The sequence below is a fragment of the Excalfactoria chinensis genome, chromosome 3, assembly GCF_039878825.1.
Source record: "Excalfactoria chinensis isolate bCotChi1 chromosome 3, bCotChi1.hap2, whole genome shotgun sequence".
NCBI classification, from domain to species: domain Eukaryota; kingdom Metazoa; phylum Chordata; class Aves; order Galliformes; family Phasianidae; genus Excalfactoria; species Excalfactoria chinensis.
In genome coordinates, this window is record NC_092827.1 from 82,478,299 (window position 1) to 82,539,945 (window position 61,647).

The following is a 61,647-nucleotide window of genomic DNA, read 5'->3' on the forward strand; positions in this document are numbered from 1 at the left end:
TGTACACAAAATTTGTAGGTGGAGGTTTTCTTCCTCACCTACTTAAAACACTTTCACTGAAAACACAACAGACACAAACAACACACCAACCAACAAAATCCCAGAACACTGATTTACTTTCTGGAAACGTGAAAGACTAAGTTCTGCGACCATACTTATCCAGTTTCAGCATGTTAAACACATGTAACATTCTCAGCCCAGTACATTATTTTTAACAGCTATGAAGATGTCTCCTTATTCCAAACGTTGCGCAGTTTCCCTAGCAGGCTTTCAAAGGCCTTTTTCCTCGAGAAGAAATGCTGGTGACACAGGTCAGGAAATCGTTTCTTTAGGCAAACTTCTGACTGCGAGTTCCAAAGTACACCAGGACTGAGATGCTTTGAAAACCGTCTGCCAACTGACTCTGTTCCACTTTGAGAACAAAAGCAACTCTTTAGAAAGCACTTTCTTAAAGCTGTTAATCCTTTAAAAAGGAAACAATTCTTAAATTATCTGCCCTATAAAAGCAAACAACGGAGCCCAGGGAGTCTTTCTGAATGGTTTACATAGCAATCTGAATAGGCTCCTATTTAAATTTACACAATAGGTTAATTACAGAGCCGCAACTGAAAAATATCTTTTATACTGTTTTCTTAAACAAGTAAATAAGGAACACTTATCTTGTTTCAGGAAACACTGCCAACAGCGACTTACAAAGATATTTATCAAACAAAAATCAAACCCATTGCCTTCAAAATTGGAGGCCCACCTGCCATTAAAATACCAAAACATCGAAGAGGAAACTGATGGTATCTTGTGTTATACAGAGAACTACAGCTGACCTACCAGTACTCCGCATTATAGGTCATATGCCCAGAATTCCCTTTGTAGCATGGTAAGCATCATGTAAAGTCATCTGGATTAGACCTTAATTACAACTCTCATTTGCAGCAAGGATTTGGGAACTGCTGGATATCCACGCATGTCACTCACTTCCACTGTCAGTGCTGCAGAACATCTCAAAGATAAACCAGATTTAAGTAGTTTGTAAGATCTTTTGGAATACCAGAGCCACAAAATGCGGTATTGCATTAAAATAAGAACACACGGTCATTCTAGCAGACCAGAAGCATGTATGTCATTCAGTCCTGAAAGGACACATGTAAGTGCATATCACAGATGTGGAAGACCGTTTTTGTCTTTTAGACATCACGTCAAAATCAAAATACACTCTGAACTGTCGCCAAAGTGGCACAAGAAACTAACAACCCATTAAGCTAACTGTTACTGTGGTGCAACTCTTCTTAAGAAATGTTGTTCAAGACCCACAGTGACAAACTCTGGAAGAGACTCTTCCATAAGAAATCCCAGCAGCAGAAGGAACTACACAAAGGAACTGCCTTCACCAGAAGTGCTCATTCAGACAAAGCAAAGGAAGAGAGTTCCTATATTTAGGACAAGTGTCGAAGTGAGACCTGATTTCTGTTTGTTGTTAAGCGCGTGCGTGATTAAAAAACACACACATTCGTGCAGTAACATCAGTAGGAGCTACTCTGAGTGATGTGTGAATGCTGCTTTAGAACGAGTGTCTTCTCTCACAAGCCTAATTCCCAAACAGACGTAGGAGCCTGATAGCTCGATTTACTTCCAAGACAAAAGGAACACTTGACATTACTTGGAATTCCGCAAGATCTCTGTAAGGGCCGATTTAGCTAAGAGCTTTAAACGCTCTCCTTTGCGAACAGGGCCGTTACTATACAAAAGAAACAATATTGACTCCTTTTTACTAAACACACATTCCTCCTTTGCATGAGAATACGGCAATACTCAGCTCTCCGCAGTTAAAGGATGACTCTGCTCAAAGCATCCAGAATCTCTGTGCCAAACCTTTACAACTGAGATAGAAGATAATTACTAATACCCTTTCACAGTATGTGCGCACATAGCAGTGAATCCAAGTCTCCCAATGCGTCTTGAAAGTTAAAAAATGAAGGTCGCTAATCTTTTCAAAGCACTTCCTCTTGCAACATTAACAAAGCTTTTCTGCTTTGCATTTTAAAAAGGCGAATGCAAGCTCCATTTAACCATTGATGAAGATGCGAAATTAATTCTAATTCTCATTATTCCACTCAAGTTGCAAATGATCTCCAGATAGGCCAAGAAGCCCCTCAGCACAGACTCGTAGTACAAAGCACAATTTTTGTTCACTGCTGCCTTTATTTCCAAGCTCTGACCACCAGATCATGTTTTGAGGACTTGACCAGCATAAGAGCAGCCTATTTCTCAGGCAGCTGCTGTTCTCAAAATTCTCACACGCAAGAGAAATTTACGTATGCTTCATTTGTTCCACAATATGACGTTCTGACAGCATATTGCTGAAGAACCACTCATTCATCTCTACAAGCCTGGCACCCGCAGCACTGCTCTTTGATTAAAAACAAAAACAAACCAAGGTGAGCAACCTCCTAATTTCGATTGTAATTCACTTGTGTGACAAAAGGCAGAATTATACTAGAGGGTAACCCAAATCATTCAGCCTGAACTTCACTTTGCTTATACTATTCTTTTGACCCACAGGGAAGAAAAGCAGGAAGATTTCCTCGCTTCAGTCACTTTCATGCCAAACTCTAAAGTAGGTTCATAAAGCTTCCAGAAAAGACCACTGTAATTCCATTCATTTCATAGTATTTGCTTCCACCCAACAATTTCATGAGCATAATCTGCAAGTACGTTTTTAACTCAGTCTGAATAGTAGCATTTGTAGGACCCAATTTCCATTTCTTATTGCCTTCTGCTTTGAGTTGCCATTTACACCAGAACTAGCTGGTTGCAAACAGTCCATTCAAAGTGTAACTTGTGCCAAACCTAAAAATAGCTCTGTATTCTCCCCAAGAGAATACATGAAAAGTGAGTTATTTAAAGTGTATAGGATTAAGTATACAATAGTTCGTCATAGATAGACTTCAATCTACAACAAGTTTTTCTCTGAAGAGGACACTGAAGTTAACCTTCTAGCAAGCAGCAACAGCCTTTATTTCCTTCACCCACATACTGAAATACCCATGAATCAACAAAGGCTGGTGTTGGGGAACCTTTCCATTTGCCATTAGTGCTAGAAATTGACCAGGTATATTGTACACAAAGCACATGCTTGGTTGTACAAACAATATTTTTAGCTGATTTCTTAGACAAAAATCAAACTGCTTTATTGCACCTGAATCTTTAACCACTGCCCATCAGAAGCTTTTAAAGGTAACATCTGCTTAGTTATGGATTCTGATGATCCACATGCAAACTGTCTGTAAGTAATAGTAAAAAACAAACAAACAAAAACAAACAAAACCAACAGTGGAAAAGTCAGTGTTATTTTTTTACTAGAGAAGAAATCAGATTGTAGTCTTAAAAGACATAATATGCAGGAAGTCACGTACAGCTCTACACAAATGGTTCCAGTTTGAAGTCTGGCAACTTTAAGAGATTTGCTAATATTTTCACAAGTAAGAACAAATGAGGTTGTTTGATATAAATGATCTCAAAGCAATTACTTAAAGAGTTAACAAAAAAACAACAACAAACAAACAACAACTTAGGTGTGCTTGTATCACTTTTTAGTGTAGCATTTTCTTACACAGCACACTGGTATTTTCCATATGAAAGCCATGCGTCTGGAACAGTGCCTAATTATCATCATCTATTAAGACCTGTATTTCAAAACATTTTAGAAGTGGTTTCGGATTACTTCGTAGTTTGCCACCTCCTGCCAGGCTTAACAGTAAGGAGCTGCAGAATCACGGCTGGAAAAATGAAGTTAAAGAGTACAATGCTGCCATCTGCTGAATACTGCTTGTTTTAACTATTTCCAAGGGTTCAGTCACAGCCTTTTGAAGATTCACCTCTTTAATTTCATCAAGGTGAGGGCAAAATAAGTATTTTTAGGTCAAGCATTTATTCAACTGCAGTCAAGGACAGCAGTTCTACTTCCCACTAATATGAAGATCACCCAATACCCACTAAAACCCCAGAAATCTGCATGAGATGCATGCAACACAGCACTAATATTTCATGCACAATCTGACAACTTTGGAACAAGGCATCCAAATCTGTGGCTTCCTTCAGGTGTACACAAAGCAAGTTGCACACCAAATGGCTCTGAAGAAAAACAAAAACAAGACCAACGCAAAAGATGCAATCTTTTTGTATTGCAGCAAAGCTTCTGATAATGATGCATCTTCACGTTGAACACTGTGTGCAGGTTTGGGTACCACAACGCAAGAAAGACATAAAACAATCAGAAAGCACCCTAAGAAAGGCTACAAAAATCGTGAAGGTTCTTAGAGGGCAGGATGTATGAGGAGCACGCGTCCAAGGGTTTGTTCAGCGCAGAGCAGAGGAGCTGAGGGGAGCCCTCACGGCGGCTGTAGCGCTGAGATCTGCTCTCTGTGACAGCAAAAGGGAATAAGGGAACAGCACGCAGCTGTGTGAGGGGAGGGGCAGCTGGGGGCTGGGAACAGGGTCTGTTCCAGAGGGTGGTGGGCATAGAACAGGCTGCCCAGGTCAGGGTTCAAGAAGTGTTTGGACCATGTTCTCAGTGTTTGAATTTTGGGTGGTCCTGTGTGAAGCCAGAAGTCATACACAGTGGCTCTCTGTGGATCCCCTCTGTGATTTTATGAAAGTACTCAAATGTAATTTTGGTTGCAACCCATATAAGCTATGGCAAATGAATTTGGGTACGTGTACTGAGTTCTTTCATAGTCTGCACAAGTATTATCAATGAAGTAGCCTCTAGTTCATGTGCTATTCTCCAGTGTTTGACTGTTACCTCTTGGGTAAACTCCTTAGCTTTGTTGATCTTAGTACAACTCTTGAAAGTGCATACCAGATATTTTTGTTCCCACTAAACCAGTATAAATCTGAATCACTCTACTTAACAATATAGTGAACATGCACCTCCATGTCTATTGATATAGATAAATCAAAGATGAAAGCCTGTACACCAAATTTTAATTACGCACAGCCTTACTACACAGATGCCTAACAGCTCAAGTCTGATTTTTCCATGTCTTGCATGAAAGTAAACAAGAACATAATTATTATAACACTACTGCATTAGAATAGTACCTGATATTCTTTTTGAACTATAAGGAAGAATGCTAAACAGAAAACAACAGGTCTCTTTTACATACAGGATGACAAACAAATTCAGCAACAAGTCTGCCTCTTTGTTATCATTTTTCATTTCTTAAGAAATCCTTAGGAAAAATTCAGCCTCAATCATATCATCTAATTTGACGCAGCTCCACAGTAACTATGATGGATTCGTGCTGCATCACTTACACCGATAAAAGGAAACTACCAGAACATTCCAGAAGCACTTAAATGGACTTAATTCCAAACATAAACTCCTAAGTGCTCCATTGATGACTGTCAGTTTGGTTACAGGATGAACTGCTTACCAAGAAATACTATCACTGTATATTTTAAGACAGTTTTATTTATAGCAGTACTAGCAGGGTGGGGAGAAGGTTTTGCTCAGAGATCAAAACACTCATAGAATGGCCTGGGTTGGAAAGAATCACAGTGATCATCTGGTTTCAACCCCTCTGCTACATGCAGGGTTGACAGCCACCATACCAGGCTTCCCAGAGCCACATCCAGCCTGGACTTGAATGCACCCAGGGATGGGGCATTCACAGCCTCCTTGGGCAACATGTTCAAGTGCATCACCACCCTCTGTGTGAAAAACTTCCTCCTAATATCTAACCGAAACCTCCCCGTCTCAGTTTGAGACCATTGCCCCCAACACTATCCAACCTTGTAAACAGCCATTCCCCCTCCTGTTTAAACACCCCCTTCAAATACAGGCCACAATGAGGTCTCCCTAGAGCCTTCTCTTCTCCAAGCTAAACAATCCCAGGTCCCTCAACCTTTCCTCATAGGAGAGGTGCTCCAGCCCTCTGATCATCTTAGTGGCCCTCCTCTGGACCTGGTATAAGAGCTCCACATCCTTCCTTTTCTGGGGGCCCCAGGCCTGGATGCAATACTACAGATGAGGCTCACAAGAGCTGATTAGAGGGGACCATCACCTCCCTCTCCCCGCTGGCCACTCCTTCTTTAATGCAGCATAGAACACAGTTGACCTTCCAGGTAGGTTCACCGACAAATTTCAATGATTACATTCTCCTAACTGGTATTTAATTGCTACTACTTATTTTTTTCTCCCCCCTTTTAAAAGAACATCTCATAGACACTAAGCCAGATAGTTAAATTTAACTACTACTAATGCCGCTAATACTCTTTCAAAATCATTTATTGAGCAGGACAGCCAGGACCAGCACTTTCATCACTACCAGCTTTTCCTCTCTAATTTGTATATATTGGTTACATTTTTCTTCCAGGATATGGCTTGTTAGTATCCAATGCATATTGTTCACATCTACTCTAAGATTATTACTCAGTCAATGCAAGTACAACTGAATTTAGATGCACTGTTCTCATTTCAACTGTATCCAAACCACAACTGTTATTGGAAACTTCTGGTCTGAGTTCCTTTCCAAACTGATCCTTAAACCCTACTTATATTGTCCAGCAGCCATTTAGAAGAGTAAGCTACAGGAATTTTCACCTTATTATTCAATGGATTAGCTTCCAGAGAAAACAAGAAACACAATACACAGAAGTATTCAATGCAAAAATTAAAGTCACATTTGTATTTCAAACCAGATTTCATTAGAGACATCAAGGAACTGCAGTCTTCTAATTAGCATGTATCAAAAGGAAGTCTTCTTGAAGGAGCAGCTCATCATGGGCTATTTGTGATTAGTACTGCTAGCTGTTTTCTGCAGCTCATGGCTCTACAGATCTCAGGCACCGCTGATAACCCACCCCATTGTGAAAAGCCTGGCACACATTAAGCCAAGGCAACATGAGCTCAAAGAGCAACTCCAGTATACCCAAGCTAGAGAAGTTACTGTGCTAACAGCTCATTCTGCATTTGCACAGCAATTGAGGAAAGATCCTGTGGATTTCTGAACAACCCCTTCTTTCCCCTTGAAACAAATGGAATCCAGACATCTGAGGCAAACTGCTACCCAAACATTTCTATCAGCACAATGTTGACTTTTTTTTTTGCCTAAATAGAAAGCATTATCATTTCAAATCACGCACAGTAACATAGTTAAGGTAGCTCTCTATGTATTTACTACAAGATGAGTCTTAGGTCAGTAACCAGTACCATCTACCTAGTAAAATACTAAATAAAATGTAGAGTCAGACAAGAAAAACAATTTAGCATTAAGAAATTCTCTTCTGCCAGGGTGCAACGCATCTAGCCCAATGGTCAACTCTTTACAAAAACAGAATGCTTTTAAGAAGTCAATTCACAAACATTCATTAGATCTTCTATCAAAGCAGCCTTATGCCACTTACATCTGGCAACCCAGTGCCTGCAGTACAGAATGTCTCCTCCAAAATGATGCCTGCCAAGTGCAGCAGTCTTCACATTATTTACTGCTCAGCATGCACATATAGATACAGAAGAGTGTATTATGCCCTCTCATTTCAGATGTTATCCCCAAGGATCATTTCAATAGTTTTAGCTGCTAATGGTGAATTAATACATTCCAAACTGCTGCTCTTCTTCCCAGCAACTGTATTTTACTACTTCCATTACCTGTATTGTATATGCATAAGGAGGAGGCCCTTCTTTGGTCAGAGTTATTTACCCTATAATTCACATTTCTGTTTTCAACTACTATTTACTGCCGAATCATGCCAAAAACCACATACACTGAACGATGCTGTGGATCATACTTTAAAGTCCCATGAAATTTCTGGTTTCCTTTCAGACAGATGTAAGCTTCCCATTATTTTGGGTCAAACTTCATCCACTTCTAGAGCATGAGGCAAATACACAGACGTGGTAAAAACATACTCATTTGTATTAATGTACTCATATTAAACTTTAAAACTATATTTCAAAGACAGATCATCTCAATTGCTTGACAGTTTGATCTTTAATTTTGGAAGCGTTTGGATGACAGGCTGCAATTGGAATGCTTTCTGTCATCTATGGGAAATGTCCAAACATCAACATGATTTTAAGTTCAACTACCTCACAAAACTTGAGTTTCATGCACCCAAAAACGTGAAACTAGCTGCACCACTGTCCATAGACAACTTTAAACACACCCACGTGCAAGTTATCTGATCAGTTTCTACATCTGCCTCACAGAAACTGCAAGCCACAGCTAGCGAGTCTGGGTATTCAAGAGCACATGGGCATGGGATAGCCAGAGTTTTCAGACAGGACAGCATTCTTCAGCAGTGGTTAGTGAAATAACTGCATAGAGTTACAACACTGAGTCTAATGTACAGAGACAAGAAACAGCAAAAAGAAAGCACAAGTTGCAAATACTGATTTTCCAAACCTCAGTGTAAATGCTCTCACATAAGAGCACCTCTAATACATTACACTTGCAATAAAAAATAGTTTTTGCAATCTCCAGATGCTTAGAACCAAGTAGACAAGCACCAATATCACACAGATGTGCCCTAAGGAGCCTTGAAAGTTTGGCCAAGTGTTTTAAGAGTATGCAAATCCTGTCAGGCATTCTGATAATCAGGCATCTAAAGGTGCCGAGGCAAGTACCTCAAATTGTCAATTAACAAATTTGTCTACAAGAATGAAGACAGAACATAGTGCACTTGAAACTAATGAAACAGAAGTCTCTAGCTTCAGAGGACTAGAATAAGAGACATAATATGTTCAATGAAGGGCTTGCCCACTGAGCAGGCACCAGTACCCCAGCTGTGACCACTCTACAGCTGTGCATGTCCACATGAGCCCCCTGGGAAACCCAGTACATCCGAAGCAATTCACAGAAGGATTCAAAGGGCAACATCTGCAGTCATATCAACACAAGGCAGCTGGTATAGAGCTTGTAGTCTAATATAAAATCCTTAGAGCTGTTCTCCAAAAGTGCTTGCTGCCTGCTCAGACACAGGGAGATGTAGATGGGGAGAGGGAAGGTAAGATATGCAAGGATGCTTCGTGCTTTCCTCAGAATAACACCAGCTTCAAGGCATGCTTCTCCTACTGAAGCTGAGCCCATCTGCAAGTGCCTCTGAGTATACACAAAAGCAAATCCCCAAGCCTCAGGCCTGGGCACTTTGTAGATATAATCTCTGCCTCTGTTGACTGAGAGCACCCTCAAATCTATTATCATTTTCCTACAAAAGCACCCCAAACAGGGTGGACATATCTTCACTTGTAAAACACTTTCAGCCTGCCACAGTAGCATAGGAGTGTATGCAAAAGCAGCAGATACATTTTCCAGAATGTAGTTCACAAACAATGCCACATACAATTGCATTAATAACAGCTTTAATATTAACTGGGCTTCACACTTGCTCAAACAAGTCTGATGTGACACTCCTTAAAGACAAACAAATGCCCTCCTTTAAACAGTGAGCAAACAGTGCTTAGTTTTAAGGATTATAATTGATTAACTAAAGTGCTTATCCCAATGGCTAGTATATACAGACAGTAAATGCATGCAGTGAAGTCAACTGACTCAGATTTTTTTTTATTATCCTCTACCTTGCAAATAATTTTAGTTGTTGATGTTTGTGATCAATCTGACAGTCTCTCTCCAATACTCGAAAAACACCTGACTTCAAGCTACATCATAAACCTGCATGACCTTGTGGCAGTGTCCCACGTATTTTATACATTATTTTCCAAAAAAATAAGCCATCAAAAATTGTCATTTCCCTAATAATATTCATATTATACATTTCCTAACGATACCCTAAATCTGCTGTCTCAGAATGAAAGGTCTCCCAGCTGAAGCAGACAGTACAGGCTTGATTCTGTCCTTCTTGGGAACACGTCCCCACCAAAATTTGTAACCACAGACTCTCCCCCTGCCATTTCAGCTACTTTCCCAGCTTGTTCTTTCTCTGGGTTTGGTTTAGTTTGTCTTGCTGTGTCTTGAGCCTTTTCCAAGGTTTCAAATATTTAGGCTGAACCAAAACTATTTGGAAAAAACAGGAGTCTTTTTCCACCTTAAAAGCATAACCTAACACAGGAAACTCAGCGTAAGCAAGAAAATTAAATGGGCACAAACACCAGTACTGATTATCCACTTCCTTCCTTTTTCAAGCCAGAAAGCTGAGCTCTCCAGCCCTCCCACACCCGCTCTAACCCCTAGAGAGGCTGAGGGTTCCCTTACATTGGAACACTGAAGTAACTGCTCAAAATACACAAAGAAAAACTGCCTCAGGATCACTCTTTTCTCAAGCAAAACGTGCAGGCTAATTTGCTTTCTATAAGGACTCTGTTAAGCTAGAACAACTGGCTCAAGCTTATTGATTTGTTCTTCACTGCCCTTTACAGCGTATTCATACACCCTTAACCAGACAACGCTCTCGAAAAAGCTTCCTCATCTATTTTCTGTTACCTACCCTCCCATTCTCTTCTGCTTTTCTTTCTTTGTCTTCCTACCCTCTGTCATATCACTCTTGTTACCTTTACAATCTGGGGTTCAAGGACCAATACATGAATCCTCCTAATGAGCTTTTCTACTGGACTGCCCTTTATTATCCTTTTCCTCAGCTGCATATTAAGATTTGGGTTAAACAAGTCCTTCCTCTTGGTTTGCAAGCATCTATACCATATTCCTTCCCTTCCAGCTGTTGTTTCTTTACTATTTATATCTATACTATTTATATTTACTATCTCCACAGTATGGGAATCCTCAACACGAAGCAGCCAACTGGACTTTAGGCAGCTCTGCAAGAGAGCCTCTAACAGCAGCTTTTCTTGAGTAGGTTTGTTTAGAAAAGTCCAAGATGGGCCTGCTATACCAGCACTTTGAAACAGTACTGAATTCATACAGACTTCTAAAAACATGAGACATCCTATACACCTCAGTCTCAGCACAACTAATCAACAGATTTTAATTTCCGAAAGCTCCTCAAGATGTTATACACAAAAGAAAAATAAATCACCAGCAAAAAAGTACCTATACCTCCAGTTGAGTTGGTTTATCTTGGAATTACCCTTGGAATTTTTGCCTATTGTTCTCTGCTGCTCACAACCAAACATTTGCAAGCAATTTCTATTTTTAGGATGTCTGGGAACACTTGCTTGGGTTTTTCTTTTTCACTGTGGGATCACAGTGCCATCTATTGGAAAAGTTAAGAAACGCATGTTCTTATTTGCTATTTATGAAGACTAAAATATTACTTCGGTTTCAAAATAATTAAGCAGACCAAGTCTTCATCATAATGTTTTACAGACGTGTTTTGGAGTACACTAAAATCGGTGCGGTGGAAACTTCAAGATTGATACACTCAAATTGTATTAAGCCAGCACTCAAGAGCCCCACAAAGATCAGGACTACAAAAACATACAACAGGCAGAATAAATAGCAAGAAGCTGTATAAAGAATAATAAATAATTACGTGCAATACTCTGTCTTATCTTCTCCTACCATCCAGCATCTCCCATTCCAGTGGGACATCCCATGCAAGAAATACGCAAATGTAAAACCTGCCCCATAAACTGATTGTTACTTATCATTCACAACCACACAACAGATGAATCTTTGTAAAATTCTTCCTCTAGCAATAAGTTACAGGTATACTAGTTTCTCTATGAATCTATAAAATAATCTCTGTTTCCAGACAGTGAGAAGGAACTCAAGAAGATCAGAAAAATACCATAAAGTAACCATAAGTCCATACTAAACACTGAATGAAAAACAACAATAACTTAAAAGAAAGGGACCTCTTTAGAAGAGCTCTGGAAGGATTTCAGAGGAGCTAGGGAGCTACAGGCCTGCAAGCTTGATGTCCACGTGTGGAAAAATAAAAAAACCATGGTACAGGATACAATACATGCATCCCTAGATAAACAGGCCAGAACAGAAGAACCATAGTACCAGAACAGAGAAACCTTCCTTCCTGAGAATGCTTCCAGAAATGCCCAGGGCACTGTCTGAGACACACACCAGTTGCAGCCCTGGCCAAACTACGGTCATCTATGAGGACAGCAACACACAGCAGCAGGTCTGAGAAGCACTAACAGCATCTGGCTGTCTGCTATTAAAAGGAGAATGAGAAGCTGCTAAATAAACTGTTACCAGGGACAAGAAGCAGGAAGGAGAAGAGGAATCACCTCTCTCTACATCACCTTAGTACATCTAGCACCATATACCCAGAAAACATTTGCATGATGTATCATTCTACTTAAAGTGTCAGAAAATACCAATCACATACAGACACCGTAGTAGCAATGTAAGGGTAGATGTACATACACATACATGCCTGGAAGCCCAACAAAACAAATAAAACCTTTAGAATAAACAAGAATACATACTTTTCTAAGCCTTAAAGACACCCACTTTTCAGGAAAATACTTTCAAATGAAAGTAGGCAGACATGCACTTTGTCAGAGCTGGAGAGAGCAGAAAGCAAGACCAGGGCTTCCCAAGCCTGAAACTCTAGAAGCACACAACCTGAGCAACCTCACCAGGACACCCAACCTCGCTGTTTCACCAGAGCAAAGAGACAAGTAAATAACATAATACAGGCCAACCAGTCCACAACATCCTCCTAACCACCCAAAAGAAAACATAAATTCACTAACCTCTGCTCCAAAATAGTATCCTTCTTCCTCAGGCCTCAAGAGGCTGGCAGCAAGACTCAGGGTACCCACACCAGAACAAAGGGATATCCTCACACCACCAGGTGTCTGCAGACAGGCCATAAAGAGTCACACCTCTCCTCAGATGCTTTAATTTATCTTACCTCATGGCCCAGCAGCTTTTCTAGAAGTTCTGTGCAATTTGTTTCACGAACAAACATTATAAGCAGGTAAATAATATCCTTTTGTTGTGCAAGCTGAGTGAATTCCCCATTAGCTGTCCTGATTTCATACGATTTCCACTGTGAAATCCCCATCTGAGATCTCTCTCAGGTGTTAAACAATGGAACCAATCAGCAGTGTAGACTTCTGCTGCAGGAGTGCAAACAGGTGTTGCTCACATGACAATTTTGGTCTTTTCATTCATTTATTTATTTTCTTCAGAGGCAGGACAGGAATCTCCTGTGAGAGAGAACATAGGCCAAGGAAGGATCACAAGGATGAAGGTAGCCACAGCACTGTGTAATTCTTACTGCTTGTCCTGCTGCTCTCTCTGGTGCAGCAGAAGCACATTACAGAGAAGTTGGGCTGCTGCTGTGAATGCAGCAAATAGCGTCCATTTTGCGCTCCTTGGATAAGGCAAAAATTGTGTTCTCACCATCAGCAAACCAATCCAAAATCCTTATTACAAACATAAGGCTCCTTTTCGTAGAGGAAGTAGTATTTTTCCCAATGTCTTCAAAAAGGTGGGTCCAACCTGGGGAGCAGGTTTCATCTGCCATCACAAACAACAGGCTCTCTGCTATTCTTCTTTTCAGTTGCATAGAAACAGCACTTTCGTATATATATGTTTTTACTACATTAACATCTCTGTAAACATTACTCCATCCTGTCTTCACTCACCATCATTCTGACGTACTCATGCATAAAGCTGAAAACACGAAACAGCAAGCAGAATGTGAATTGTATCTGTTCTCTGGTTATTTAGGCCTCATCATACCGATATGTTGCACAGCTCAGCCACAAGTGTACCATCACCATAATAAATGGTGAAAAATTCAGAGGGGCCAAGATGGTCAATAGGATAGGGAAGATGTGGCAACTCAAGAATTAAAATTAGAAGAGGAGCTTCTGTGCCTGCAGTAACACACCCATGGGCAACAGTGATGCCTCTGACTGCACAATCCCAAGGTTCTTGGTGAACTTTTTATATTACAGTGCTATAAAAGTAGATTAAGTAGATGCTAACAGACATTTTTACAAGCTTTAATGCTTCAGAAATATCCTCCAACTTTCTCTTTCTGAAAGAAATCACTCTTTTTCTCCAGCCTTGCCACTTCTCCAATTATGAAAGCAAATCTAAAACAATTTGAGTTCTTTTCCTTCGTGCTCTGGAGTACGTTGCAAAACATTACCGTATTAATGAGCAGTTATGGTGAATATGCATGCTGAAGGAGGCAAAGGAAGGGATCGCTTGTAGTGACTGCAGCAGTCAGTAGTTAGTGCTGTGTTAAATAACCTACTATAAAAGCAACCTTCATTCCCTGCAAGGTGGCATATGCAGCTTTACCAAAACGTTGACTACTCCACACTAAAAAGCTGCTCCATAGAAGAATGAAATGCACATCTGTGTTAGCATGTCTAGTGCCAAATGTATAGATAAAGTGCCTCATGCAAGCACTTCCTGTGTGTGTGTCCGCTTCCCCCCTGCTTCTAGAACATGCAGAAAGGATCCGTGCACACATAAGGTCCGACACCTCCGTATCAGCAGGGACACGCTTAGGGGCTCACGTATAATTTTTCCGTAGGCTTATGAGCTCCTCCATTTCCTCCTCAGGAGCCGTCTCAAAAAAAGCCCTTCCTTTCTCCCAAAAAGCACTGTGCTCCAGGTGAGGCTCGAACTCACAACCTCGGCATTGCTCGGCTTTAGTACTGCTGTATAAGTACCGCGCGCTAACCGATTGCGCCACTGGAGCCCTGACACCAACTCCTCCCGAACGCTTTATCAAGCACTCTCCCAGCCCGGGCGGGGGAAGAACAGCGGCCTTCTTGCCTGCGCCCTACGTCCTGTCACGGCCCCGCCGCGCCTCGGCTTCTTGCCAGCGCCGCGCTCTCGCCGTTACCAGCGGCACAGCCCTCCGGGGAACCGGGCTGGCAGCCTCCTCGCTCCCGGGAGGGCGGCGCTACGAAGCGCGGGAGGGCGGAGAGCAGCCGCGGAGCGGGCACAAAACCCTCCCTCCCTGGGTGTCCGCCGGCCGTGGGGCCGCATGGCGGCCGCGGGAAAAGCTCGGCCTTTCTGCGGCGCGGAAGTGTGGCCGGACGCCGGGAGGACCGCCGAGATGAAAACACTGAATGTAACCATTATTTATGCACAGAAACAGCACAATATATACACCATTTATTACTTAGAAACCAGAAAGAGCTGTTTGTTTGTTTGTTTTTGCATCTGCTTTACTATGGGCAAATCAGAAAGTTCCAGACCTGTCATAACAGAGTGCATGCCTGTGCAGTGCTGCAAGAGCACTTGGGTATCGATACTGCAGTTTTCTTCATCACCCTCACCAGTGCATCACTACGCTGTCAAATAAAATACATTATGCAAGGACTGCCGTGAATATAATTCCATCCAAACAGGTGCATCTTAAGCAAGTACAAAATTGTCAGCATGAATTAAAGCTGAAGCTGTGAATGATCTTTATTGCAGGTTCAGCTGTAGACAAGAGGGAGAACTCAGTGAATATGCCTGTGATTTTATATAGATGATAATCAGCGCTGTTGTATTTTAATCAGCCTTCCCATTAAAATGACAGTGATAGCAAGGACTGAAGCAAATGCTGTGGGATCTTTAATTCTTCTGCTTTGCAATGTGATCCAGTTGGGCTTTTTTGTTGTTTTTCACATTTGTCACAACCAGCTCTGACTGAGGCCCTTGAGAGTGTGTTTATGAATAAAAAACAGTGTGAACTTGGCCACGTTAACCAGTTCATAAGTGGGAACAAAACTTCACTTGGGCTCCCATCATACATTTATTACCAATTTCAATTTTTATTTCACACCACACAGGATTTTTAAAAAAATAATATATAAATGATGTTTTCAGTTTAAAAAGTACTTCATTCGTGTTGTTTCTCAAGGAATGTTTTGGGACACGAAAAGCACAGAACTGACCAAAAAATAAAAGAGAAAGCACATTCAGGTGTTTGTTTGTTTGTTTGTTTTTCCCTATTAACAATTTTCCCCACACCCATAATGCAAAAAGTAGGCTGATTACTTCTTAGTTTTGTACTTTTACATATGGTACTTTTACAATAATACAGGTCCCTGTATCACTATCACTGACATAGCGTTCTCTGCATCTAATAATGCCTTGTATGCTGCCTAGCAGGAAAAATAGAGGAGACTAGAGATGAGAGTAGGGGGTTGAGACAGAATAACCCTACAGGTAAAACATGCACATTAATATTGGCTTTATCAAAAACAGTATGTGTTTTTCCTTGCTGTGAATCCTTGCTGATTTGGACAGTCTCTGCTTTCATGTCTGACAAATGGAGTCCTGCTCCACAATCCCTTACTAATGATGAGGTAGAGCTTTACAAAATCACTATCATTAAAAGTGTCTTCATTTCTCCTGGCTGGGTCACAATCCCCTCAGTGAAAGTGCCTTTTAAATGGAAGATTGCTTTCCTTCACAGCTAAATAGCGTGCCAGCAGCCTACAGAACAGAAAGCACCAAAATGTTCTTGTCTGTAAGTCCAAAACTGTGCCTAATGAATATGCTATGCAGTGATGTCTCACCACAGTGCTCTAATGGTGGAAATTTCATATACTAAATAAATAATATGTTACTTTTTTTTTTTTCTTTTAAAATAATTGAGTGAAATAATAAGTATTTTGGGCTTATTTCAGAGGAAAGTGTTGCCAATACCATACTGACTGTAATCATATAACAGAGCTATAATCCCCACGTGAATCCTTTTTTTTCCTAAAATAAGTGGAGTTTTCTTACATCGATTATGTAAGTAATTTAAACTAAACTGCAAAGAAGTAGCAGAGATAAAAGTAAAGCAGACTCGCTCTCATACTTACTATAGCATTGGTTTCAACTCAGACTCTGACACTTTTTTTTTTCTCCCCTGCCATAGGAAAGTTATATTGGTATAAGCTGAAGAACACCCCAGTATGTACAGTTCCAGCATCCTGACTCTTCAGTCCAGAAGCTGCACAGCTCTTAGGCACAGGTCATCGAGGATGTATAGCCAACTTCTAAATAAATCAGATGATACTCCTACTCCCATGCACACCAACATGTTGAACACAGTATATTGTCATAAGACTAAGCTGCAGTAAGAGCAAATAAAAAGCTGAGACATTCTGTCATGTTTGTTTTTACAGTCACCCATTTCATATATTCAAAGCCTGAAAAGAGTGGTGGTGTTAAATTGGAGTAATGAGGGGGAAAGAAAGCAGCAAGCAATCCAGTAGGAACTCCATAGATACAGAAAAGAAATTAGTGGGGGGATAAAGACTATTACAGTCAAGGAATGCCTGATAATTATCCATTTCTTGTTCGCCTGCTAGTTTTATGATAGCATGCTACATTTTCCTGAAGGGCATCACAGAACCACAGTCAGCTCTCCAACAAGCCCTGCCACAGTAGTGGCAAGGAGTAGGGCTAAATAAAATTAACATTTATGAACAGCTGCTTTTAGTCTTAAAAATGCAAGAGACATTTATTTTTGTTATCTTGTAAACGTAGTTCCCAGTGTTTTCAGTCACATAATCATTTGGCCTAAGAAGCTTGAGGGGAGGTGGGAAAAGGAAATAGGGCTATTATTAAGCCTGAAACACAGATAGTTATGTACAAAAATACATTTAGTATCTACTCTGTGCATGTAACCGAACTTTGAGCACTGTCTCTCGATTTGCATTTGACTTTGAAACTTGCTGTTTCTGTATTAGACATGCCCAAGTTTTCATAACTCGATGTAACAAGACAGTTTCTCTAGAGAGGTAACATTTGATTCAGCCAAGAGAATGAAGTGGAATGAGCCTCAGATGAAAATACATTTTTAAAAAGCACCGGTCAATTATTAGCTAAGCAGCTTGAGCATTAGCACTCTTTCCAAAGTAACCTTTGGCTGATGGACCTGTCCCCTTTGACACTCAAGCCCGCAGACACCTCCCCTACCAACCAATCCTGAGCTCTGGGGACCAAGTTGCTTCTGTGGTTTGCTTACAGAATGAGCACTGTGCAAACTCCCACATCTTCCTCAAAAGCCTCCTAGTAGCTGGTGGACCATGGAGCTTCTTGTGAATGTCAGACAATGGATAGAAGAAAACAAGGCAGCCTTTTTACCACCTGTGTGCAACAAGCTTATGTAAGTAAATGAAGGAATGTTTTACATTGTCCTTAGTCATATAAGTATTCCTAACCAAAAGAGGAGACTGTTGAAATGTAAGAAAGTGTAGTTGCTTTCATACAGCAGTCACTCATACTGCAGCTTTGAAGAACAGGAAGTAACTTGAATGTGATTTTGCAGAAGATCAGTTTGAGTATGTTTATCTCACTTCAGCTTGCAGGCAATTAGGCCGCTAAGGGACCTTGCATCAGGCCCTGTGACAATAAACTCACAGAAATCTGAGGAGATGGAATCCCATCCATAAATGTTAAGATCTAGCCAGTAGATTTGCATTACTGTCTTACAACCTGAAGCAGCTATCAGAGCTGCTGGGGGGTCATTCTGACACTGCAGGCAGGCTAGATAAGCAGGAGCAATCAGAACTGGCAGGATGTACCATGTGAAGGCAAGGAGAAAAGCAAAGGAGGAATGCAGGAATTACACTGGGCATTTCCAGTGCTGTCAAGGCAGGGAAGGACCCTCTGTTCTATGTGAGGATGGACAATTTCAGGGGACTAATTAGCAGCTTAGAGCTATGAACTATATACTCAATAATTATCTGGCTAACAGGAGAAGAAAAACACGGGCATTATACAGGCTTCCAGCATGCATATTGTTACTGTCAAAGCCCTTGAACAAATTCCAGTTTAAATGGTCAAATGTGTGACACCTTTTGGTTGTAAAGTTAGCAAGGAAGTCACTGAAGTCGAGGACACTATATTTAGTCTAAAACTACTCATCTGTAAAGTTTTCATAAGAGAGAAAATAATCTATAAGAATCATAGAAGATTCTATCATAAGAAATTATAGAAGACCCACACGCAAGAACACTTGCTTTTTCTCCTTATTTTTCAATTTTAAATATTATAAAAGCAAAGAATGTATGCCTTGCCCTATCTTGAAGGGCCACCTCTAATCAAAAGCAGCACTGTAACAATGACAGATTTCTGTTCACAGACACATTTGCTTTTCACATTTATGGTTGCAAAGCATAAGTAAGGTAAAATGCACATCCTTACTGAGATATTGCTATTGAAACTGAAGTTGTGTTCTGACTAAGAAATTATAGAACAAATCACCACAGCAGTTTTGCAGTGAGAGAGGAGAAAATGTTTTCTCTTTATGAGTGCTTTAATTTCTTTCACATTCAGAATGGATTTAGGAAGCATTTTGTAAAGCCTAGTCATTTCTAAAGCTTACCAATGATGTCAGTAAAATTTTATGTGAAACAATCATGTTTTTCTTTTTTCATTAGTAAAATGAACCTTTTGTTATTACTGAACTATTCTGCACAACCTACCAGCAGCTCTGTGTAGTAACTGAATCATGAGGTCTATCAGAGGTTAGAAAGGTGCACAGGTTCCTAAGCTGTCAGTGTTGATGAGTCTCCCCCATAAATACTGCAAAAAGCCACACTGAAGCAAGGGATACTTTTCATGATAAAATTTGCATTGATTAAATAATTTTTATTCCTCCCCCCAAATTGAAGCTTTAATCTGTGGAGGAGGAGAGACAAGCCTTATATTATATAGATTTTGAGCCTCTCACCACCTGCTCCTGGTGTTATCTACAGGCTTTAAGGATTTTCCGAAAAAGCTTTAGGCAGTTTTCCAAGATTTAACTAGTAGATTTTCAAGATTATTTCCAAAGACTTTATCATTGCTTTGCACAACTGTACTCAGCACATAAATCTTCTCATGGCCTTCATATCACAAGGTGGCCTAAGTCTTAAAAAATTCAGGTAGTTAATGATCTTAAATTTCAAAGATATTTAATAGTTAAAACTCTAAGTCTTACAGCCCATCAATTGGACATTTTGTTTCTAAATTTGCTATCAGACATTTCTTCTTTTACATTCCACCCAATTAAGAAAGTCAACATTTTAAAAACTTATTTGGGATTTCAAAACAAAACCTTAGCTCCTGAATCACCATCTACTTAAAGAGTTTTACCAGAGTCAAGAAAACAATACAGCTTAAGAGCTGCAATTTAATGATATATATTTTAATTACGCTGCTTTGCAAGCTTAACTACTTCTAACCTCAAAGAACAATTTGTGCCAAATCAGAACCCACGACATAGCTGATTTTTCCAGGGTCACTGAGGCACTTCTAAAGCTCTCTGAGTTCAGAATATGGTACTTACACTAAGGAGACCTCATTGTAGTCACAGAATATCTCATTCTTCACAGTCCTGAGATATTTTTAAAAGGTTGTCTGCTGGTTACATTTTCTTTATGTGATTAGGAAGAGAAATAAGAGTATGTAAAGCTTAATAGGCCATTGATTATCATCTCATTCTAAATGTAAAAATAATGTAATCAAGTAATTTCCACATGCCTGAAACCTTTGACATTGAAACTATGCTAAATACATCCCAGATGGTCTTAACTGAACCTCTTATTTCTTATGGCTTTTATTTCCTAACTCAATACAATTATATTAACTGGACAACTTTGTCTAGCAGTGTGAACAAACAAACCTCCTGAAGTTCCTACTTGTATTTGATGGTAAGAATTTTTTAATGGGGTCATTGTTTAATTGTTAAAAATAGGAAGAATTAACTCATAAGTGCCTGCTTATTATGTAAAAAACAGCTAAATCCATAGAATAACAGAACCAACATCAGGTTTGCAAAAAAGTAACTAGAAGTTAAAGAACAATGATTTTGAGAGCGATATTTTCCCTTGTAATTATTGACTCAATGAAATTAATGATTTGAACCACAGGGTTCAAAAAACTGTTTTTTTGGGGGGTTTCTGAAAATTAATTTACCTTAAAAATAGGCTACAAGATACTCAAATAGTTTCTCTCCTATTGTCCAGTGTTGGTTTGAATTTATTTAATAAATTGTTCAATATGTTTTTATTGATTTGGTCTTCCTACCCTTCTATAAAGATTCATTAATGCAGAAGTATTTTGATGTGTCCTTGAACACAAGTATTAAATGTGTCTGATGCAAACAACTTTGATTGTGGTTCCTTATTTTAAGTTATTGGCATTTAAGCCAGGTGCTATAATGCATATAGCTTCCCATGGTGTTAATAATCAAAGTATTGTAATCTAATTCTTTATACTTGAATTTGATCAAGGAGATGTTTGTATCTATTACTTGTACTTTTCTTTTACTAATGCTTACTGTGGTGTTCCTTACCATTTAAGTGGTAGCAGAGTAAACATGATAACGGTAGCAGATCAAATATATACATTGAACAGTTCATAGTTGCTTGGCTTCTCTCAATGAAGGCTTATGAAGTGCTGACAAAGAGACAAATGTTTCTTCCCCGTGTTGCAGTGGACCATTGACCTGCTGGTTCTGTATTATGATGATCGCCATTTATCTCTAGTACTACCCAAAATCTCTTTACTGAAAAGTAGATGTCAGCATCCCTCAGCTCACACATCAGTGCGATCTTAGGACTAATTCTGAATCATAGTAAACAATTCTGGATTATAGGAGGTCTTGCCATACAAAGGAATTAGGAAACTGCTATGTTATATCTTTTTTAATATAGAAGATACTCAAGATACTGAAGGGCTGCTATCAGGTCACATCAGAGCCTTCTATTCTCCAGGCTGAACAGCACCAGCTCGCTCACCCTGTCAGAATCTCCAGTAATTCCACCACTAGGAACCAAGTATATTTTAACAGTTAATAAACTGTTAACATGGTATTTTACCTGTATAGACTCTAGCACTAGTAAGATCACATTTAAAGGATGTTTTCCTGTTTCATGCATGTGGCATACTAATTTTTGTCTTTACAATTCAAATCTCTTTCCGCTGTTGGTAAGTTCCTTTGTCCCCTTTTCATAGCTGAAGGCACTGAAACACCAGGACAGAAATAGATGGCCAGTGGCAGAGCAGGAAGATGCTCTAGGTCTTTTTTTCATTTTGGATGTTGCTCCTCCTTACTGTCCTCAAAACATTAAAAACAAACAAAAAAATGCTCCACAAAACTTACATGAAATAAAGAATGCTATGTGTAGAAGTAGCTTTAAAAAGTCACATTTCTTTTCTAGGCATCGATATCAATTGAATGTGATGTTTGTTGGAGGGCCTAACGAAAGGAAGGATTATCATATTGAAGAAGGAGAGGAGGTAACCAATAACTCATTTATATTTTGTTGTTTTAATTGATCTGTAAGGTTAGAATATTTCTAACTTTGAAGCTACAAATAAGCAATGCCAATCTCAGTATTTATTAGATTTATTCAAAGAACTAAACAGATTTATGCAACAGAACAACACAGCCTGTACACTTCCTTTAAAACAAACATGATGAGATCAAATCTATTCTGCTATAATTAGTTTCCAAAGGGAAACTAGAAAAAGTGTTCTGACACTTTCAAAATGCATGGGTTCCCCAAAGCAGCGATCACAGCACCAAGCCTGCCAGAGTTTAAGAAGCATTTGGAACACACTCAGGCATAGGGTCTGGATTTTGGGTTGACTTGACCTCAATGGACCTCTTCAACTCAGAATGTGTATAGCAGAGACTCTTTAAGAATCAAATCCATCCTTTTTTCCTGCATATCTACTGTAAAAAAGGAACATCATCCTGCTTCTTTGAGTTGAGTAGCCATTGGGCCAAATGTGTAATGCAGGAAGAAATAGTAGAAACCAATGAAAAAATGCAACCATCTGCTTTATTTACTGCCCTTATCATGAAATTCTTCACTAGGCCTACAGATTTATCTGCTTGCACTAGTTTAGAGGTAACAGTTGTCTCTGCAGCAGTCTTAATGGAAAGATGACAGTAGAGGCTTGGCAATAAGGATTTTAGGATGGGAGACTATTTGCCTTGTTCCCCAGTAAAGTACCTTAATTTTATACAATTTCAATAAATTTGGCCACCTTATTTTAAGCACTTTCAGAAATTCAATCCAAGGCATCTGTAAACTTTTAAGAAGTATGGCATGTTAATAACTACTTGTAAAGAGAAACAAAAAATTATCTTTACTTACCCCCAAATCATTAATCACAACTCAATTATTTCACAGAAACATTAGTTCATTTTCTGTTAGATCTGTGCTGCACAGTTAGTTGTCTGTAGTCATTATAACTACTATTCTGAAAGATCAATTGCCATCTTATCAGTGTCTGGCACCTGCCTGTTCTGCACAGCTACAGTAGTCCCACCACCCACCCTCAGCCGTGGGCACAGCCCTGTCTGACCCTGCTCTCCAGCTCCATTCTCATCAGCTACATAGGGGCAGCCCTGACCACACCTGGTGCCACGCCAGCAAGTTGTTTGGGGTGAGAAGCAGGGCTGTGTGTTACCAAGTGATAGTTGCTAACCAGAGAAATTTCACATCTGTCATGCATTTAACAAGAAAATTCCAGAGATACTTAGTTATGAAAACAAAATGTGTTTTTGTCAACGTGGTTGTATACTTAGGAAGGATTAACTACATTCTGGAGCCTGATTGCTTAGAAAGCACTGAAAAGAATATCTCATGTATAACAATATGCCATAACAGGAGGGTAAGAGTTACAAGTTAGATTACAAAGAGTGAGTGGATTTTCTAAAGGTCAGTAACATGAAGGTTTTGCAAAGCATAAAGCCAAGTTTGGCATGGAAGTGAATGAGTCCAAATAATGTTTTGTCTTTAACTTAGCCTTTCAGGTTTTATACAACTATTTTATTATCTAGCTTTGAAGAAATGCAAGAGCTATAGACTGAAAACAAAAAGATGATATTTATCTGGAATAACAGGATGATCTACAGTACAAAATATCAGAGAATCACAGAATGATTTGAGTCAAAAGGGACCTCAAAGATCACCTAGTTCCAGCCCCCCTGCCAGGGACAAGGCTATATCCACGAGAAGAGGTATATAGACAATAATTATATATTTTCCTCTTTTTTATGGTCTCATATTTCCCCGTATCTTTAAGTTTATTCTGTCTTATCCTTTGTCCCTGATTAATTCCTAGCTGGTTTCGTTTTAAAAACATGTTTCATCTCCTCTTCCCTCATCTGAAAATCAGATGAATATCATGGAATATCTTGAGTTGGAAGGGACCCACACCTATTATCAAATATTATTTACGTCAGATTTTCTTCTTTGCTAGATGTGCTGGGAAGGGATTTGGTCCACCTTTAATAAGCATAAGTTTACTCCATGACTTTTTAACAGTATAAAATTTAGCCACACCCACAGAGAAATAATTTATATCAATATGCATTATGTATGTAAATTATTACAGTATTAAGGTCATTACTAATATTGCTAATTCAGTCATTGCAGGTATATTTACACCTAATATTTTCTTTTACATAGCAATTCTGCTACAGTTACTTAGCGATTAGAAATGGAAGTTTAAAAACCCCATAACAGATCCCATTTGTACTCCAAACCATAGAGGAATTCATAGTAACAGACTGAATTGGCTCATAGCTTTTACACAGATCAATACGGTCAAATGTTGCACTTTACAATAGCTTTTTAATCAGACATTTGCAACTTCCTATGATCTAATTAATTCTTTAAGCCCATGTTTTTCCTCTAAAAAGAACAGATCTTCCTAGAATGAAAGTATATTCCTGAATTAGACTCGAGATTTAAAAAAAAAAAAGAGAGAGAAAAAAAGATTCAAAACAGTGTTCAGCAATTATTTTGGCAGACAAAATGTTATTTATAGTACCAAGTGAAATCTGAAACCCAAAATAGAGACATACTGTTTACAGGCCAAATCATGAATGCAAAAAACCCATAATCTTTTTGGCAAATATACATGATGCTTTCCTCCCATTATCCTGGTGGCAAAAAGGTTTGGTTTGGAAAGAAGAGTTAAATTTAGAATTGTTTATATCTGTTTATACATGATTTTATGTCTGTTACCACACATAGCTTGTGCCTCATGGCAGGCATGCTAGTCAGCCTGCAGTTCACAGCAGGAAGCCATTGACATGCAGAGATGACTGCTTGGGTGCATCCTCCTCCCGAGCTGTTGTCTGCTGGCACCTTTGGCATGCAGGTATATCAGAATAATCTGTTCTGATGGCTAATTACGAAGGAGTCTGGACACTTCATTTGGAGTCTGTAATTGAGTGAACTAAAACAGTGCCTGGCCTAGCACATTTTTTTCCTGTTCTCAGCAAGCAGTGGTTCCCTATATATGTAGCTTTACAGTTTGTTCATTCCTAATTTTCTGTGCACTACTGATCTGCAATCTGTCTGCACAGAAATACTGTCTCATGCACAGGATGTTGTTTTCCATTGGACAGATTTTATAAATAGCAAAATTAAGCTGCATCTTACAAGAGATAAACCATCGACATTCTTAGGCTTGAAAGTTTGACTATCATATTCATTCTTTTTTTTGTATACGAATTTAAAGCTCCATTTTGCAGCCTTCTCTATCAGGACAGGGATAACAAAAAGAATTACCATACACCTATTCATACAGACTCAAAACACAACTGAATTGCTTTGGGAAATGCATCTTCTGTTAAAATATGACAAAATTCTGCAAAAAAGCACCTAGATGGCTACACAGGAAAAATTTCCTTAGTGTATACTAAAAAGAAAGCATTCATGTTATACAGCTAGTTTTGTAAGTTTTTGTGTGAATCCTATGTGAAGTACTGAAGGCTTGTATAGCAGCCCTGACATCATGTATTTGTGGCACAGAGTTAAGGTGTTTACTCAGCTCACAGAATTCATGGTGTATTTACTGCATTTTTGCTTACTTGAAAAGCCTGAGTGGGGGGAAGAGCTCAATTTTGTTTCATCTCATTCATCTTATAGCTTTCCAGAAATAAGGTAAGTGAAAGCTGAAGGGAACTGTTTGTTTCAGAGGAAGTTAATGGCACATAAAAACCCACGATCATAACAAAACTTAACTGTAGTAAAATCATTTTCAGATTTTATTTATTGTGTTGTGTGGGCTGCTTTGGGGGAAGGTGAAATATTCTAAAAGTAGGAACACAAAAGTAGTTAGGCTCCTTTTTGCCTATTCCAGTCCACCACTTAAACAAAATGAATCTCAAATAACTGCTTTTAATTTTCTTATAATTCACATTCTCTTCACACCTGATGTTGAGTCTAGAGATAGCTGTGCAGTTCCATGCAGAGAAATTCAAATCAGCCTTTTCATCTGCCACTTGCAACACATTTGCATTGGCACAATATTGCTCTAGATTTTAAAAGCCCTGCTTCTCATTGTGCTGTATTCAACCTAAAGTTTTTGTTCTCAGCAGCCAGATTATTTCCTATAGATACAACCAGATACATACTGATCCAGCCTCAAAGATCAGAGCCTTGTCATTATTCCCCTGAAGAGGATTCTCAGGATGGAAAGCTCCCCTCTCATCTGAATACCTGGGCCAGTCCCTTCAGCTTCTTCTTCCACATTTGCCCTTTCTGCTTGCAATGTATCTGTCTTGTTGTGAAAAATAACATAGATGTGTCTATCAGAGCTCAACTGCATTTCCCAACCTGAGCTTTGTTTACTCTTTTTCTCCCCTTCACATAATGTACCACAAGTAGGATGTCGCTCCAACTTCTGACAAATCTGCTCAATTGAAGCTAGAAGAAAGGGACAGCCCTGTGTTGTTCTCTAGGTAGTATGCTTTCGAGAAACTCTACCCTAGCAACTCTGATTTGCCTCTAGATTTTATGGGGATAATGGATGCCAATGGGAAGGGGGCTCTGACAGTCATTCCAGTCAGTCAGCCACATCCAACCTGCAGTCCCATACTATAAATGCATGAACTCTACCCAACAGAGTGGACCCAGGCACACACCCACCATTCAGTAACCAAACCATCAGTGTGCTATTAACACCATGTCAATTAAAACCAGGGCATGGCAGTGCTGACTCAAGAGATGTCAAATACAGTTGTATGCATTTTGATACACAGGCTTATACATAATGCTCTAAACAGCAAAGAATAAACAGCCATACTTTCCATTTCAACCTCTCTTACCAAAGAGAAATATCCTTCACAGCTACACCTTATTCACATCATCACTTTTTGACAGTACACACATTTGTGAATAACTGTCAAAGGTGAAGTATAAGGAAAGTAAAATTTCATCAGAAATCTGTTAATTACCTTGAGTGCTCACTAAGAATTGCAGTCATTGCCATCAGACCAGACTGATAGATTGGTTTCACAAAAACAGGGTCACCTATCCCACTAGTTTTGTTTTGGTACCACTCTTTTTAATGCTTTAAGAAAAATGTTAAAAATTCAAAATGTTTTATTATTTAAATATAGCTTTGCATTTTGTATATTATTGTATATTTTACAAGAGCTGCTCCAGAAGTAGTGCCTCCTCTTTTATTGTATTTGCCCATGTCTTCAGAGGCAGATGGTGGCAATACCTCAGGAGAGACTGAACCTTCCCACCAGTATCCTGTTACACGTTGTTGCTGTGTGACAGATGGCAGCAGAGGGACAGTCTGACATAGAAGCACGTATGAAGCAAAAGGTGCATCACTGAATTCCTCCAGCAGAAAAAAAATGGCACCTACTAACATTTATAAATGCTTGCTGAATATTTATGGAAACAGAAAAGTGGACCTTAGCACAGTGAGGTGGGGGGGTTGCATTTATGGAGTAGCAACAGTGGGTCACCTTCACTGCTGCAGGCTTTTTTTTCCCCCTCTATGATTACAACATGTAGGCTCTTGTTCAGCACTGCTGAAAAAGCTCAGCTAATGGCAGTGACTATATTGAAAATAGTGTTTTCTAGCTGAAAGTTTGCTCTATCAAATAGTGTTACGGTGTTCTTGGTATCTGGTGTAGTTTCTATGGAAATAAATAGGAGGTATTACTTTCAGAGCAACTCATGTGTATACAATCCAAGACAGTTCCTGTTTACTCAGCATGGCCCAGGCAAGACAAAAGGTTGGACACCCATGCCATAGGTGGTACTGTGGTGCTTTTCTCTCAAGTAAAATTGAGACATGAATCAAAGCAAGAGAATCCTTTTTTGCTACTTTTACTGTAAGAAGCACATTTTATCTAGTGAAAACCCTTTAATACTGTAATAAGAAACAAAGCTTCTGTTATTACAGTGCCAATGAGAATAATGATCCTTTTGCATCAGAAAGATTGCAAATTAGAAATTCTAAATTCACTGCGTGCAATTGCTGGGATGAGACTTGGCTGGTATCCACATTTCACAGGTGATGCGTAAATGAGAAGAAAAAAACAACATAGTTTTCTCTGCCTGTCTCATCTGTTTACCTCGCTGACTTCTGATGGCTGAAACACCTTTAATGAGTAAGGGAGAAAAATTGTTTTTCTCTGCTCACATGGACTGTCACCACTGAAGTCTGGAGAACACACGGACTCTACTCCCGCATCAGAATTTGATTTCTTCTTCAAGTTAATTCAGTACTTAATCTAACATGCAACGCAAGCCAGAATATGCCTAGTCAGAGCCTAACCCCAGAAGTGGCTGAGCAATCCCGAATTCCGCTTTCAGAAGCAGTACACAAAGTACACTGCAAATTCCAGATGCTTCAGATGTTTATTCATAAGCTCTCAGCCACAGAAGCACTCATGAAACTGAGCTACTATATCTAAACATAGATTGATGTCAACATTGGATATAAATTAGCAAGCTATACACCCACTGTCACTGTACAGCTTTATATAAAATAGACTTGTAGCTGGTCTACGCAAACCAGTAAGAAATAGTGTGTTCTTTCCCTGTGACTTCCTTTATTACTTTGCCAAGATGCATGAAGCTGTATAAAAGGGGAATAGTCCTGCCACAGTCATATGGCAGGGATGATAGTGCTCTTTTGAAGGTAGTATTCATATTTTCTGCTCCGCTAGTGAAATGAATTCCTACCAAGACAAGTAGCTTTGGTTACTCTCATTGAGGTAAACATCCTACATCTCCATAACTCCACCTAATTTTTTGTCAGAAATGCCTGCCAGAGATTGCATATTTGGGGTGGAATACCTCTTCACAGATTCAGCACTGATTCAGCACTAGCCCGGCTGCCTTCCACTAAAGTTTAACACAACACTATCCAGTTTGAAAGTTTGAAGCATGCTCATACGCACCCATCAGCACTTTGTTACTTAGGTGAGGTTTTGTTGTTGTTTGGGGGATAGGGTGGAGGGAAGGGTACATCAGGAGAGGTTGAAATGCAAAGCTTGGTAAGCACTAAGGAAAGATTAAAGTTCCAGCAAAATGGCAGGATAATACTGTATTGGCAAACTGTCCTGTGAAATGGGCATGGACTATAACTCACTGAGATGCTGAGCAAGCTGACAGTTTCCTCAATAAAGTTCAGGTATAATAAAAGTGCATCAGTAGGTTTGGTAATCACAACCTTGCAGAGTGACATCAGATAATTTATGGATGACTAAATCATTCTGACATTTTCCCCAAAAAAGTTTGAAGAATAGACCATAATTTACAATGAAAGGTAGAACTTAAATTCAGACAGAAAAAAAACCACTTCTATTAACAACGCATAGCCCATCTCACTCCTCCTTTCCCACTACAAAACAATTCTTTAAATTCAAATTTAGTGTTGTATTAAGAATCTTTCCTATTGACTGTGATGCTCTACTATTGAGCTGAATGGTCCCTTTCTCCTTCCCTTCCCATTACAAGAAATATGCTCATCCAGTACAAACAACACAGAATTTGCCTCCTCTTCTTTCCCTCATCAGCATGCATTTCCTTCAAAGCATCCAGGAATAGCTCCCTCAATAGCTATAGGGAAGATACCACTCCAAAAGTCGCCATTTCAAAAAGGATCTTTCAATTTCTGTATTGCCATACTAACAAGGGCCTGTGTGATAAGCCATCAGGATCTTCTGTTTTAGATAAGGTGTATCTTTGCAAAAAAAGGGGAGATCATATCTCTGCTCCAGTCTCTTTATGTTCTACAGTGAGCAATTCTAGCCTTGGCCGACATGCTCAGTAATGAGTGCTACTGTCACATTTATACAATCATTCAGTAGCACACAAGAAAACGACATGAAGAGAACATGGGAAAATAGAGTGCAAGGAGAATAAGTAGCCAGGTATTTTGGCCACCTAGAAAAGAATTATAATTTAGCCATGGTTATCTCTCTGGTACAAGGTGAGCTCTCATAAGAGCTCTCCACATGAGCTTTTTTCCAGTGTATATTCTATATATTCAGTTCTGTGCTCTTTCATTCCTTTGTCAGTGCATTTACTTTTACACTTATAAAACTGTGCCTTGGATCCTCAGACAAATACATCAATCAATATCTCAAAACTTTCAGAAAATAACCCTGAATTTAAAACTTGATTAACCTCTAATGTTGGAAAAGGCTTGGTTTTTGTTATACTTGGGTGGTTTCTTTTGTCTTCATGTTTCATCAACTCTTTATTTTCATTTTGCTAAAGTTGTAGTTAATGACTATAAATTAAAAATTCCATTGTAGTTCTAACTTTGAGTCAGATTTCAAGCAATTTCAACCTGAATTTCAACAACTGCATAAATTAGCCTGTTCAGTTTCTAGCTGTGGCACATAGAATATGAGATGAAGCTGGCCATAGCACAGCAAAACAAGAAAAGTTGATTTTTTGGATTATTGTTGTCTATCATTATGCAAAATATGAAAAATGCACTCACTTTTCCAGGTCAATGAGAGACCTATTCCTGGTCAACAAGAGACCTGCTTTCAGATTGCATCACAGCTCTGCCATGAAACTTGAGGCCAGATCTGAGCACCTCAGAGCCCCAAGAAAGCTACTCTGAAAACAGAACTATGGAAAGGTCACTGAAGACAGAATTACGAGTTCAGTGGTCCTGTCCTTATGTAAGCTTAGGACATAATCCTTTTACATACACAGTAAGGAAAGGAGCACACAGAGGAGCAGCTGTTGCAGAGCTGCAAAGTATCCACAGAAATAAAGCAGAACAGCTTCTAAGTGGGCAATTATTCCCACATGAGAAAGCTCTGGAAAACAACAACACCATCACACCTCAGGCAAATGGGCATGCATAGTTAAAGCATATTTGGAAAAAGTGGTATTTAATTTGGCTGAATTTAACAGTGAAGACCCTGATGCATCTGTACTGAAAAAACAACAGAAATGAAGCTTTATATCCAGCTGAATTAACAGGTATCTCAACCATAAAGTCCCAGTCCTACAAAGTGTAATTGCCAGGAATAGAGACAGTGGAATGGGATTTCACTGCATTCACGGTACAGCTCTTCAAGCAATTAAAGACCATCATATGTATATGCACAGATAATGAAATTATAGATCTGTCATAAAATTTTTAAAACAATTAAGGTTGGAAGTTACATAAAATCTATTTGCAAACAGGCTGAATGTATTTGTACATACATCCTTTCAATACAGAAAATGAATTACAGAATATTTTGAAGCGCTTGACCTAATGTGGTTTTCCTGTTCCTTCAGCTTTTTTACCAACTGAAAGGAGACATGTGTTTGAAGATAATTGAAAATAAGAAGCATAAAGACATAGTCATTCGAGAAGGGGAGGTAAAACATGATTGTTTTTCCCTTATTGTTTTACACAGGTATGTTAAGTTAATATTTTATGAAGTATTTCAGGATCAGTTTATCACTGCTGTGTAAGAGGTGCCATCGGGTTAAAAAAATATAAGCAATGAAAGCGTGGATGCAGTGTAGCAAATTCCATATAATTAACAACTATAATATTCTGTGCAACATTTCACAATTTCACTAACAGGTAATCTCTAATCACTAGCTTTCACAACCATCATAATATTAGAAGAGTTTTAAAATGTAGTTATAAATAAAACATACTCAACTGTATTTGGATGTTTTTCTATATAGTAGCTGACTTGCTACAGCGCATAGCTCAGTGCTATTGAAGAGGCTGTGACTAGGTTTTTTTCTTCATGTTACTGCTAAGGATGTTTTACTACTTCTACTTTTTATTGGCCAGAGATTGAACTGCATTCAGCTTTTGAAAGGATGAAATATTAGATCTTGTGGGACCACTCTTAAAAGAAAAGGAAATGTAACAGACCCAACAACTTAATATCACTAAAAAGAAGTATTACAACCTTTTCAATGATGAAACAGGGTGTAAGCTTTCAAACCTATAGATGAGGAGATTACGGTAGTAGACTCCACACTTGGCAAGTACACCCACCTTGGCATGTACCAGAAGAATTAATGAGAAGGAGCAAACAATATCCTTAGTGGGAAGACTGTCACTAGTCCTTGTGAAGCACTATTGTTAGCTCTGCCTTGCAGACAGAGAAACTGAAGTGACTTGTCCAAACTCAGCTAAGGAATCTGTAGCACTCAATAACAGCACAGCCTTACCATCTTCTTACATAGCTGATAGAAAGAGATTTGCTTTCAAACTTCAGTAATAGGCTTCTCCCAGCCAAATGTTACCTGTTCTTTTCCTGACACTTGCACAAACAAGTTGTCCCTCTTATTTGTTAATTATTTTTGGAGCATAACACTCCTCATTGTACAGTTATGTCTTGCTACATTTCAGGGGCACCTGTGGATGATTAGTTTAGAAATCTTGAGCAGTCTAACAATTTGCTTTTTATTTCTATCCATACTAATGAGAAATTGAAGTAAATTTATAGATTTCAGATAGCGTAACTGGTTGGATTTTTGTTTTGCACCTAGCAAAGAGGATCAAACTGGGAAGGACAGCACCACACTGCAGTAAAGGCAGTGGTGGTTGTTGAATCAATGGTCATCATTCACTGAGAAAGCAAGAAGCAGCATCTCCTTGGCTACTGAAATAAATACATCTGCAAGGAACAGCATAGATCAACACAGAGTAGCAGGAAAGTAGGGCGGTGAGCAAAGGACTTTGCAGGTTGGTTGCAGCTGAAGGACTACAGATGAAACAAAGACCTACTAACATTGGTGCTTTCCTATTTCTTCTGTCTGAACAGATGTTTCTCCTACCTGCCAGGATACCTCATTCTCCTCAAAGATATGCAGACACTATAGGTCTCGTAATTGAGAGGCAAAGACAAAAGACAGAAATGGATGGGCTCAGGTGAAGTATAATTATTGGCAAATCTATTAGGATTCATAATATGCAACTTATCATGTCAATATAATATTGTGTTTTAGTTACTTGATATTAAAACATTTATCCTGGCAGTTTTGTACTACTTTTGTCCAGAAGTTCATTTATCCGTACACACATATACAGAGATACCACGCAGTGTTTGGCTTAGTCAAGCAAAGAATAGGTTGAGATGTGCTTATGATATGTGCTATAATTATAGCTATCAAAATATGTGTTGCTTACTACTATCATCTGAAGTTCTAACAGTTTTGTAGCAGTACAGATCAGAAAATATTTTTCTACCAGTTCCGGCAAGTTGAACATTAATTCCTTCTTAAGCACTGAAAGCAAAAAGAAGAGCTTTTCTGGCAAGCGTGTGGGTAGCTGGAAACAAAAGTCAGTTTTCTTAACATTTATACCTCTGCATAATAAACACATCTGCCTAGATTTCTATTGCTTAATGAGAACAATGTCTTCAAGTAAATGAGAGTTTTATTTTGTATTCTAGTGGGAGCAGGACTGAGCCTTGTTCTGCTATCTTAAAGCCTTCATAAGGCTAGGTGGGCAAGTCATGGCAGATAGAAAGTTCAGTTTGATATTAAATAGATACTGACCAAAGCGAGATTATAGTTACTCATGTACTTTAAAAAGATGTAAAATCTCAGCATTGTCTGTTTCTGTCCTTTTACCTACAGTTTTGACAGTTGTGTGAGCTGTACCATAGCAGGCCAACTGTGAATATGCAAGCTAGAAATACTGTTTATTCAAACGAAGAAATATAAAGGAATAGGAAACTAAGAAAGGGACCGTTCAAAAAGTCGCTGGAATAGATTCCGAGCTGTAAACAAATACAGCTAACTTAAAATAGCATACATTGATGTATTTTTGTTGTTTTGTTTTTATTTTCATAGCGGGTCTATGAATTCTGAATATTGGCATTATTAAAAGAGATACTGTGAGATAAAAACAACTAGCTAGTGAACTGGAAAACAATGTTTACTTGAAATAGAAGACATAGATAGCTTATGTAACTCCAAATAAAATAACATGCCTTGTACAGATAGTTTGGGGATTGCATAAGTTGAAGAGATGTTCAATAGCTTTCCAAGAGAGATAAAAGTAGGGATCCACACTGTGACACAGTCATGTTCTTGGGGAAAACTTAAAATAATTAAAAGCTAGCATATGGTTAGCAGGTGGAAAAAAAATTAACAAAACATGCTCTTAATTGAAACTATCTAATCAGGCATCTGAAAATAAATCAATGAAGTGTTTTAACACTGAAATTACGAACAAAGATGCCTGAAGCTTGGGAAGATAAAGTCATGTTTATTTTTGAAGTGACATTTGCTTTGTGTGTGCTACTAGGAAATGGAATTTATAACCAGAGTTTCCATTCTTGTCAAACTTCTCACTTCCACCCATCAACAGCAAGGATTGCTTTGAAGCATGCTGACTTTAGGACTAATGCAATGCTGCCATTACATTATTTACTATGCCTACAAGCTTCAGTCATAAACCAGAGCCCCCAGCATGCTGATTATTATGCAAGTGAAAGAGCCTGCCCCACTGTTTCAGCCTCACTGATGTTTACATTCTGTTTTATAATAAAAAATGCACTAGCAAAACTTAATCCTATGGTAAAGAAGTTAAAGTTCAGTTTCAGATGTTAGATTGGATTCTTTAGTACTTCATAGGCTTTCTTTGACTAAGATATTTGTAACATTTATCTCAAAGATTCTCAAGTGTCCAAAATTTGTGCTTATAGCACAGCTTTTTTCACATTGGAGGCATTAATGATCCTTACTTTCCAAATACTTCCTTCTTGCATATCTTGAGAAACTAGGGAGCTTGTAGAAAATTCCTGGGCAACACTTCTATGTACAGTTGACAGGTAAGCAGAAGTTAAACCAGGTATTTCATACAAAAGATTATCATTATCATGAGAGAAAGATAAAGGGAAAATACTCACTAATGCTGAAGGTTCACGATAAACTCTGCAAAGGAGCAATCTCCAGAGAAAGAAATCCTGCCTTAGTGTTAGTCAGCCCCTAAATGAGATCTAGGAGAGGTGGAGCCAAGCTCCACCCGTTCTGGTAGCACAGCTGAATTACCTTCACCTGTGCTCCCGCAGCTGACTCATTGCTTGCCTCAGGTGGTTAATCAAAAGTTCAGGCTGTGATCAACAGTCTCCCATAAACTGCTATAAACATATGACAGATGTGATTAACACAAATACACCACAGTAGAATCCCATAAGCCTCATTTACCTCTTTAAACATCAATTCTAGTCACTAACCCAAAGGACACATAGGATCTACTTACAATCACTTGTAATATGTGACTGTACTGAAGCATCCCTGCCTTATAGACATATATTTTTAAATTTGTAGGTAAATTCTATATGTGCCATTCCATAGACTACAACCAATTGATCTTAGCACAATTAAACTGTTAAGACAAAATAATGCAAGTAAAACACTAAGATCCTTTTCAGGAGGGTGAACTAAATATCTCCCAAATTTACACAATTGGAAGCCATATACGTTTTGGCAAACAAGTCTGCAAACAATGTTGTATTCTTATCAGCCTGTGCACAGACAAAAAGCAAGCTGACTTTTAGAAGGAATATTTATCTAATATCTTAATGGAAGAATTTACTGGGGACTGTATTTGATAAGAGTTGTTTTTGTAGTAACTTTACCCAAAGCAAGAGCTATTGATTCTAAAGTATTATGGACCAATTAAGTTCCTAGGATTAAATCTGGAAAGTTTTGTGAAGAGAATTTGGTGAATTATCAATGGTTGATCAGTGGAACTCCTAGGCCCTCAACACAAGTTTAAGTACCCCAACCAGTCAGCTAATCAGGGAAGTGTAAAGCTTCCCTAAATAACCCTGAGTCAAAACAAAGTGCACCAAGCTTGAGAATAGTGTACACTAAATAGCTGTTTGCCTGAAAAGACTGAAACTACCTGATCTGCTAGTTAATAAAAGACTGACTAATGTTTTCACTTTGTCAGGTACTATGTGGGAACATCAACTAACGTCCTCTTTGAAAAATGGTTTCACTGTGAAGATCTTGGCACTCAACTTGCACCAATAATTCAAGAGTAAGCTTGCTAATTTCTTTTCTAAATTATGAATTTCAGAAGAACATTTGAAATTATCTAATAGACCTTTATTGGTTTATGATCTATACACTTCACTTTTTACTTACACTGCATTTTACATTGACTTGTTAAAAGTAAATCATTGCTCCACAAATTTTAAATCATACCTTGTATATTTCAAACTCATTAAATCAGATTGTATAACAACTCCCCACCTCTACCTGTAATATATATTGTGAATGAATAAGAGTACAATTCTGCTAAATATGAGAGGAACTGAATGAAAATTTGGTTCTTGTTTAACTAGGTAAAACTATAAACTGTTTTTGAGCTTCTTTCACTCATTGCTTGCCTTGGTTTGAGTATTTTCAGTCAATCCATATTGTACATGAATAATCGAGACTGTGGCAAATTTATTAAGTAATGTAAAAAGCAGCTGCCTCCCAGGAAATATGCAGAAGTTACCAATTAACTTACTAATTTGCTGAATGTTCACTAATGATGAACTATCCGAGTAATATTGGACAAGGAGCAAGCAATAAATACATATATAAATAAAATTAGTACAGCACCATAGTAGGGCTTTTTTAGTGACATGAATTTTTGAGAACTTTTAACCAAACAGTAAAATTGGCATAGCACTGCTGAATACAGGTGATAGTAGACAAGGACTTGGCATAGCCGTTTTCACTATTACTGCTTAATCTCTATTAATGTATAGACATGAGCATAACTTCTTACTGATGTATAATGTGTATTATTTTAGGTTTTTCAGTTCCAAGCAATATAAGACCGGAAAACCAAATCCAGGTAATATGTCTTCTGAAATTAATTTGCATCTGATTGAACAGTGATTCGGTCTACATATGGCTGTGACCATATGACAGATTACCAAGTTTGTGTTTTTCTGTGAGATCTGTAAATGAAAATTATTTTGATAAGTAATTTCTTTCATTAATCATAAATAAAACCTTTATATGTGATTGCCAAAAATATCTTGTCTGTTCATGTGAAGACATCAGGTAACTGTACAGTGCAAAATCTCATTGTCTATTACTTTCTTTCATGGCAAGAAAATTTTTTTCCCAACTGTAGAAAATAAGGTCTTAGTGAGCTGAACGTCCACACTGCATATTTGTACTCCTTCACTTATAAACTTGAGGAGTAATGACACCTAGGCGAAGGCACATGCTCTTAGTTCATGTAGGGCATGATCTATTTAGCATTTTATTCCTATGCTATCTTGACCTATTTTTATTTTGCCTCTGTTTGTAGACAGTCCAACAAGGAAATTTGTGGATGTGCACACATGCACTGCTATGATACTCAATTACACTACTCTTACAGCTACAGGACAGCTAACTTAAATTACACATCACATCACAAGTTAAAGGTATATTTTAGTTTCCTTCTCTAAAAAATTTTTAAATTCATTTGTCCGTAACCTCCATATCCATTTTCAAATGCCTTGAACGCAATGATTTATATGAGTTACTCTGATAGAGATTAGAGACAAAAGACTTATTTCCATATTTTCACATTTCTCAGATCAATAATCACCATAAAATGTCAGTGGCTGTATAGATATCCAGTCTCAACTGGTGTTGTAACAAAGTTTTTACTCAAATACTAAAATGGGGTTCGATTTTTTCTGTGACAGCACATTCCTTAAACATGGTTGCTTTTGTTGCTCCCCCTCAAATGAGAGGTTCACAGAAGAGTCCTGTATGGGACAGCAACCTTACAAGCCCCCTGTATTTAGCAAACATTAAGCCAGACAAAAACTGCCTGAAAGACTGCACCTGTACCTTTAACACTGTGTCTCCGAATGACTATGAATTGTGCTTCTCAGAAAACACTGTGCTTCTTAAGAAACAAGATCTTCTTGTCTCCTAGACCTTGCTTCTCTTTATATGCAACATCAAAATGTATTTAGTTTAATTTGGGCTCTCCCAGAAGGTCAGCATCAGAGCTGCCTGAGATAGTCCTGATTATAGGTAAAGCACTATATTAGCACTCACAGATCTGGATGAAATGTATGACGTGCTTTGCTATCCCAACATGCAAAAGAGTAGTACCCTTATATTTATCTTTTGCCTAGTTGCTTTTAGGGTGGTGGGTGGTTTTTTTTGGGGGGTATTGTTTGTTTGTTTTTTGTTTTCCAATGAGCAGATATTAGGACAGCTACTGCCTCTCACTGTGCTTTCACAATGACTGGCATAGGAAGTATAATTTCAGATGAAACCTCTAGATGCTGCTGTAATAAAAAGAATATCTTCTCATGCATACTTTCCATGTTCAGTACATAGATTTTGCACTAAGTGTCCCTCATTAGTGTGAACTAAGTACTTATATCACAGAATCATACTATAGAATCATAGAATGGCCTGGGTTGAAAAGAACCATAATGATCATCTGGTGATAATAATCATAACACCATATCAGAATCAAATGAATTATATCAAAGCAGAGAAAAAGAACATCAGATATTTACTTTGTCAATACTTTTGGAGAGAACGAGAATGAAATAGACCTGACAATCAGAAGTTATATCTTCAATACCTTAAAAAAAATATATTGAAAAGTTATTAATAAATCCAGTAAAAGAGCTTTTTCCTTGTAAGCTGTTCAAACAGCTTTATAAAGTCCAGAAGGCATGAGAAACTTCAATTAAAGCTGAAAAAAGCCTTTTTGAGACTCAGTAAATAAACAAAGCAAGCAAATAAATGTTCCTATTTTGCTCAGAACTCAGCACACCTTATTTCCCCTGAATAGATTCTGCCCCATCCCTGGAGGTGTTCAAGGCCAAGTTGGATGGTGCCCTGGGCAGCCTGGTCTAGTATTAAATGTGGGGGTTGGTGGACCTACCTGTGGCAGGCAGGGTTGAAGATTCACGATCCTTGAGGTCCTTTCCAACCTGAGCCATTCTGTGATTCTGTAATTCTTACATTAACTTTTAAGTCAAGACAACAAATATTTGAAATGTTCTTATCTTAACTCTTCCTACAAACAAAAGGCAACAAACTTATATGGCTGGATTTAGCTTCTTGGTTTTTTCAGTGTTTAGTTTTCATGGACAGTGAGAAGCTGAAAGTCTTAGTGGTGCTTTGTGCAGAGAAAGAAAAAAAAAAGACAAATTTTTTAGTTATACAGCAGTAACAGAGAAATAATGCTTTGGATCTATTCCCTCAGCAGATATATTTTTGCCTTCTTTTTCCTTCTTAAGAAGCAGAATGCAACAACCAGCATAACACTTGTAAGATTAAAATTGGTCTATGCAAAGGGCTGGATTTCAGCCTCTTCTTTCAGTTTATCTTCAGAAATCCAGAATCCCTTCAGTTTTAAAGTGCCATCTGAGGTACTCTTAAGTTAATTTATACGTAAGTCAGAAATATTGCCTCCTCTGTTCAGGGAGAAATGGCAGAAAAACATCTTCAAAGAAAACCTTGATTGCAGTTCACTCATACAGGAAAGCTATAAATGGAATCAATCGAGGCCCAATTGCCCTTTTTTTTCTTATTTTCTTTTTTTTTTCTTTTTTCTTTCTCTTTTTTTCTTTTTTTTTTTCTTTTTCTTTTTTTTTTTTTTTTTCTTTTTTTAATGTAAAACCAACATAAGAGCCACCACACCTAAGTCCAGACTTTTTATTTATGCTTTCTGACTTAGTGATTGCTAGGGAAAGCCCCCTTCCAAGTAGGGAGCAGGGTACTCAGAATACATAAAGAGGCACAAATAGCCATTAAAAAGACCTGTTTTTAGATGAGCACATTAAGGTGAAATATAATCAGTCAGAAACATACTTTACATGCAATCCTTATTTCAGGCACCTTTCCTGGAAAAATTGTGTACTGAATTATTAGCCTCTTCTGTTAACCATTTGTAATAGGGCTTGAGAAAACTTCCTTTTTCAAGGAGGATGAATACAGTTATTACCTAGGCTAAACTTGGATCATAACAGGGGATTTTTTATTCTCTTCTCTCATCTTTTAAGTACTTCCACATATGTGTAGCGCTACTTGTCTTCTTTCTGCTTCAAATATATGCATTAAAAGGAGAGGCAGCATGTGAGCATTTAGATGGTATACTCCCCTTGGCAGTGTACTTTGTGAACAGCCAGCAGCAAGTCTACAGGACAGAACAGTATTCAAGCTGACTAAAAATAGTCAAGCATTTTGAATTGCCTGGACCAACCATAACTGCACAGGAAGCTGTAAGAATCTTCCAGGTCACATTCATCTCACATTCATCTCCCTCCCAAAGGAGAGAGAAGAGGCTAAAATCATCTAATATATACCTACAATCCACATAACTATGCAGCCTCTTGTTTGCTTCCTCCATTCCCCTTCCTTTATATTTAACAACTCTCCATACAGATATCTATCTCCACAAGGAATATACAGCCAATGCTAGAGATGAAGAGTTCAGACAAGCCACAACTAACCTAAGTTAGCAACATTTAGTAGACCAATAAAGTAGGATTACAGCATCCAGAGTACACTGGCTGCCATATGAAAAGCTTCTACTAAACTCTTCAATCCCAAACCCAAATGCATCATCCGAAAGCAAGGAGTGCTGCAAGTTCCTTGGTGCCAGGAGTTGATTTAGGACCCAGAGCTACTAATGACAGCACCAAAGGAAAACCCAAGGTCTCCAGGAAGAAGAGTGATTCTCCTGCAATATCCTCAGCTGAGCCTCTTTCAGGGGAAGCAGAACATGAACTGCAGTCTCTGAGAGCTCTCCTTATGCTTCATTATAGGAAGCAAGACACTGCTGACCTTTAAGAGTATAATGTATACAATAAACCTGCCATGAAAATAGGAAGAAATGCCATATAAAATTGTTTCCTTTCTGTTCAGGCTTCAGGAAAATAATAAATAAATAAATCTAGTATTTTAAAAAGCTCTAAAGATCAGAGCAGTCTCACAGCAGGTACATCTTCTCTAATAAGGTAGATGCCTTTTCCCTCATGCTGTTAAACGTTCCCCAGACAGCAACATCCGAAACAGACAACTCACAGTGTCAGTCTGACATTTTCATCAGTTTCTAAGGCTATTTAGTAATAATAGCTCACTCATATTGTACGAAGTCTCACCCCACAAATGTAGAGAGGACTTATGGTACTTCCTCTTCCATAGAAGGAGACAATTAATGATGCCCACAGCCACATAAAAGCAGATTCAGATTCAGAAACAGTAGGTAAGTTTCCCTATTTTAGGATTGTATTCCAAACCCTGGTCAAAGGCTAAAGCCTGGCATTCTTAATTACAATGACCTAGTGATATCGTAACAAGCCTTTAAACAGAAAGATAAAATAAGTGTTGCAATTTTGTTGTTTTAATTTACCCTCTTCCTTCTGGCTGCTGCTGATGTTGATGTCTCCTTTTGGAGAGGCAATATTTCTTTATTACAATAATATTGTTCAAAGTTTTCCACATCAAACTTCTGTTTCAATTAGGAAAAAAAAAAAAAGGTGTTGTTTATTTTCTAGCCCAAATTTAATGACACAAAGAAAAATGTGCCTAGAAATAATTACATGGATGAATCATAAATTTGCAGTCACACCAGTTCTCAGGGCATGCTACAAAAATAAATGCAGTTACACAGGGAAAGGAATGATTACACCCAATGAATGCTGCATTTTCAGCTTAATGTTTCTACATTTATACTCAGCAACAGTGAAACGAACCAACTAACTCCAAAATAATCAGTCATTGTTGGTGCTCTGGATTTTTATATGGAATTTAGTTAACTACTTCCTTTTTTCTTCTTCTTTTTTCTAAATCCAGATGCCTAAATTTACATCTTTCAGTCCACAAGTTTTAGATAATTTGATTTGCAGAGGTATTAAACTCCTACTAGTCTCATTGACATTTCCATTAACATTGAGAATGGCTATTCCACGAATTAGGTAGGAACATGTTTTTCCCCACATCCCAGGGGATATATTATTGCCAGTATTGGCAATTTAACATGAAACTGCAAGAAAAGTCACATGAGAAATGGAAGGGATAATAATAAAGTGGATAGAAATAAATGAATACGGAATTCTAAGATAACTCCTTACCCAGACCATTTTATGCTCAGTTATGGGATAGGAGTATCTAAACATTCCCCTTTGGATAAGGAAGTTTATTGCTTCTACAGAAGGTGACACCATTGCAAAGGGGCTTTCCTCAAGCCTTTGCATAGAGATAAGACCATAGCCCACAGAGATGGGCACCATGGATACTCAAGATGGAGGAGCAAGAATTAGCAAGAACAATCCTTTCAGCAAACATGATGCATTTTTTAGCTTAACCCAAATGTATGCAATAGCAAATATAGCTGCTTTAAACCAGTTTCTATTACCTAAGAAAAATAGAAGCCATAATCTTAATATATAAGGAACCACTTATTCACTTTCCAATGATCAGGGCTTACTAAACAATCCAAATAGACAAACAATCTCCAAATAGAGTGTCTTTCCTTGTGGCAGCCAGCCCTTAAATGAGGTATGAGGGGGGGGGTGGGGGGTGGGGGTGAAACCTGGCTCCAGACCTTCTGGTCACACTGGTGAATTGCTTCCACCTGTGCTCCTAGGGTGGACCATCAGGTGCTCAATCACTGATTCAGGCCATGACCTAACAGTTCCCATACACATAATATCACCACATTGTAGTTTAAAGCTGTAAAGAATAGTAACCACTGTAGAGAACATTACTGTGGATTTGTATTTGATAATAATGAGGTACAAAACTGGGCTTACCTATGGAATTATTTAAATGGATCTCCTGAACAGTCCATTTGAAACACATTAGATTTGGTTTTCCACTTAGTGATTCATTGTTTTGAGATACATATGAAGAAGAGCTTTCAGATAACTGGCTTAAAATTACCATCTTCCTACATTTTGTTAGCATAACTTTGACCTTTACCATCAGTGAGGTCTCTTTGTCTCACAGTACAAATGGAGCAGAAGAACTCTGGAAACAAGCCAACTCACATTTATTGTTACTGAAAACTAAGGTACAAGCAAAGCTCTATATATGCAAAAAAAAAAAAAAAAAAAAAAAAAAAAAAATCGAACTATAGGGCATTAAGCTGAAAAGAAACATTCAGTTCCTTTGAAAGCACCAGACTTCAACTCTGGTATATGCAAGACTGCAAAATATTGTGTACTCCTCATTGTAGCTCTTTAGCTCAAGTTCACAAGCATTAGGACAGCTGCAACTTTCCACTTCATGCAAGGGATGTGTGTCAGTGTTGGTTGAGGACCTAGTCAAGCAGACCATTAGCAGCGTCAGATGTACCATGTCCTGTTCTTCATCATCAGAGAACTCCCCTATTTGTCCTGCAATAATCAGTAGCAGAACCATAATGGTCATGTTAAACATTCACTTCATTCAGACTCAGACTGAGTTATTTGCTTGATGAGGGAATTCTTGATCTGTGAAGAAGATGCATTCCATGATGCTGAGCACGATTCTTATGACATGTTGGTATTTATATAGATATGTAAACATATACATGCACATATACAGCACTCTGTAGTGTAAGAGATGAACAAATGTGTTTATATATACATATCTATATCTACCTATCTGTATAAATGTATAAGAAAAGAATATATACATGTTTGTGTATATATACATATATTACTAAATACTGTATGTGCATATACTTTACTAAAACCCTGCCAGTGGCTAACTTTCATGTATCGAAAAAGGCTTTTCTATACTCATAGGGTTTGTTTTATTCTAATTACAGAAAAGTCTCTGCTGTCTTCATATTGATTCAGAAAATTAAAACTGTTCTTAGCGAAACAAAATATTCTAAAATTGATTTGAAAACTCATTGCTCTGAATACCTTTTGATTAAACTCCTTTATTTTTGTCTTCTTGTGTGTGAATATACTTTCTGATGATGATTTAGACATTCTTATTTTCTTTTATTTTCATCTGTGTGTGAATCTGAATCATAAAGGTATTTCAGACATTTATATTATATCTGTCTCTAACCAGAAAACTACTTTGCAATACAGCTGCACTTGAGCGTATCCATAATTTAAGGACAAAGTTCAGTGTTTCTAATCACCTCCAAAGGAAATTTGATGAGCCTGTGAAAAGTGAGAAAACAACAACAGGCATACTGCAGTGTGAAAATAAATCTCCAAACAATGACCCTAGCACTACTTTGTAATCTTACGAAGCAAGAAAATATACAGTATTTAGACTATGGCTTCTTAGTGCTTCCAGGCCCAAACTAGAATAAATCTATTCTAAAGATTTTTCTCCCTTTCTTACTTTCTCTGGTGGAGTTTGCTATTCCACTGCTAAATATGAGTTAAGTGATGTAAAAGTAGATTTATGTATTTTAGACCTAGAAGGTTGTTGGTTTTTTTTAACTGCAGATTACTGATACTGATGAAGAGGTATTGCTTTGTGGAAACTTATTGGCTTATTCCATTTAGCTTAATATAATGAAATAAAAATAAATTATAATGGTGAAATCTGTTTCCAAAGGAAAAAAAAATAAAAAAAGGGCACTCCCATCCGGATCTTCTAGACATTAATAAGATTAATACAGACACTTGGTGTTTACTATGATCCATTACATGAGAGTAGCTTATGCAGCAAACTGCTGAGCCTTGGATGCGCTGACCACATTTTCATACATCTTTCTAAGGCTGCATCTGGAATAGCTTTTACTGAAAGCCTGCAGGGATGCGTTCAGAACACTGCAGAGCAGTGAAAGATGGCTTTAGAAAGAATTGGAACTCCGAATAAGGAATATACCGATACTTAATAAAACCTGCTCTTCCTATGATCAAAGCTAAAATCTGACTGCGAGTTCATGAGCTCAGTGCCTTTGGGAGACAGCCATCTAGTGAGTTTTTCCTGCATCTAGGATGACATACTTACTTGAAATTGTTCTAGAGGCCTTCCACACTGGCTTCTCAGGACAAACCACCTGGGATCCCCAAGGTGACTGCACTGTCTCTGCATTTCACCGTGAGCTGGAAAATGACTAAGGTTAATTTCATATAGCAGTAACTCACAGCACAAATCTTGAATTTTACTAGCTACAGTCAAATTGCATTCAGTCTTCCAGCTATTTTAAACTAAATCAGTTCTGAAGGAAAATTACTAGAAATTAAATCCACCTACAAATCCAGGAACACCACAAGAAAAGACTTTTATTAAACTTAAAGTGATTGCCAGTTGGTTTCACTGTGGACAGTGTATTTAATAACACTCAGGGGAGAAGAAGCACAAAAGCAAGTATTGACTCTTGAGAGTCAGGTGGTTGTGTGGTCTCATTCCACTCACATGGGGATGTGCAAGGAGTGACTCAGCAAAGGTCAGAAATGACATATCTTTTTTTTTACCAAGACACAAGCTTGTCTGAAAGAAACAAAGAACACATTAACAAGAACTATACATATACTGTTCAAATGTATCTTTAAGCCTGGACACACAACAATTCTGATAACAGCTGCAGAGAAGCAACCACATCCTGTCTTCAAATAAGACACACACGTCAACCTCAAGTACTGTCAGTCAACCTCAAGTACTGTCATGATAACTGTAGCAACAAACAGTGCTATGGTCATTGCCTTTTAACTAGACAGTGTCTGTACATTGAACCCTTCAAGCTCTAAGCAACAGCAAAAGTTTGCAAAGATCCAGGGAAATGTCACTGACAGCCCTCTGCCATTTTTACAGAAGAGCTCCTGAAAGAAACGCCCTTCCCCCTAAATTGCACTTCTGTAAAGGAGCCATTCTCCTTCCAAGGCTGGTTGAATGATCATCGGGGAGAAATAAATCAGAAGCAATCCTTGAGTGTGTTTGGAGATGCCTTTGAGACAGAGGTAGGAGTTAAAATTGCTATGAAGGAGTGGGATATTTTTAAAGGTACAGATAATAGGTGCTTTGTATTCAGACTGAATGAATCCAGGTCTCACAACAGAGAAAACTACATACCCTTAGAGAGCAATTTCCCCTTAGCAAGCCTGGTCCCTGTACAAGCCCACTGTTGTCCATTGCCCTGATGAATCTAGGGCAGGGGCCTGCTATCTCAGCCACTGCTGTGTGCACAGTCAGCCTCAGTCTTATTTCCATTCACTTCCTTTGGGACTAAAACAGTTCTCTCCATCCCTCACTCCCATATTTCTCAAATCAAAAATACCAGCATGATGCAAATACTACTCACAAGTGTGCTCAACTTCCCTATATGTTTCTACAGCATTCTTGTTGCCAAGTCTAATTTGAATGTGTAAATACACAGTGTTTCCCCCCCCCCTTCTTAACCTACATAAAATGGAAACGAACTGTACAGCACCCAAGAGCTAGTTATACTAGACCACTGCAATTCTTGGCCAGTCAAACACAGTCCAGTTTGAGTGCAGATGAAGCTGTCACCATTTGATAGCTGTGCACAACAGTTTACGAACATTCTCTCCCCGGGTTACTTGAAATCACACTCTGAAGAATCCAATCTATCTGACAGCAGAGTGACAGAGAGCATGGGACTTCAAGAAGAACACAGAGTAGGTAGACAGTGAAGAAAAGTAAGGTCTGATCTACAGCCTTTTTAATGTTATTTGGAAATTCTTTTTTACTTCAGCAGGCTCTTGACAGGGCCCAGAGTTCACGAGGAGGAAGTGCCTGTTCCCAGAACAGAAGCAGGAAGGATATAGATGCCAAGCTGAGAGTGGGAGGAGGCAGTAGGAATAGATAAGTGAAGATACAGAGGAGCATAAGGAGTGGCAGGTGTGATCGGTTCCCTTTTTATCTTATCAGGAGGAATCAATATGAGAATACCAAACGTAATGTGAATTTTAATGTCTGTAAAAATAATGTCATATTCTATGAACATTTTTCTTTAAAAATAGAATATTTAAGTGCTGTAGGAAGATGAATATGTACACTTCACTCATGGGGATGAATCTATTACTTTTCTTCCTTGACTTTTTTTTTTTTTTTTTTTAGGTTATAGCTTATGGACCAGGAACAACTGAAAAAAGCAAAAAGAGTTCAGATATCTGGATATGGCAGCTGGTATGTAACAAATCAGTTTACACCTGTTAACCCTAGAGTTCATATTTCAGGTCAGGGTAAACCGAACAGTAGTACAGCCTCCTGGAAACAGCAACAGAAATTATTACCTTCTTCCAAATGGAAACTGACATCAACAGGAAACTTTGGCTTTAAACTGTCATGAAAAATGGTCTCTTTTCCCTCACCTTGTATGCTGACCATGGAACTGCTGCCATCCTTCACCAGGTCTTAGTGAGGATTCTTGCTTCTGCTAGGAAATATCTTGTAAATATATCAGAATGCCTCTGCGTAATAAGAACCATTACCTGTTACTTCTGCCTTGAACCATTTGTCCTCATATTGTAGGACAACTGGATTCAGGTAGACAAAGTTAATTACAATCTGAGAACTTGTTTATAATAAAGCACAGCAGTACGTAATCCACATACCGTTCTTTCTACTGGCTTCTAGGAAATGCAGCTCAAGGGAAACACTGCAGAGAAAAGCAAGTCAGAGTAGCTTGTGAAGCAGATGTTTCCATCAGTTCTTGTTCTGCTGAAATTCACAGGGACCATCAACTACTAATTAAAGACAAAACAATCTTGAAAGACACTTGTTTACACTGCAGCTTGCAGCAGACCATGCAATCAAGTCCGTGTTGCTGGCAGGAATCTCGTTCCTCCGCTTGACAAGATAATGACAAGCGTGTTCCTGTGTAGATGGACTCCCTTTAGTGATTTCTGTCAGCTCCCTGCTGGCTTGTGGACTACTTTTCAAGATGTAAAAAGGTATTAGGAATCAGAAAAGTAGAAAAGGAGTTTGAAGTACTCCTGGAGGTTCTCTCTGTAAATTTCCAGAGAGTTGCACAAACTTACAAGGTGCTGGGTTGGATTGGTTGCAGCATATCCCCAAGATATCAAACAATAAGTTGCTGCTTTGTGATGGGGAGCAATGAACCATGAAGCATGTTTTTATTGATGCTAATAGTGTCAGACAGGGAACATCAGCTGAATATTTAGCTAGGCTTCATAAAGCCAAGCAAGTTATTAGTGCTCTTTCAGTGGAAAAGATTTCCATACTTACCTGCAGAATTTTCTACTGTCTCATGACAGTACACATAAATAAAAGCTGACTATCTGTTCCTTCCCTTCAGGAGGGTGCATCTACTGTTGCCATGGATGGAAAAACCCTGACTCTAGCTGCTGGTGATAGTCTACTTGTCCATGCCCAGTGTTTGTGAGTAGAAATGAAAGATTTCCCAGCTTCCAACAATATAAATTCTGTGTATTTAGTCCATACCAAGCTGTGCATCATCTGCTGCAGAAATGCAGCCTCTGAGATTGCATGATTTGCAATAGCCTGCATTACTCCTTAGGGCAGAAGTCTACTTTGGAGCAAACAAAGCCAGGCATTCATCTAGCTCTCCCCTTATGATTAAGCTGGGGAAAATACAAGATAATTATTGTTAAGAAAAAAACAACATTTAAAAGATTGTGAAGAAAAGTAGATGGTGAGAATACAACTCATAAGCAATCACAGAAGATACTAAGCTTCTGACCAGCCTTGATCAACAAAAACAGAACAATGTTTTGGTGCCAGGCCAAGAGCACAGTTCTCCTCCTGGAATAAGATTCATAGGGCTATTTCATGGTAATGACACACATAATATAAGTGAAAGAAAAACTGGTGAAAACAGTTTCCAGAGAGAACAGATAGGGAAAGTATTTGCTAGCTCCTGTGAAAAGACCAATAAAATGCCTGCTCTGAAGGAGAAGGATGTTGTACACTCACTGGTAATGCAGTGAAGTAGATTAAAGGCATATGATTATAAGTGGTCTTGTTTTTTCAAGGAAAAAAAAAAGCAAAAAACAAACAAAAAACCCAGCTATTGAGTAGTAATTATTTTTGCTAATCACCAACAACAGAAACAGTTGCTGGAAGACCTGAAGCAGTCCAACTTCATAGAGCCACTCTACACCTGTGATTCCAGTATGTACTCACCTCCTCCATCTCTATGAAATCACTTAATTTAATTCCCAGTCCTGCATTCTAATGAATGAGGCTGTTTCCAAAGTCCTGGCACGATGCATGTGCAGAGATCTGCCAGCACAGATCATATGGGATTAAGGCATTTACCAGTTTTCTACAGCAAGTATATGTAATTGTATGTATGCATCACTACTGTACACTGATACTGATCTCTGACCATCTCTGCAACTAGCATAAACAGCTAACGCAGAAGCGCTTACCATGAGACACAAACACTCTTGAACTATTAGTTACTTATCTTGTTAAAAAATATCTGTGCTGTGATTCTGTTTCAACCCTCGTGTCACTGAGATCGGAACATATGCCTTTCCCCTTCATTCATCCATAAGGAGAGAAATTCTTCCCCACTGTGTCATGATGTTCAGTTTATATGGGTGATGATGTAGGGTAGTTCCTAAAAATATAACAAGACATATCAATATAGAACAAGTGTAAGCAGAAGAGAACCTGTCTATAATTTCTCTGCTTCTCAGCAGCATCAGCACATTAGTTGTTTGTGTGGATAGCTTGTCCTCCCATACTCCCCCATTCACATTGGGTTATTTCTCTGTTTTCCCAGGTACTGCTGGAAGAGATCTGAGGACTGTGTTGCTCTTTACATTGCTCAGGATCCAAAACGCAAGCAGCCTTATAACTAGTTTCTGTAGCACTTGACTTTGATGACAAAAAGGTTTTAACCAACTTGTCTCATCTTAATAACCTTTTACTCAGAATGCCTGGAAATATGAGCAATCTAACACAACAGTTACATTGGAATTAAGTGTAATCAAGTGCTGTGCTTTATAATTACTTCTTTTTCCCCAAGTAGGTAAAAATTCAGCAAAATCTTCAACCAGTAATTATGTTAAAAACAAAGCTGCACCTCTTATGTGAAATCAAAGGAAAACAGATCCAAGTAACATTATTAGATATACAGTAATATATAAATGATACTATCTAGAGTAAATTAAAAGTTTTTCAAGTGCAAGCCTCACTGTGCCTGCTTACTGAACGCTCTTTTTATCTCCTTACCTCGGTTTTGCCATTTGTTTTAAACTGGGTATGTTAGCCCCCAGAGCACAGAGCTTTTATTTGTGATAAGTTATAGATCTTCTGAGAGCTGTGGATAAAAGTACCTTTTCTAAAAAAAAACAACAACAAAACTTTATCTGCTCCACTGCTTGAGGATCTCAATACCTTGGGAAAAATAGGAGGGGGTGTTATGAAAGAGGGAAGCAACAGTACCATTGACATCAAACATTACACAGATCATCACTGTACTTGCTTCAGGTAATTTGTTATGCATTTACCAGATCTGGCAATGCAGAATCAGTCAGAGCCATCGGTAACACACCAGACATACCACATGGATCTGTCTGTGAACTACACTATCACTGTAGTATCTTGGCAGTTTTTCAGCTGCAGAAATGTCTGTTCAAAATAACCAAAGGAGTGTGTTGGGGGTAAGGAAGAAGAAAGAAAATGTTGTAACTATTCTTTACTAAGTTCTCACTTCTGTTTGAATAACGACATTTCTTGTGGAAATCAGTGTCGAATTCCCTTCTATTTTTATTCCAGGAACTCTGTTGGTTTGGCTTTTTGTTGTTGTTTGTTTCCTTTTTTTTTCCTGTTTTTGTTGTTGTTGTTGTTTGTTTGTTTTTAAATATATTCCCTTTCACCTTATTAGCATCAGAAAACAGGTTATTTAACATTGATTTTTATCAATTATGTTTGAAAAAGCATGAAGTCTTTTTTTAATTTTTATTGTTTAATTCTAGTATAAGCTCAAAATACTTAACTCACATAGTTATTGCCTACAAAGCTCATTGAACTAGTGTCATATGTGTTTTATGCAAGTGTCCATACCTTCCGAGAGAAACACTCAAAGAGCTTGGCTTCAACCTATGACTTGTATTTAGGTTCACTGCCTTTCCTAGTAAAGCATATAGAAGAACTTTGCTACATTCTCCTAATAACAGGGGATCTGATTAAAGAAACTGAATCCTGTTCTTGGAGTGGTTATGGATGCCAGCTACCCTCACATAAAAGTATCCCTTGAACAAAGGAGCCATTTATCCAATTATCATTGGGATTGGTATGCCAGTCTGCCTGCAGGGCTGCCTGCTCCCTGAATGAGCACCTCTGGTTGAAGGATGTAGGCTTAGGGTGTCAGAGTGTAATAATATCAGTTTGTAGGTAACCACTGCAGTGCTCATTCTGGTTTTACTTCATATCACACAAGTATTTATATTTCACACAATGGTAAGTAGATGGAATTCTGTAACACACAGGGCAACATCTGCAGCAATCATCAACAGCTGTTCATACATTCAGAGGCACTGTGAGTTGTGGAAATTTCAGAGTACAAGTTAAAGCAACTCTAGATTATCAGTAATACCACCCTTGAAAGACTTCAGGGTTTAAAAATCAAGGCTCCAATCAAACTATATTTGTGAAGAAGTCCTTCTAGAATGACTTCTGCTCAAATACTGAATTCTACCCAAGCCAATTGTAAGAGCCAGACCCAGAGCCTTAAGCCAGGTCCATCACCTGCAATTCTGCCACTGCCTGTGCTCAGAATCCAGGGTTGAGCAGGGCTGGGATTTTACTTCCTCCAGGAACTGCTGTTATCTATGCAGTTACTTAAGCAGTGTGCAGTCCTCAAGTGCAACTAAAATCAGGATCTAAACAGCATGAGAAGATTGTTAAAAAGGCCTGAATACTAAGTATCTGGGAGTGGAGAGTTCTGCCTTCTGATTTCTCTTTTGAGACTTATTTCTTTTGTTTTGGGTCATTTCCTGAAGTTCAATAATTGTTTGATATCCAAAGCATAGATGAGAATGTAACAATGTTCTCATTATTTACTCCTTTCAAAGCAATTTAGAAATCTGCAACTTCTTTTTCTATGAATTCAGAATAGTTCCAGAAGGCTCCTGATACTTACTGAATGCATGTATACAACACTATGTACTGTAACCTGCCCCAAAGATTTACCCATGCTTCTCTACCTATGAGTAGGTGTCATAGTTTTGTAGTGCTGCTGTCAATATTCCACATCATAACATCATGTGCAGTATGGATCATCCATACTCCAGTTCCGTAGAATAGTAGCATCCCAGGTGCTCAGCTCTCGGAGAAGAACCACATATCCCAGAGGACGCCGCGGCCAGAGATAAGTCACGGGAGGAGGACATCTATAATCTCACTCTCAGGCTGGAACTTTCTCTCTCTCTCTCGGACTCTCAGGGAGTGAGAAGCATTCCTGCCGTGTCGCCTAGACTTCACAGTAGGCCTCTCGGTTTTCGGGGACTCTCTCTCTCTCTCTGTTTTGTTCGATTTATTAGCCTCAATCATTGTATTCCAATATCATATTTAGTAAAATAAGTTTTCCTCCTTAGATTGCTGCCACTGTTTTATTTTCCCTTCCTTTCCGGGGCCCCGGGAGGGGAGGGAGGGGAGGCCCTACGGGGCGGCTGCCCTGTCACGGATACAGGTAAATCTAGGCAATCCGTGACAGTAGGGGGGGCAAATGCTAATATGATCCCCGGAGACCCTTAAGCTGTCAGGCATTGTTACCGTGTATGTATGGTCAGCTCAGTAGGTACTCTGGCCCCAGAGTTCACTTGTGTCCTGATTTATGTACCCATTTTCAATCTGAACTGTACATATACTGTGCCATCCCATACTTAATGATCTTACCTCTGTTACTGCATTTTGGCAGGCTTGAGCTGAACATACATTCACACACAGACAGTCCATCTGTTGCTCACAATTTCTCTGAGACTCAGAAGCAATGCCTCTATATAAATATGCATTCTAAACAGTGTTTCAAACAATAAAGCCCACACAGACCAGAAAAAACACATACCTGCACTACTTCTTATTAATTATTACACACTCGGGACTGTCTACAGTCACAGGCTGGTGCTGATGTGAAAGCTTAGAAGCACATACAAAGGAATTTCAATCTACCTACAAGCATCCATAGAATTACCCAAGGCTGTATTTCAGCTAACCTGGAAGTCAGCAGGAGCTTTCCTCATTATGTCAAATGGGAGAAGGCAAAGAGCTCAGACCTGCCTGTTGATGGATGGTGTGTCAAGAGAGACCATGGTGGTTCAGTGCCTTTAACCTGGTGAGAAAATGGATAAGTTTTGTAAAGAGAAAGGAAACAAAACTCAAAGCCAGGCTGGATGGGACTTTGAGTAACCCGGTCTAGAAGGAGATGTCCCTGCCTTTAGCAATGGGGCTGAAATTAGATCATCTTAAAGGTCTCTTCCAAGCTCACTATATACTTCCTGAGTAAGTTTTGAACTATGGAACAATAACAAAACAAGTTCAACAGAATTGTCACATTACATATCAGCACCAGTAAAAGAAATGCGACGTCAAGCAAAACACAGGAAAACAGTGACCCTCACAGAGCATGCTATGAATGGATTGCAGTGATTAGCTGCAGAGCTCAAGGTTGTACAATTATTTTTATTAGGAGAATGATTAATGCAAGTTAACTGACAAATGCTAGCTACATTTCAAATGCTAAATAGAATGCATAAATTTAGAGCCTGCAAAAGACAAGAGAGGAACTCTTCTTCCTCCATTCTTGCTTTACGTTTAGATGTTGCTTACTCCTTTGAAATACAAACTACTAGATACAGAAGACAAGATGACTCATCAGGTATGCTCTAGTAAACCCTTCCTTCAGGCCCATGTAGAATTTACATCTATAAACCACTCCTATGATTTTGCATTAATACTTTCATTCTGGCATTAAAAGCACTCATAGTACTTTAATATCAGCTCTCCAGACATATTAATGTTGTAGAACAGATGCGCAAAATGCAACCCTCCCACCACCATTGCATATAAGTAAGAAAAAATACTTAAACTTTTTAACAAATTCCTACAAAAACAGCTTGTGCTTGTGATGCAGACTTTTCAGTAGGCTGGGGATTCTGTCTATTTATTTTATCTTCAGTTAATTCAGAGTGAACATCAATGAATACTTCAGGCTGATGAAGGTCATCATATCCTGGTCTGCATCTGACTGAAAATAAACAGTTCAGCATCCAAAAATAAAACTGTTAATTTTAAAGTAATAATGAAGAAGTCACAGCTAACATCTACCCTGCAGATCAGAGTAAATACCTCAGCCTACAAGTGCTAGCACTCACTCCAGACAGTTATCAGTGATTGTGCAGAAACTGTGGAAGTGCAAAAACATTCTCCCTTTTATTATAACTGAAATTTTGATCAAAGCTTGAAAGCTAGGGGGAAAATATATATCAAATCAATAAATATCTAACAGTTCCCATGCAGCACCTTTGCAGTAACAACCTCTGAAATGGCCAAGTCATTGGGCAAATCAGATTCACTTCTGCAGACAGTTTCCCTCTCAGCAAATCTGTGAATCCTATGGGGCAATTATTTCCAAACTGCTGTTGCTTTAGGTAAAATATACCTCCAAGATCTTTGACCAAGTAATTCAGACCAGCTGATTAAATTACATCAGAACCACATGCTTGAAGATCTGAACATTGCCGAGAGCCACTTTCGCTGAAGAGAGCTGAGAGGGCTTAGTTTCTACTCATTCCAAGAACTGAGCAAAGCTCGTTCTCTTCTTGCAAACAACTGCCAGATATCTGTCACTTCACTTTATCCAATAGTCTCAGGAAAAGAAGCTGCATGGACAGTTTCAGTCTCTGTGCAGGAGTGGGAAGTCAAACCCTCATCTTCATTGTCCTGCAGGAACATCCACACCATAAGCTACACTATTTGGGAATTTCTGCACCTTCTTGTTAAAGCTCTGTACTACCTAAAGTGAGAAAGACTGAGACATAAAAGGAGCATGCAGTGTTGCTAGTAAGCAAGGATAAGTAAGTAAGTGAGTAAGTACGTAAGTAAGGATAATTCCTACTCTCCTGATAGTTACAGAAAATGTTACTCCATAAAACGAAAGCTAATACCGACAGAAAGCACATACCATTACAAAGCTATTGTCAAGTCTTACTGTTCAAACTCCGTATGCTTTATTGGACAAAAGAAAATAAACATTACATGCCCATATAAGATAGTATCTTGCTATTCTCTTAATGAGAAGAGTGGTAAATACCAAATGAAACTCGTAAAAAACTTGAAAATATCTGGCTTTTGTATGAGATTGTGAATGTATGAGAGACGCATTCAGAACAAGCACACACACCAGAATATCACACAGAACTCCCAAGATTTCTTATCAGAACCACTGACTCTTCAACCACAGCATGGAACTGGAGTCAGAAGAAAATCAAGAAGCTAATCAAAGACCTCCAAAAGACTAACAATTATGAACCTGCAGTGTGATGTAAAAGTAACTCACTTTGAAAGTGCAGATAATCAAAAGCACTGAATGGTGGAAAACGTGATAAAATCAAAGCTATTTTACATAAAGATACAAGACAAAGCAAGAATACTGTACGAGTCCCTTCCAGACATGCTTTCAGTTCAGAGAGCAGAGACCCTATACCTCAAGAAGAAAAAGTGATATTTAATAAGTGTGGAACCATAGGATATGAAATTGCCAAAAGCATTTCACAGACAACACGTGTAGCTTCCTAGAGTATATTTTTAATATCCATATAATATTTTCAGCCACTAGAATTCACTCAGTAAATCCTGTAGTGATTTTCATGAATATCACAAACTGCAGTGACAATAGTTTATTTCTAATGTATTTTTTTTGTCCACAACCTATTAGATTAGCTTTATTTTCAAATCAAGGCAGAAACCTGCATGCTAGCACTAAAATTTGACTGCCTTATCCTTTCAGACATAGAGTTTAAAATGAAAATTAACCAATTTCCTGGCTTCTGTTCCAAGATGGATGGCAATGTTCAACTGTCTAAAGCTTTTTCTTCCATCTTCTGGATTAGCTAGGCAATCTACACCCAATTCTTCACTGAAAGTAGTTTGTCACTACTTACATATTGGCAAATTTAGGTGCAGCTGCCCTGATTTATGCCAGCATGTAAATAGCATCAGGCTGGTACACTAAAACGATGCAAGTATTGCTTTGCTGTGTACAAAATACTACTGCACAGTTTTATAGACAATACACGTGTGTGTACACATGTAAAGCCACGTGGAGATTTGTATATGAACATCTATATACCGCATAAAGATATTCAGAAGGCATAAAGAATTGTAAAACCCTTTATTTTCTGGTGAAATTTGTGCCAAGCATGCTGTGCATGCTTGCTGTTCTAGAAAATGGCTAGCCAGTTATTGGCAGACAGAGATGGAGATTGATACTAAAGGTCACTTTTATTTATGTCAGACACAGGATATTTCAGAAGCTTTTATGGACCAGCTGCATCTGCGCTTTCTGTAGGTTGGATTCACTCCATACATGTTTCTGGAGGACAGAAAAAGCAAGAGATTGTACAAGAGGAAGGAACTACTCTGGGCTTCACTGGAAGCCAGCTCTGTAAGAAGCTCCACCTAAACCAGCCTTTTCACAGCCTCCCAGCAACTGGGACTTTGCAGCTCACAGACACACCATGTAAAGGGCCAGAGGTTCTTTTTTATTATTATTATCAGTTTTTTAATCTAATAGAAAGGTTTCATGGCATTTATTTCCTTTATAGCAAAATTAACTCTACTTGCAAAGCTTCCTCCCCCTCAGAGGGAAATACGATATATGCTCAGAAACCCAAATCCGCAATGATATTTAAGTGCCTGAGGAACTGTGCCAGAGTGTCTGGCAGGGGAAGCTAAATAGACTCAATTTTAAAAGGAAGTATAGTGAATGGAGAGACAGATTGAAAGCTCCAGAGAATGAAGTACTCCTTTTATCTACTACAGGGGGAGCTATTAGGTGGCAAACTGAACTCCCTCCTCATATTTAATCCACATTACTGCCAAACACACCTCTATTAGATGCTGGCCTTTGCTACAGCTGGCAGCAAGTTGGTCACAAACGCTACTTTCATAACATCAAAATCAGTGTGCAGTGTAAGCTGGACAGAGGTAAATACAAACTGTGTGATTCACATACATGGTCATCTTAAAATTCCTTGCTAGGGAAAAAAACAAACAAACCATAGCCTTTGTAAAAGATGCTAACATTCTTCTTCCTTAACAAGAGAAACATCAAAACAGTAGAAAATGATTGGCCAAAGCTTTTTGTGGGTAAACTTCTACATCCTGTACATTCTGTCAACAAACTTATTTTCCACATAAAACCATGGAATTACCAAGGTTGGAAAAGGCCTCCAAGATTATCAAAGTCCAACCATCAACCTAATTCTTAACGATTTGATACAAAACCATTGTATTTACTTCCTCACCCATCGATACTGGGACAAATGCCCTTCTCAGTTGCATTTGTATGAGCACATAGGTATTGGAATTACCTCAATCTCATACCGCTGTAACAGAGTACAACTGGCCTATCATTCCACAATGCAACAGTGGAAATACACTGGCACTCAAAGGCTGCTTGACACAGGATACACATTATAACTTCAAGTAGCTTACCTTATTCAAGATAATTACTGCTTTTGATGGCTTAACACTCTTGTTACAGCTGAAATTGGCTTCACAGAAATGCCAGTAATTCACAAATCAGCAGCTTCATCCTGTTGAAAAGAAGCAGCTTCTAGGCGTTCACTGAAACGTGACCATCCTGACACACAGAAGAAAACACTGGAGGAAAATGAGAACATCTTTACAAAAAAAGCTCATTACTTTCTCATTATTTTGGAATTTAAGTAAGATTTAAACGGAATGCAAAGTAATTTCTACACTTAGCTCATTAATAATCTAAACAACAAAAGAAAAGATATAGAATTATAAACAGAAAGATCATTTGTATTTTCCTTTTATTATTATTATTATTTGATCCTATGCTTGCAAAGTTGACACTCACTGAGAGTGGACTGAACACTACTGGAATTCAAATGAATTAAAATGCCATTTTTTTATCCCACCCTTGAATTTTTAAAAGCTCAATATACAGAGATTTTAACAAATAACTAAAGAAGTAATTAATTTGAAAATACTTTATGGCATAAGAAGTTAATAATTCCTTCAGTTTCTTATATTATTTCTTCAAATGAATACGCACCATTATAAAATTATGTTCATTTACTACTTGAAGAAGAAAAGTATGCTAGAATAGGAGAAGAGTAGTTATTGAATGTGTGGTTTAAAGGTATACAAAAACCTTTTTTACTCTGCTGTAGGATGCTCTTAGGGAATTCACAGACATCGTTTGTTCTCTGCCATAAGGTCTTCACGGAGCAGGTTTGTGCTGTGAGGATTTCCATGGCAACTTAAATTGACATAAGTGTTCATTTTCAAAATTGGGTGCCCAGGGACATGATTAGCTGCATGTAAACCACCTAAACAGAGATATCTTGTTCAGGTACGTCAGCTTGTCTTTTCCTCCATGGGAACTGACTTCAGAATAAGCTGCTAAATAAAACTGAAAATCTCACAGCTTCTATCCAACTTTTATTTATGTACTTATTTATTTCTTAAAAAGAAACATCAGTGTATTTCCATATACACATACAGCTGAAGTGGTGATTTCTTTAGATTACCAAGTACCTCAGGCGGCCTATACAAAGTCTATATAGATGAAGTTATACTGGAGTCAACACAAAGAGGTACAAGACCAGATTTTTGAGATCATTTCCAAGTCTATGAAAATAAATCTGCAAAGACACACCAAAAAGATGAAAAGTTCGCTCTAGCCCTAACTGAAGATATTTATAAAGTAAGTACTCACCAGTACATTGAACTGAAGCTGCTATGTTCTGCTACAGTATAACAGTAAAAATGGGGGGTTCTAAAGTAAACAAACTGTTCCAAAGGGAAGAAGCATAAAGCAACAACCTGATACTTGCCTTACCAAACTTGAAAGGGAAACAGCCAGAACATTTATATCTGTTTCCTTTCAGGGAAGCAAGCACAGTGACCACACCAGCCTACAGACTCTTGAGATAACAACCCATCCCAGTCTTAATTCAAGGTCAATTTATAATAGGATGGGGCTGATGTACAGAATGCTCTACAACTTCTCGGCCCCTGCTAACTTTTCTCAGCAGTGATCTTCCAAGAGACTATCTGATCTAGCTGGATGCATTCATCTCACAGAGCTGATGGATAATATCTTTACTCATCAGCTAAAGTAATACTTAAAAAGCTTTCTTTCTGCAATACAGTGCAGCTGACACAGATCATTAAAACCAGCTTGAAAAATACAGTTTTTTATGCAATCATCTGAAAGAGAGAATCTTATATCAACTCAAGAAAAGCTCCATAGAATACCTAGTTTTTATATTCATATATCTATCTCAGACCTCAATTAAAGCTACATGTCATTAGTTTATTCAGAGAAGCATAGTAATCTGATTGAAATTTTCTCCATTAAGTTATGTTAGTCACTTCATGCAAGGTCTACACATATGTTCCTTTTTTTTTTTTTTTCACCTTATAACTGTTATTATACAGAGCTATACTCACAGAGACAGTTTCTTACAATAAAAGCAAAAACACCTGGAAATGATTGTTCTACCATCTCATCTCCTTTCCCATCTGAATGTTCAAATTTTATAATTCATTTCAAATGGTATTTAAGGCCTTATTCATGGAAGACACAATGATGGTGGAGAAAGATATCAAGAAGAGAAGTAGGTCAGATGGTCTGCAGCCGCATACAACCACACTGTACAGGAACACTCTGAACAATTCCAAAAAATACTTTTACTCTTTTGAGAAGAGTGTAAGGTTTAAAGGGGCTTGTCCCAAGACAGCATCAAAAGGTAGCAGAGCCTTTGCCGTGGATTCTCTTTAAATTGGACAGAGAGTGCAAGCTGAACTAGACAAGAACTAAGGACTGGGCAATGAAATAATCCCATTGCCAGAGCTGAGCAGGGAGGGAACATTCATCCTTGTTGACTCCATAACTATCGTGCTACCTCTCTCAAACTGGGCACTGGAATATGGCATATTCTCCTTGTTGTTATTTGTTCCCACTGAGTTCATTAAGTCCTTTTGTTCCCCAGCAATGGAAAATAGTGAGTTGCCAAGCATGCTACATGCAGGTTTTGCATCAGTTCATTACCACATACAGTTTCAAAGCATGCAGATGAGACGCAGTATGGTCCTCTGTGACTTCAATGGACATTTCTTTTGCTGTATGCTCAGAGGAGTTTTGCTTTAAGATTCCCTGTGCTCTGGAAGAAAGCTAACCCTCTCCTCTGTATAGGCTTGTGTTATTTCTGTAGATCAGGAAGGAAAAGAAAAGCTGCACAGAAGGCAAATCCCACTATATCTGAGTGATAAATAAAGCAAATACTCTGTGATGTAAAGCTCCCAGACTCAGCAAGGCACTGTACAAACTGAGACTGAGACAGTCTGTTTCCCTGAGGCATATAGGCTAAATAGCAAGCTAGAAAATGGAAGCTACGCAACAAGCAGAGAAAGGCATCTGACAGAAGCCTCATTAGCCCTCAATTTCCTTCACTCCTGGCATGTGTCTGTTTCTCCTTAGCACTGGCATTTCTGTAGGTCTGTATACTCAATGTTTACCATGTATCCAACAGCGAGAAACAAAGAGTGCACAGTCCTCTGCATTAAAGACTTACCATGTTAAAACTTTGCTTGTCTAATCACTTGGTGTTGTGCAAATTGAAGAGCCTGACTGAGAAAAAAAAAACAAACAACATCCAGAGTAGAGCAGAGATGACTAAGAAAAACACTTCTGCTACTTTAATTGCTTTGTATTGAGATTTTACCTCTTGGTGTGTAAACATCAAATTAGCAATATTCTAAGGGTGAACAGTAACATAGCAATCAAATAACTCCTTCCAGCTACGCAGCTTCAACTGTGAGCTCTCTCTCCTGTCCTTCTGTCTTTTCCTCATTATTTGGTGCACTAAAAATACTTAAAAATGTATTGCCGCGCTGTACTCTATTAAATTCCAATTATCTTATCCCTTTGTACAAACTTCATAACACTGAATCTTATTAGCACAGAAAGAACTCTATGCTACAGTTGGGTGCAATGAACCAGGATGTTACTTTGAGCTCTGTGTTTCTACACTCAAGGCTCGCCCATGCAATTCGCTGGGATTTTCTATAGAGAATCTAAAGGCCAACAGCATTCAAAACAATATCAGTTCGTTGTTTAAAAACTAATCCTAAAATTCCCTAGCATTAGAAAGTATTTTTTATCCAAGGCAATATCTTAACCCATATTTCTACTTTATTTAGATCAGCTTCTGCAATACTGCTATCCTGCTTAACAGCTTAATATCCTTCATAATCTCATGCCATACTTTATCATTATCTTAGATATTGTCTAGGAGATCTTAATTGTCATTGCAAAACAAACAAACAAAAAAATCCCCACAACATTTTGGACACATACAGGCATGACACAATGGCATTCAATAAACTGTCTTGGACTG

General features: G+C 38.4%; 1 protein-coding gene and 1 non-coding gene across 2 annotated transcripts; one reads left to right on the forward strand and one right to left on the reverse strand.

The window, feature by feature from the left end:
• Positions 1 to 14,509: 14,509 nt before the first annotated feature.
• TRNAI-UAU (transfer RNA isoleucine (anticodon UAU)) lies at positions 14,510 to 14,604 on the reverse strand. The gene is made up of 2 exons: positions 14,567 to 14,604; positions 14,510 to 14,545 (listed from the first exon to the last, which is right to left on the reverse strand). It is a non-coding gene; the product is annotated as a tRNA-Ile (tRNA).
• A 3,322-nt stretch (positions 14,605 to 17,926) lies between these two features.
• Positions 17,927 to 49,848, forward strand: HAAO (3-hydroxyanthranilate 3,4-dioxygenase). Its single transcript, XM_072332828.1, has 10 exons — positions 17,927 to 18,006; positions 22,049 to 22,127; positions 31,415 to 31,498; positions 32,911 to 33,017; positions 36,054 to 36,143; positions 36,910 to 36,953; positions 45,848 to 45,993; positions 47,114 to 47,182; positions 48,315 to 48,397; positions 49,770 to 49,848. Exons 1-10 carry the CDS (start codon positions 17,927 to 17,929, stop codon positions 49,846 to 49,848), a joined length of 861 nt encoding a protein of 286 aa, XP_072188929.1.
• The last annotated feature ends 11,799 nt before the right edge of the window (positions 49,849 to 61,647 follow it).

Bases quoted from the DNA above. Each gene is read 5' to 3' on its own strand.
- HAAO (XM_072332828.1), top strand. From the start codon at position 17,927: ATGGAGCTTCTTGTGAATGTCAGACAATGGATAGAAGAAAACAAGGCA. The intron at 18,007-22,048 runs GTAAGTAAATGA...TTTCTTTTCTAG, and splicing joins CCTGTGTGCAACAAGCTTAT to GCATCGATATCAATTGAATG. The intron at 33,018-36,053 runs GTGAAGTATAAT...TCACTTTGTCAG, and splicing joins ACAGAAATGGATGGGCTCAG to GTACTATGTGGGAACATCAA.